Genomic DNA, 72,089 nt, shown 5'->3' with positions numbered 1-72,089 from the left:
GACAGTATGCAGAGGCGCGTGTGCCAGTGCCATTAAGAGGGAGGATTCCTTAACTGACTATCAACTTGACGTTTCACGATTATGATGTGCTACGTGCATATCTACGTGCATGTTGAAAATGATATTGATTCATTCGTAACTGCATGCGAACAGTTCGTGTTTTTTGATAAACCACCGGCATCCTCCAGACACCTACATGTATAAAGTCTTAGGGTTGAGACTTATTAATACAATCATCCCAAACAAAATCCAAATGTCGCGACGTATCCTATCTGATGCTCCTGCACAGTTCCAATCCGTTAACAATAAAACATGCCAGTTCGATGATACAGTTTTCTCCACGTTTCTCTCGCACAACACAATTAATCACACACCTGTTGATAGTTTTAATTTTTTAACGGGAACTTTTATTACCGAATCTATAAAACTACCAATCTCACGACAGGAACGAAGTTGGATTCTCCCAATAATGGACCTGAACATCACTACTGGGTATGATTAAAAATAACTCGTTTCCTAGTACGTGTTGTTAATGGTTCCTCAGTGGGCTCTGGGTATTCACAAACACCTGCCAATGTTGTTATCTCACAGCGACAATGTGGCTGCATCTAATCGCTTCCTTTACTACTTGACTATATTGCACGAGACAACGATAAGAAACTGGAATATCACTTGACACTCGCAGTTAGGAGTTCTTTCTGCTCTATATGAACTGGATATTGGTAACAAAGGACGAGTTGATTAAACCTACGTTTGATATGCGCTCACGTAACGTTGCTGACGGAGACGTCAAATGACATTACACCCTTTCGTGACATTGTCATGGAAACATGGCTTCATTAGCAGATGTTGAAGGAAATAGGGTATTATAATTTTGTGAAACAATATTTTGACGTGATATGCGAAGGGCTGAAACGGAATGATTATTGATCAAACGTATGACATTTACAGAGAAACCGAGACCTGTTTTATCTCAGTTTCAGTTTCAGGCTTAAAAGCGCTGTTATACTTGCAGTCTTTTTATAGCCTTTTTTTATCACAGGCATATCGGTTAAAAAACATAAGCTGCCCATATACAGTTATCGCTATGACGCAAGTCGATCCCGTTGCTAGGAATCACTGAAGAATTGCACGTGCACGGATGTTGAAACTGAATGCGATAACTCAAGTAGTGGTGTTTTCATTACTGGCTTACAAACTATGGATTGAATTCCTGCATTTTTATAGCACTTTTATATCAGGTAATATGAAAACTTAAAACTACTACTGCTGCTGCTGCTGTTGCTGCTACTACTACTACTACTGCAGGTAATATGAAAACTACTATACTGAAACTACTACTGCTGCTGCTGCTGCTTGCTGCTGCTGCTACTGCTACTACTACTACTACTGCTGCTGCTACTACTACTACTACTACTGCTGCTACTACTACTACTGCTACTGCTGCTGCTGCTACTACTACTACTACTACTGCTACTGCTGCTGCTGCTACTACTACTACTACTACTGCTGCTGCTACTACTGCTGCTGCTACTACTACTACTACTACTGCTGCTGCTGCTGCTACTTTTTTTGACGCCGCATCCAGCAATATTCCATATGGCACCGTCTTTGGATAATCGGGTATGGGCCAGACAATCCAGTGATCAACACCATGAACGATCTACGCAATTAAGATACATGTGTCAACTAAGTCTGCATGGATGGCTATTAATAGATCATAAAAACTTATTAATTATAGGTTATTAGATATTAAAGATATGTATTATTATACAGTAGCCCATATCAATAAAACTGTAAATTGATCGATGATGATAAGGCATCAGTCCAAACTGAAATAATGTACGTTGATGAGTGAAGCTCTGGAACAGAGTTCCCAACTAATGCAAACTCGAAACATTGAAATATTCTTTGACATCATCTTGTCAATCTGGTCGTGAAATACTGTCACATTGTTTAACATACTTGATAACAGATCTTCCACTACACTCTCTCCAACCAAGATCACTGTTTATGCGATATTTGATTTAATGGAGCAGACTGAGCAGTTGAAGGGAGGCCACTCTGTCACGCGAATCGCCGTTATCAACGTTCTACCACAAGAGCCAAAGCATGATTTCAACGTTCAAATCCTGAAAAGAGCAATACAAACCCTCACCAGACTAAAATTTTATTTTGTTCTATCTGGGGATTGAGACAAGGTTTAGCTGCGAGGAGTATTTTTGGGGGGTTTAGTAAAAAGATCATAACCAGCACCTTCTACTGATGTGGAATGGTTTACTTTGATCTCAAAGGAGAACATTAAGATACACCAGATATCAAGTTGAAGTGTAGCTCCATATTTTTTTGTCATTTGTACAGAGATGATTGTAATGTCTAAATTCTTTAAATTTGATTATATTGCCTAGATCATTGTCAATATACATTAATGCGAAAGTATGTCACTTTACGGTTTTTTTACCCAAAACCTGAGATTATATTCACGCCCTCCTCCTTGACAGTTCAGACTGTTGGTGGGACGGCATACAATATTCGTTATTGACCCTGACAAGAGGATAAATTGGGCGTCGGCTAAGGTAAAACTTAATAGTTTAAATGGTCATTTCTAAAAAATAATAAATAACAGACTGGGGTCCTGTCCGCTTATCTGGACTTGCCTCTTGGAAGGATAGAATTACTATACATCCATGGGCTCAGAATTCAGTACAGCCTTAGAGCAAGGCTACCCGATTCTATATGGTTACCGTTGTTGAGATCATGTCCCGAAGTTCGGAACTAGTTGCAAATTCCCGCTGTCTGAGAGCGTTAGTTCTTTACCATGAATGACATGGACAAAGTGACTGACTGGCTTCAAACATTGTGCCCAATGGGGAATCGAACCCGAGACCTCGGCGTCGGCGTGACAAGCGAGCGCTTTAACCACTAATCCACCCCACCACCCCACGTAAACGAACGAAACTATGGTAATGGAGGAATTGAATTGGGACAATTGCTCCAGTACATTAATGAAACAGGACACATTTAAGCTGAAATATACACAAGTATCATTCGATAACATATCAAATAATATAAGGTGGGTAAACCCTTGCCTGGCGTGTTCTATGCGGATGGAATCCCGCATACTGGATCAATAAGTAGGTCAGACGCGATGACATAGTTCCAGAGCATGACGAATGAATGCAGTTTCAGTGTCGTTGTCAGTTGGTTTCCTGGATCCGAAAGTCACCGACATGTACGACAGATTTAGGTGAATGCGGCATATTTTTCATATGTTCATATGCGAGTTTAGAAATTAACGCGTGACAACCCAAACATGCGTTAGTTATAATTCATGAACAATGAATCAGCCACCGAATTGTAACGGTTGCACATGGAGCATGAGCTATGACTCAAGGAACCGGAAGTAAGAAATGCTGCGTCAGTCATTCCAGACAATGTGAATAATACGTCTAGGTTCCAGATCAATGATTGCCACAGATCAATGATTGCCACAGATCAATAATTGCCACAGATCAATAATTACCAAAGATAAATGATTGCCACAGATCAATATTTGCCACAGATCAATGATGCCACCGATCAATAATTACCACAGACAAATGGTTGCCACAGATCAATGATTGCCACCGATCAATAATTTCACAGATCAGTCATTGCCACAGATCAATGATTGCCACTGATGAAGCAGGAGTACATTATTGCTGTAGCTACAGACCTAACTGGCCATGGTCTGCCTGTCATTTACTGTGTCAGAGAACCTTTTGGGGAGGAAGGCGAGTTTTGCTTACAGTTTCATCGAGAACGTGAAACAGAAATCTACAGTTGTCAATGATATTGTTGTTGATGGTGTTGTCAATAAGTACCCGTAAAGATCCGGGTTATAATTGATCTTCAGTGACCCATGCTTGTCGTAAGAGGCAACTAACGGGATCGGGTGGTCAGGCTCGCTGATTTGGTTGACGCATGTCAACGTATCCCAATTACGTAGAACGATGCTCATGATGTTGATCACTGGAATGTCTGCTCCAGACTCGATTATTTACAGACCGCCTCCATATAGCTGGAATATTGTTGAGTGCTGCGTAAACTTAAACTCATTCACTGATATTCGGAAGCACAAGCACACAGCAGTACTCTGTGGCAAAAATAACCAAAGTTGTGGGTACTAAGTAGATATTCACTTTCCAAGCTTTCAAAACGTTCAAAAACAACCCATAACAATGCAGTTTAAAGCTGTATGGAATCATCATTATACTATAAAGCTGAATTTGAATATAACATACTTAAAGAGATGGGAAAGTGCCCGCAAACAATTTATTGAGTGTGTAATAATGGATAAGTAAGCAACGTGATAAACTCAGGTGAACGCGAGTGCTAACATCAACCAAAAGAAAATGCTTTGCTTGAACGTCTCAGCTGAATTGGAGGATGTTGGTACGCCTCGTTAGACAGTCCAGTGTCGGTGGTTCGGTTCTGCTGCCCAATGGAACTGGAATGGTTCTGAGAACCCTTGTACAGCCGCGTTCTTCCTCCGCCATGTGGGCATTTCTTCTTCTTGCAGCACATCTCTCTCCAGCTGTCTCTCACCTCCTTGTTACGGGCTGTGAAGAGGACGAAGATGAGGAAGCCCTGTAAGGTGTTGGTGATGGTGAAGACGTACTGGAACACCACCCTGGCATCTGCGATGGCCAGGTAGCCGAACACCCAGCTTAAACCTGAAATTGATTGAAAGATAACATTGATCTCAGATTGCTGAAGCATCGGTTAGAATTGATCTTCAGTAACCCGTGACTAACGGGACCGGGTGGTCAGGATCGCTGACTTGGTTGACACATGTCGTTGTATCCCAGTTGCGCAAATTGATGCTCATGCTGTTGATCATCGGGTTGCCTTGTCCAGACTCGGTGAATTACAGACCGCCGCCATATAGCTGAAATATTGCTGAGTGCGGCTTAAAATTAATACGTTAGATGATACATCCCCCAAATAGATATCTTAAGTAACCATAACACAAATTCTGCTAAAACGTTTGGTTTTCTGGACAAAAGTCATGGTGATCAGTCTTGTTATCTGTATCATCTGCATTACATATAAACTGTCAGAAAAATAATACTTCCACCCATGTAATATGGTGGCCAAAATCGAAATGGATGTTCGAAGGTGATATAGTTCATACAGTTGTCATAATGGTGTTTTAAACTTTTGCTGTGGTTCAGAAAGGAAACACGGTGTAACAACTTTCACCATACTATACCTTTAACATGAAATACAAACAGTATCATTTTCTTGTACATGGACAGTTTTAGTTAGCAATAAATCTACATTAAATCGACATAAAGTGAATGAGTATGGTTTTACGCCGCTTTTAGCAATATTCCAGCAATATTACGGCGGGGGAAACCAGAAATGGGCTTCACACATTTTACCCATGTGGGGAATCGAACCCGGGCCTTCGGCGTGACGATCGAACGATGTAATCACTAGGCTACCCCACCGCCCCTAGCGACATAGATCACATCCTTACCTTTTCAGCTAGCTGAAGGAGTTAACCTATTGGTCATGTGAACAAGGCGTCCGATTTCGAATCAGAAGGTCCTTGGTTCGAATCCCAGCACGGGACTAGGAAACGTGTTTGGCCGCTACATATATAATAACGGTTACCTATTTACTGAAACAAGTACTGAATGAAAGCATTCTTGGAGTCCATGTATGGGTTCAAGCATTATATGGAGCTACACATTATTTTAAGCCCCTTGTTTCAAGTACCAACCCAGAAGTATAAAGCAGAATATAGACGCCCTGATGCTGACTGCATTTCTGTCCTGTTTTGACTGACTTGTGTGGACAGCAGTCGTCGACGTTCTGCAGATGTTGACCACAACCATGATGTAGAGGACGATGTTGCTGACGATGATGAGGCCAACAGGGAGGGAGAAGCCGTAGTAGAAGGTTGTCAAAGACATCCAGCAACTGTAGGTCAATGTTACGATATCGATATTGGTCAATTTAGTTTTCACTCTGGTACGATGCAAACCAAGGGGGGAAAGAATGTATTATTTCCGAGTTTGGTTTTTATTCTATTGCAAAGTGAAAGAACTCGTGTAAAATTTGACTATGTCTTCTAAATCATCACCCATTCCAACATTAGTTTGTTAAAAGTAATTTGTCGCTGTATAATTCGGTGTTAAAATAAATGGGTTAATGTAGTCTGGTAAGAAATGAAAATATCCCCAAGAAAATTATAAATTTGTGCCGAACAAGATGAGATAGCTAAGGTGCCCAACAGCAGTTGTGGATTATGCGAATTCACTCAATTAATTTCTTTTAAAAACATTATCAAATATTTTGAAAAATATACTTTTAGAAGTATTATTTGAATAATAACTTAGCGCTAGAAATGTATTATGTTGTTGCAAACTTATATTCTTTTCAATTAATTATCGGACGTATTGTAAAGTATACTGAGAGATGTAGTTTTTCCCGAGTGTCTTATTGTCTTTATTGTTCACTATTGGACCGAGCAATTCACCTATTGCAAGCTGACGGGGTCTCAGCGTATGAGCGTATCTATCAACCGAACCTCTGACATGGACTATTGTGGCATGTACTGTGACAATTTTCGGCAGATGAACACACAATAGGGCAATATAAGCTTTACCTGCATACATCTAACTTTGGTTTCCTTGTACACTCATAAGATTTGCGTTGATGCGTACCCAAACTGATCAGAGTACCCTTATCCCAACTTACCGTAGTAACATAATAATGGTCTATGACGTTACTTACTAAGTATCTCCCCCTCTGTAAAGGCCGGGGTCTATGGACAGAATGACAACTGGAGGAAGCAGGGGTATACCTAGAAACAAATGTCAAAATACATTTACTGAAATATTCATTGTTGAGAAAAAGAGGGAACGAAAGGCACCAGCCTGTAAGTCATAACGAAGTTGGCTGGTTTGTTGTTTAACGGCGCAATATTCCAGCAATATTCCAGCTATATGACGGCGGTCTGTAAATAATCGAGTCTGGACCAGACAATCCAGTGATCGACATCATGAGCATCGATCTACGCAACTGGGATACGATGACGTGTGTCAACCAAGTCAGAGAGCCTGATCACCCGATCCCGTTAGTTGCCTCTTACGACAAGCATGGGTTACTGAAGACCAATTCTAACCCGGATCTTCACGGGTACATAAAGAGGTCATAATGTGAGTCATTAAACTTGAATACACAATCTGGAAACGTTAAACGTGGCAACAAACGTTAGTTCACTTAGCCAAAATGAGCACCGGGCTACAGGCAAGATTATACCACGTATGGCAGCAATATCCCCAAGACAACCAAAGAAGCGGAAGTCTCCTTGTAACGACATTAAGTCAAGACAGAGTTGTCTGTCGTTTACAGTTGTTCCAGCGCCACCTACCCGTATCATCAACAGCGATGCAGACAATTGTAATCAACGTTGTCACACAATTGTGCCAGTTAACAGATATGCTGATGTTCACACACTTGAGTGTGCTTTGTGAAGAGTTTCCATTCAAGGCATAGTTGAAATACACTATAAAACTTGAAATGTTTTGTTATTACAACAACTGCAAATTTGAGTTGAGTTCATTACATTCCAGACTGTCACATCAAGTGGATGATTTTCTTATCGGTGAAATAATATCCCTATAACATATATCTGGTGAGAGTTCATTATTTCTGAACTGTAGGCCAGAGGCCCATAGTACAAGTAAAAAACAGTTACAATGGGTGTGTGGTACAAGCGCGTTTGCGTTTTAACAGTGCATGGGGTATAAACGTAGCAATAATATAATATATGAATGTGAATCTTGAATTTTGAAAAAACGTTTCACAAAATGGAAGTAATGATCTCACACTCACCCCAAGCTGGTATGGCTGTCTTCAGTATGAAGCTGGGGATGTAGGTGCCAAGAACTTTGACAAACAGGATGTAATGAAGCACTGCTTCTATCAGCATCCACATGAACGACGCCAGGATGAAGTAGTGCAGTAACACGGCCACCACGATACACCCAGTGTGATTCCCGGTCTGGTTGATGCCAGCCAGAAATACAATCCACGAACACAGCTCCGCCAGAGCCAGGTTAAACATCGTCTGCTGGGGACGGGTTTGACGTAACTTCCTGTTTGCGGGTAGGCAGAGAGACATCCTGTCATAACTCACACAAACATGCAGACACTGACGAGCGTACGCACACAAACACATCCGCGCACAGACAGTTATCAGGTATACTACATCTAACATTGACACATTTGCTGATGTAATCTTAACTAAACTAACGTTTAGCCTCTGAATATATATAATTTTGATAGAAACAAACTATTCTTTATGAATTTAAAGCGGAGATTCAGAACCTTAGGAAATCTAGGCTTGCTTTTTCAGGGCTTTAGTATTGCAGAAAGGGCTGGGCGGAAGTTAAAATAAGTTAAAGTCCGGGTCAGGGACTGTGAGACAACTTTCGTAAGATAATTACAGATTACTGATCACCAACTGTTCAAATCACAAAACGCGCCACTGTTTTCGAATAAGCTGCAATCCTTGCTTGCGTGTCTGAATTGAACATACTTGAATAGTTTGTGAAGTAGTGATACTTACAAATCACACATGTTTGACGTGCGAGAGTGATTAAGTGTGTGTATGTACAGACATGTAGGTCTGTAAATTTACATCATTACATTATTATAACGTTGCTATGGCGTCTACCATGGTAAAAAAAGCTTGACTGTCAAATTCGATTTTTAATGAACGATGTGTGTTTAATATATAGAAGGATTCTTCTATGGCGTGTTAACTCTCAAAATAACTATATGCATGACTCTCAGGCATCTTATAGTCGTGGTTTGCTGAATGTATCCAGACAGACTTGAAAGGCATCAGAATTGTATTCATACCAATACCCCAATAAAGCACTTACCTGAAGGTTACAAATGAGAGCACTGTTAAAGACAGCCCAAATATCGAGAGACTAAGTCCTATGATGGTGATGATGCTGAGAGCAAGGGAGTGTGTCAGACTAGCTTGGCCGTAGAAGTCCTACAGGAACAGAAACGGTGTGAAGTTGGCTGGCTTTGGGTGATGGTGAGTTTGTCAAGCTGTAATGGTGCATATGTCATGTGTATTGCATTACCTTGAAAGTCAAAAAGTCGTTGATTTTCATTTAATGTCATGAGATTGACCGTTACTCTTCAGTCAAGTTGTTGTTTATTGTTTAACGTGACACTCAGCAATGTTCCAGCTATATGCCGGCGGTCTGTAACTAATCCAGTCTGGACCAGACAATCAAGTAATCAACAGAATGAGCATCGATTTACGCAGTTGGGATACGATGACATGTGTCAACCAAGTCAGCGAGCCTGACCACCCATTCCCGTTAGTCGCCTCTGACGACAAGCATGGGTTACTGAAGATCAATTCTAACCCGGATCTTCACGGGTCTACAGTTAAGGTATAGCACGATATGTCATATTGTTATAATGCATACACATCAATTATTCATGTTACGATACGACGGAAGTAACTACCGTGCAATATACAATGCACCTGGGTTTGATGTTGGCTTGAATGAAATATACAAGAAATATTTATCCAATGGTGATACATTTGATACATATATCATACTTTTGTCAACACGTTTGTAGTGGTTCGGTGACTGTTTTCAGCCCACTAACCTTTCATGAACTGTAGTTACTGGTTCTGTCCAGTCTATCAAATGCATACTTTTGCCCGGCCGTTTATCTGATACATTCTCTAATTCAGATCCAAAAACATGTAATTATGCCTCTCACTGTTGACATAAAATGTCATTTCCCTTAGAAATTCCCAAAGACAAAATCACTTTTATTAACTAATAAAATTTATATAATATTTGTCCAACTATAGTTCTTAACTTGCGGTATCCGTTCGCCCCAAGAAAACAATTTTTCATTTTACCAGTGTACGACGTTCGTTTCTATGTGTGAAATAGGTCATGTGATCTTCCAGATGTATACAATGTAAAGCAGCAGTACCAGTAATACAGCGAAGTTTGTCAGGTGATCACAAATACAGACATCACGGCCATTCTCCTCTCTCACATAACGACAACCGTCAGTCGACCAAGATCCGGTGTCGTCATTTCCGGTGAAATTCCAGTACCCACAGGAAGTGACATCTGTGCGGGCGCCCGTATCTATGGACTGTGCAACCAAAAATGGCTCATCAAGTAAAAAAGGAATACGAAATTACAACACAAATGACAAAATATTTTATGGAAATAGATACTGGACTGACTTCCTGACTATTGAAGGAACTATTAGTTGTACCTTCATCGGCATGAAGACAGTTGTTACGTTGTACTGGTGCAAATCTCGGACAGGACGACCATCAACGAGAAGCTGAGCTGCAATGACCTTGCTGTTGAGTGTGTATTTGATGGCTGGCCTCGGTGTGTTCTCCCTTGCAGTAAACAGGCGGGTGTTTTTGAATACGCTCAGTACAATAGTCACGTTTTGACTACGAGAATCTGAAAAACATGTGATTACGTAGTCATAACAGTTCTTGATGAAAGAACACTGTTCGTCATTCCTCCACAATGTTTTGAAACGGTGTATGTGATGAAATATAGCACGTCAGATGACAGTTATACTGCTAACTTACCATTATACATGAGTATATATTTGTCTAGGAAGTTCATTTCATTACCATAAGGATAGTTAAATACGATTAATACAGATTGGTAATCAGAGCATATTTCCTTGCCGTTTGTATCCATAGTGCGTAACCTGTGGTCATGTTATCAACCACTGGTTTGCTTGTCCCCGACTCAGTTATTGTCTATCTGCGACGATATTACATCTGACTGCCGCGAAAAACACCCACTCACTTACCATTTACTATTTGCTGGATGTAATCCTTGGAAAATATAATTGCAGCGTCGGTCTCCCCGTAGTTCAGTTCCGAGAGGGCGAAGAGAGATACTAAGCTTTCATTCTTTACAGTTTTCTGGTATTCCTTTTCAGAAAACTGAAGACCAATCACAGGGTCTTTCTGGATCGGATCTGTCAAGTCCCAAACATCGGTGCCGAAGCTGCTGGTGACTATCCGCTGGTGCCCCGAGGGCTGTGGGTTGATCTTGCCCGTAGCCATGTCAACAGCGCCCAGGATTCTGAAGGTCAACGAGTTAAAATGCTGGATCTTGCAACATTTGCACAAAACACGTTCTTAGAAGATAAAAAATATTGCCAGAATATTTTTACTTTCAATATGAAATATCTGCATCTATCCGTACCTTGCTGAATTCGTTTCCAATCTGTGGACTATAAAATGCTGAAGCTGTTACTGCCCTCTGCTTCTTCCTAACTTCTGTAGCCATGAGATTATAATTCTTCCTAATAATGATCCAGGCACACGTTGGATCTCTTCCCATATCAACATTGTGTACCCAACTGAAGTAATATTCTCTGCTGACTTCATCCACACTCACATGTACAATGTAACAAGTTTCACTGTACTTGTATATATTCATGACAATGAGGACATGCTAACCTGTTGGGAACTTGGCCACGTCTCTCTACTTTTGTCATTACTGCATCTTCCGAGTCCAGCACTCTTTCGTAAATCCTCATCATATTCTGAAAAGTCTGCAATTCACAATATACGTTCAGGATTCCTTTATAGTTGGTATTTAAAGCAATAATGTTTATACCATTGGCGGAATCCGGTTCTGCAATAACAACATTTAGCCATATCTGCTAACGGGGTGTACTGCTTTAATGATGAGTGGATATAGCCCTACTTAAACGTTCAACAACCTACTTTGATTCTGGTACTCTACGAGTTCACACATGTTTAAATAATTCAAATTCATACGAATGCCAATATTTGGTTCGTACCATTTATATTTGGAAAGGCTTTATTCTGTTTCAGTGCACGGGGCGTTGTTCATTATATCAATCACTGGTGTGAATTATTCAGACATCGGATACTGATTATTTATAGAATGTACAATGTCATTAATGTATTTCAAATTCTCATTCAAATGTATATAAAAAGTCACATACTCGACGTTCTTGTCATACGGCAGCCATATAGTGGGAAGATTGTTCAGTACGGCGTTAAACAAACAGCTATATTTATTAATGGATTCGAATGTCAACTGAAAATTGAGCTAACAAAGATAATTAAACTAATAATTAAACTTTCCATTGCCCTTCAAGAGGTGTACAGACATATTCCTCACAACACATATACAGGTGCGTCTTCATACCTCTACGGACATCTCTGAGATGCTGGCAACGTTTTCCAGGATGCTGGCTATATAGATGAGGTCAGTCTCACTCAGCGTCGTCTCGTTGATGATCGCCAGGGACGTGTGCAGAACGTCGTCCACGTTGCTGTCAGTCACATCAATCTGTCACAGTTTGTACAATTGTCAACACCACTAGTCAAGGCATATACCATGTTAAATACGTATCTGTCAACGACATACTATATAGTTAGTTGGGAATTGTACATTCCTCAAACTAATCCGAAGTCAGATCAGGGACATTTCCAGTCACTGTTGTTTAATATAAATAGTTTATTTTTCTGAAGAAACCTAGGGTAGTTGACAAGGTCATTACAATGTACCTAAAATGAACGTCATTGCTAATGTGAGCACATTGCAGAGATTGCGAGATTACGGATGAATGATGTAGAATGTCAGTGTAAAATGATACCAGTTTTGACTATCATTAAAAAAATTCCTTTTGGAATAAACGACACAAACACTGTCCCTATGAATGGCCCATTGAAAATCAGCGATGCCACCAGGTTTTCGGGAAAAGGGTAAGCATGTAATGACGTCCCCGTAGCACCCGCCTTTTACAAAAAAATGCCCCAAAATGTAATTACAAAGACAAGGACTTTTGAAGATATGCTTTTTACTCTCTGAAAGATGAATCCTAACAGTTTTGTGGTGCACCAGACTCTTCATCAGTTTATCCTGTGAACAAATAATCTTTGTCGGGTTGTAGACAAAATACAATATCCACTCGTGGCAGAGTTACCTGTGACTGTTTCTTCAGTGTTGATGATACCACAGAGTTGGTTAAATCAGTCACATCACAGCCGGCCTGAAATTCGACCTTTCCCCAGTATGCGCCGTACAGCTTGTTTCCTTCGCACTTCCTTTTGCCCAATGCCTTGTTATCTGTGTATTACAAACATGAAAGCGGTTATACCTCGTTGAAATAGTAAATTATTTATCATACATCAAGAAAATGAAAAATCACTTGATAGCAATTTAATATTTTCTTAAAATCACTGGGATATTTCTCGATAATGGGATCATCCAATCCATTTAAAAGAACCGATCATTGAATCATGTGATGTCCTTTTTGAACTATTTCGTAATGTATGTAGTGTCCATTGTTGTTGAATAAGTATTGATTTAGTATATCGCACTGAAAATGTCAGAAAACAACACATCTGTACCCATGTTGGGAATCTTAATTCCGCGGATCACCGGGAGCATTGTCAACTTGGCTACTCGTCTTATCCGTGTTTTCCTGTTTTGTTTAGCTTGTGCGTGTGTGTGCTTCAAGCATGACTAGTTTACTATCTGAGTAGAGTAGGACCAGTATACTATCTGAGTAGAGTAGGACCAGTATACTATCTGAGTAGAGTAGGACCAGATATACTATCTGAGTAGAGTAGGACCAGTATACTATCTGAGTAGAGTAGGACCAGTATACTATCTGAGTAGAGTAGGACCAGTATATTCTATCTGAGGTAGAGTAGGACCAGTATACTATCTGAGTAGAGTAGGACCAGTATACTATCTGAGTAGAGTAGGACCAGTATACTATCTGAGTAGAGTAGGACCAGGATTCTATCTGAGTCTAGGACCAGTATACTATCTGAGTGAAATTAGGACTATATCTGAGTAGAGTAGGATCAGGGAGTGGGACTATCTGGTAGAGTAGGACCAGTATACTATCTGAGTAGAGTAGGACCAGGGATTCTATCTGAGTAGAGTAGGATATACTATCTGAGTAGATTACTATCTGAGTAGAGTAGGACCAGTATACTATCTGAGTAGAGTAGGACCAGTATACTATCTGAGTAGAGTAGGACCAGTATACTATCTGAGTAGAGTAGGACCAGTATACTATCTGAGTAGAGTAGGACCAGTATACTATCTGAGTAGAGTAGGACCAGTATACTATCTGAGTAGAGTAGGACCAGTATACTATCTGAGTAGAGTAGGACCAGTATACTATCTGAGTAGAGTAGGACCAGGATATACTATCTGAGTAGAGTAGGACCAGTATACTATCTGAGTAGAGTAGGACCAGTATACTATCTGAGTAGAGTAGGACCAGTATACTATCTGAGTAGAGTAGGACCAGTATACTATCTGAGTAGAGTAGGACCAGTATATACTATCTGAGTAGAGTAGGACCAGCATTATCTGAGTAGAGTAGGACCAGTATACTATCTGAGTAGAGTAGGACCAGTATACTATCTGAGTAGAGAGTAGGACCAGTATACTATCTGAGTAGAGTAGGACCAGGATACTATCTGAGAAGAGTAGGACCAGTATTCTATCTGAGTAGAGTAGGACCAGTATACTATCTGAGTAGAGTAGGACTAGTATACTATCTGAGTAGATTAGGGCCAGTATACTATCTGAGTAGAGTAGGGGATAGTATACTATCTGAGTAGAGTAGGACCAGTATACTATCTGAGTAGAGTAGGACCAGTATCTATCTGAGTAGAGTAGGACCAGTATATCTATCTGGTAGGACCAGAGTAGTAGGACCAGTTTACTATCTGAGCAGTAGAGTAGGATACATCTGAGTAGAGTACTATCTGGTAGAGTAGGACCAGTATAGAGTAGGACAAGTATACTCTCTGAGTAGAGTAGGACCAGTATACTATCTATCTGAGTATCAGTAGGACCAGTATACTATCTGAGTAGAGTAGGACCAGTATACTATCTGAGTAGAGTAGGACCAGTATACTATCTGAGTAGAGTAGGACCAGTATACTATCTGAGTAGAGTAGGACCAGTATACTATCTGAGTAGAGTAGGACCAGTATACTATCTGAGTAGAGTAGGACCAGTATAGGAGCGTGAGTAGGACCAGTATACTATCTGAGTAGAGTAGGACCAGTATACTATCTGAGTAGAGTAGGACCAGTATACTATCTGAGTAGAGTAGGACCAGTATACTGGAGTAGAGTAGGACCAGTTACTATCTGACCAGTATACTATCTGAGTAGAGTAGGACCAGTATACTATCTGAGTAGAGTAGGACCAGTATACTATCTGAGTAGAGTAGGACCAGTATACTATCTGAGTAGAGTAGGACCAGTATACTATCTGAGTAGAGTAGGACCAGTATACTATCTGAGTAGAGTAGGACCAGTATACTATCTGAGTAGAGTAGGACCAGTATACTATCTGAGTAGAGTAGGACCAGAATACTATCTGAGTAGAGTAGGACCAGTATACTATCTGAGTAGAGTAGGACCAGTATGCTATCTGAGTAGAGTAGGACCAGTATAATATCTGAGTAGAGTAGGACCAGTATACTATCTGAGTAGAGTAGGACCAGTATACTATCTGAGTTGAGTAGAGTAGGACCAGTATACTATCTGAGTAGAGTAGGACCAGTATACTATCTGAGTAGAGTAGGACCAGTTTACTCTGTGCATAAAATGGTTTGCCTGCCGTCAATTGCTTTATTACCTTGTATAGTTTGATCTGTTTCAGTAATGCACGTCCTCATTTACCTCTGGAACAGTTATAATACAAATCCTGAAAGTACCTTCTTCAACATGAATAGACAAATACCGAAATAGGATATATCCTAATAGCATTCATGCCATTACCGTATACGTCCTAGCATGTATTCGATATCTTGCAAGAGCGACTGAATTGAATAGATAGTCTGGCATTCTGCACTTCAGACTCGTCTTTTACTGTGTTATTTATGTAAATATGTCATTAAACAACATTCACAGAAGACTGGGAGACTGTTGCTGGTCGACAAATACACATAGGCAACGTACTGGCAGCACATTTCTCTTTGGTGTAGAAGGTCCTCCCGATCACGCTCGTTGGAAAGTGGAATGTTTGGTTGGTTTTCCTGTCAACATGGGTAGATCCAAAACAATAATCTGTAAAGAAAAGAAATACTTCCATATGCTTTCAAAACCTGTCAGACTTATCTTGTCTCTTGAGTGTCAAGAATGATGCGACATTACTTCTTTTTGAATAAACAGTGCAAATGTAAGGGCAACTGGATATAAATTTATATGATAATAATGACAAGGAGTTTGTGTATGGTATATCTGTGCACACAAGAAGTCACTAGTCAGGCCGGAGTAGCATGATATCGTTTTTCTACTTCTTGTGGTTCAACCAGAACGTCACCTTATATCATACTTCTATATGTGTTACCATTAGCTGAATTGATACAAAGACCTTACAAAGGTTCTTCAGTTTTGTTTATGCTACAGACCTTCAAACAAAAGGAGAGTTGAATTACGCAATATATTGTGATGAATAAGAATATATAGAAAACACTTAACTGTTTCAATGTCATCATTTTTGGGAATAATATAACAATCTGTTGGTACTAGCTGTTTGTAAGTCCCTTTCTTTGAGATAGGACTGCTTGCACAGAGAATGTCTTGATGCCTGTCTTATAGGTGGTTATTGCAGTTGGATGTTATTTTACCCCGTTCTCTGAAATATTTCAGCTGGACGAAAATATTAATAATTTATTTTGGACCAGATAGCAGGCAGATTGTGGTTATGACCAAGAAACAGTGTACTTAGCCGCGGGTTCATTTGGACTCCTCTTATGGCCAACGCGGTGAATTCTAACAATTAAATAGACAAGTGCTTCTAACATGAGTAAACGTTTAGTGAAGCAAGAATCCAATCCAAATTCAATCCATTATTGGGATTATAAAATATACATACTCATATTGCTGCTTACCAATACTCCTTAGAATCAATGTGCCTTGTTCGAAATACTTCTTGGCAGTGTCCGAGTCAAACCCGCTCCTCAGGTCAAGCTTTGCAGTAGAATATGCAGCATCGGGGGTAATCATCCACCTTGTTTGTTTGGGTGTGAACTGATAGGACAGGAAATCCAGGATCGAACCGTTTTGTCTACAAACGAAGACAGGGAACACTAACATGTTTGTTTGTAATGATATCCCTCAATATTTAAAAATTATATATGCCTGATTTCGGTGTTGTAATTTTAAACTAGCAGTTGAAACTGGTAGATACATTATTGTTTTACAAAATGAAAGGAATTGCCTGTTTTGTAAATTAAATGGTATCTTCGTTGTTGAAGATGAATGGCATGTGATTTATATCTGTGATGCATATTCTCATATCAGAAATAAGTACATATCAAAATATTTTAGTAAATGTCCATCAATTATTAATTTTATATCTATATTACAGAGTAAAAATGTCAATATCATCAAGGATGTATGTCTATTTTTATACTTTGTTGACAAGAAACACAAATCTAAATGAAATACATATGTGCTCTAATTAACCATAAATTTATGTATATGTATTTTGGGCCGGAGGCCTGTTACTGAAATAAAATTCTGTTCTGTTCTGTTTGTTTTGTTGTTTATCGTCGCGCTCAGCAATGTTCCAGCTATATGAGCGCAGTCTGTAATATATCGAGTTAAGACCAGACAATCCTGTGATTGACATCGTGAGCATCGATCATCCCAATCGGGATACGATGACGTGTGTCAACCAAGTCAGCGAGTCTGACCACCCGATCTCTTTAGCCGCCTCTTACGACAAGCATGGGCTGCTGAAAACCAGTTCTCATCATGACCTCCATGGGTTGAGGACAAAAATAAAGCAACATCCATATTGACGCCTCAGCGCGACTGTACGTATGTATTGGTACACACAACGGGTATGGCAAGGTGCAGTGAGTTAAGAAGTTCCATTCGACGTGTGTTCGTCATAAAAAACAACAACATTATCCCCTACTCCCTGTTTCGAATTCAAAATGGATTTGATCATGAAATATGATATATTCACATCATGCCTGAACTCACATCTGAGACATTCAATAGCATAGTGCCATGTCGTGATGACTAGAATACAGTTGAAAGTATTGAGGTACCGTTCAAGTGGCACATTCACTTATCTACCATAAGCGGTAGTTCTTTGAAAAAAATGAAAAAGCATATGAGCAGAGCTATTGTGAAATTGCCATTACAGGACATGCACCTAATGAGGCCATATATAGTATGACCAGAAATTATTGAGAATTTTAGGAATATGTTTAATTGGATTTCTAGTATAAACAACCTTGACCAGCTATCAAGTGCTTGGTTTCATTCAAGAGAGACAACTCCGTTAATCCTTTTCATTAGTTTGTGAAGAGTTATCCCCCTTTGTTTACTTGCTAGCAGACGACACTTTCAGTGATCCTCAGTATGGATGATTTAGAGAAGAGGGAGTTGATTTTAGAGTATTATAACAAGGACATCAGATCAGCTAAAGTGATTTCAAGTAGAACAGGCATCCCTTTGTCCACTGTTTATCATGTTTTGAAAAATATTGCAAATGGATATGGCATTGAGCACCAGTGAGGCGCAGGGAGGCCCAGAAAATTGACTGTCGGTGACAGGAGGCGGCTTGGTATTCTTGTTTCTAAAAACAAACGAAGGAGTTTAGAAAACTTAAGGCTGGATATGATTGATATAGGGGCTGTGGCTGTCTGTAAGGAGACAATTAAAACTGAGCTGCATGCAATGGGTTGGCAGAAAAGTCGAGGAATTCCATCACCGATCATGAAACCTGAACAAAAGGAGCGAAGGTTGAACTGGTGCTTACAGTATAGAAATATTAACTGGGACAATGTGATTTTCTCAGATGAAAGTTCTGTGTGACTGTTTCCTAATACACTGAAATTCTGGACCAAACAAACTGAAAAACCTTTGTATCAGCGCCCAAAGTACAGTCCGAAATTTAACGTGTGCGGTTGCATATCTGTGTTAGGGGCAACGCCCCTCTGTGTATTTGAAGGGGATATGAACAGTGAGCGGTACACAGATATTCTCAAGGGATATTTACTTCCATCTGCTCACGTGTTCTATGGAAATTTTGGATTTTCCAGCAGGACAACGACCCAAAACATCGTTCAAAGCATTCACAGGCCTGGTTTCGGACCCAAAATATGACGTTATTGGATTGGCCAAGCTATAACCCTGACCTAAATTCAATAGAAATTGTTCGGGGACTTATGAAGGAACGTGTCAATAAGAAAAAGCTGACAAATATTGCTGAAATGAAAGAAGACATGGTCCAATATTGGGACAGCATGGACCACGACTTTCTAACTTCTTTGCTCAGTAGTATGCCCCGCCGCATTGAAGCCTGCATTGCTGCCCATGGTGACTTGACAAAATACTAACTGTTCACCTGTCTTTGAATCTGGAGTTATGTTCCGCTAATATTCACATTTAATACGTGAGTAATGAGTGAAAAATTTAAAAAATAAAAATCTTTAAATTCTCAATAATTTCTGGTTGTACTTGTACACTATCATAATCATATTTCACATAAAACTAACGACAGGATGTGAAGTCACTGTCTACATAATATTTGCAATAATACGTTGTGTCGAACCTACCTGAACCTCAAGGGATATATGTTCGTGGGGGCCTGGTTCCTGGGAGTGTTGTCATATGCTGTGACGAGTGTGTCTATGTCTGGGGTTAAGGCACCGAGGAGGTTGAACTTGTTGTATAGCCTGGCCGGCCTTCTACGTTGTTCCAGGGTGCCAATACTCCCCGCATGCAGCGTCAAGTCTATACAGAATACAGCTGTACCTTAAACGATATGCTGGATCGGTGACACATTGGGATTGGGAATCCCACTTCTACTACTACTACTACTACTACTACTACTACTACTACTACTACTTTGAGCTTTCAATAGAGGGGATGGTTACCATCCCGGACCTCCTCAGCGCAGATCCCTAACACCTCTTACCCATCTCCTTTACATGGATGACATCGAGCTCCTTGTCAACGGAGACACCAATTTGAAAGAACAGGTTCTCCTTGTCGAGTCCTTTTCTAACGATATTGGCATGCCATTTGGACTCGACAAATGTAATACCCTTCATCTGAAACGTGGCAAGGTAATTAATGATGGATCGGTCAAGTTACAATGGAGAGGAGCTATTGAGCATCTTGTGGAAGATCAGGCCTACACCTATCTTGGAATGCAAGTTCGAGACAAGCTCCAGAATGCCGAGACTGGGCTGAGTACAAATCTCGCTTAAAGAAAATCTGGAGCTCAGAGCTAAATGCTCGAAACAAGGTCAACGCTACCAATACTTTTGCTGTGCCAGTCCCTTCCTATTCCTTTGGAGTAGTTGATTGGACTAAACAAGACATCCATAGTCTTGACCGCCTGACCAGAAGGACCATGTCTGATAACAGAGCTCACCACCCTCGTTCCTCTCTTAATCGTTTATATATGCCAATCAATTCTGGTGGTCGGGGTTTGATTAATGTGGAAGCTCTTCATGATAGAATTTTATTGTGTACTTTTGCACATATTTATTTATCGGATGATCCTCTGGTGATGCATGTCAAGACTCATGATGAAAGCAAGGAATTCCACGGCTATTTTAAGCGTGCCAAGGTTGTTGGACACAATCTGAATTTGAGGTTGATTTTGTTGATGGCAATGTACTGCTGGACGGTACAGCTATGGGAGTAAACCAGGTGAAGTCCTTCACCAAGTCTGCCCAGAGTCGGTCATTTGTGGAGAAGCTTTCTTAGAAACCATTGCATCGTGTGTACATGCAGTGTGTGGAACAGAATAGCAACCCAACCGACTCCTTCGCCTGGATGAAGTCGGCTGGTCTTAAATGTGAAACTGAGGGCTTTCTTTTTGCTGTTCAGGACCAGTCACTTCCCACTCGTAATAGCCTAAATGTGATTCTTAAAGAAAATATTAAGATGAAATGTCGACTTTGCAATGAATTCACAGAGACTGTCCAACACCTTGTTTGTGGATGCCCTTCTTTGGCACAAACAGCATATCATAAACGACATGATGACATGGCTCGTTGCTTTTACTACCGTCTCCGCCATGCATGTAGCTTTGACTCTGAGGTCCATCCATGGTACGAACCTGAACATGTCCAGGGCGTCATGGAAAATGATGCTTTCAAGCTTCTGTGGAATAGGCCTATGTACAGCCTCAGAGGAATTCCTGCCAACAAACCTGATCTTGTCCTTTTTGATAAAGCCAATGAATTTATTTATATCATTTAATTTTCTGTCCCTTTGACAGCAACGTGATTGGCAAGATTCAGGAAAAGCATGATAAATATGCGGACCTCTCCTTTGAAATCTCTCGCTTGCATCCCATGTACACTGTCGTCAGGCTCCCCATTGTTCTCGGTGCCCTTGGTTTGGTACCTCCTGATCTCTTGGCGCAGATCAGGAGAGTGCCCGGGTTCTCCACCGGAAGTACGACCCTTAGGACACTCTGGGTAATGCAGAAGACTGCAGTGTTGGGGAGTCTACATATTCTTGGTGGGTTCGACTAGGCAGCGTTTCCTGGGAGAAGCCCCATTCGCTGTCTGGGCTGCGTGTAGAGGGGGCAAGGGCCCTGAGCTGATGATGAGCTTTACCAGCCTGACTGTGCCATGATCACCCGAACCCTCTCTGCTCCATTTTCATCTTAATCTGTAAAACATAATAATAATAATTCTTGTTCTGCTGCTTTTTTACTAGTCTAACTACTTCTGCCACAACGCCTCTCGCGGCTACTACTACTGCTGCTGCTGGTGTTGCTACTAATTCTACTTCTACAACTTCTACTGCTACTGCTACCTTTACTACTCTAATTGAGAAATTGAGTACAATTGAAAGTCTCCTACCTTCAAAACGAAGAAATACGAGGTTTGAGCGGTGAAACCGGGTCCTGTTCATATTCAATGCCTCGCACCAGTAGTATCCGACAATATCCATCATCCGCCCCTGTTCTGAGTACATTGATGCTGGGAAGGTTACAGCCACTTCATCTCCAGCTGCTTTGTACAGCCGCCGGTCGACTAGACGACCGTTCCGGTACCACGTCACCCGATCTATTGGTGTACTCAGACCCTTCACCTTGCATTGAAGAGTCAAACCCGAAGTCTGTCCCGTTGTGATATACGCTTCCACATCTCCCGACTTTCCCAGTGGCCTAACGGAATCAGCTCCTAGTGCACTGGCGGTTAGTTCCAGTTTATCTGAAGTACGCATTTTAATAGATGTTAAAATAATTCTAATAAATGTTTCTGTTGTGAATTTAATTCACATTTTCGCATGTTCATTTCATACTATTTTGTGAGCAAAAGTAATTTACACACAATACGACAATATATGCGTATTCTAGTCCCTCATCCTTTTGTATATATTCTACAGATATGTTCCATGCGTCAACCTCTAACTCCATCGCGTCACCAAGCCTAACCGCTGGCTAGTGTTGTAACGATGCATCGAACTATCGATGGATTGCAATTGTTTAGTCTCCGATAGCAATTAATCGATAGTAGAAACGAAAAACTATCGATGCATCGATAGAATGTGTGATTATTGATAGTTTAGTAATTGACTTCCGTTGATAAATGTTTAGCGCAAAATACAGCAAGTACCAAGTACTTTGATTTACAGTTATCCCCTGTTATCTCTAAAACAAACATGGCGGCAAACACGCGTTTGAATTTATTAATAACAATAAGTTTATGTTTGAACTGTTTATTTGATCTGGGTTTCAAGTTTTGTGCCTGTTATTAAAAGAGACTGAAACTACTTCAACTTGTCTTTGTTAAATATCAACTACACATTCATTTGGGAAATGACCTCAAATGAGACAATTCAAGGAGAGAAAAAACAAACTATATAGTAATGCAATAGTTGGTCGCATTAGACTGTCGCTCTCGCAATAGCATGTCACTATCGCAATAGTGGCTTCCCCCTTAACAGTCACCTTACTGGCTACATATAGTCGCCTCTTAGGACAAGGACTGGTGACTCGGGATCTATTCTCACACCTCCACTGTGTAGGTGCGTCACTCAGCATCTGCGAGAGATACTGGTGGGGACCCCAGGATATATGCCCTTACTTTGGAACTGTGATTTACGTTTAATTTAACTTAATATGAAGTAACCTACTTCTAGAACGAACTCAAAGGAACCGCTGATTTTAGTTTGTTATGAACGTAGTTCGTTTTGTGCATTTCGACTGAACATCAAGCGACCTTGATAAAAACATAGTTCGTTATATCCGTGGGTTTGTTATATGTATGTTTTTCCTCCATGCAAGCTGAATCTGGCAGTTGCCACTTGGAACATATTAACATTTGTATAGCATATATCACACCTGGCAGTCAATATCAGGGTTGAACGTGGAACTTATCAAATATGAAATATGAACATATCCGGCATTGTACTTGAACCACATGGAATGTTTCTGGTTGTAAAATATTGGTTTAGTTGCATTTCTTGCTTACTTTCATAGATAACTGGTGTTTCACAAAGGTAGGCCAGCCTTGCGTTGCAGTCCCATTGACGTGGCGTGTTGGAGTTGTTGTCGTCAATGACGCTGCAGCCTTTACCATTAGCTACCCATGCTTTGACAACCTTCGGCATGCCGTTACTGTCGCTGTACTGTACTGTAACACAAACTTTTAAATAAGGTTTGTTTTTACGTTATGATTACCGTATTACATAACTTAAACAAAGAAACAAAGCGCAGACATTAAAAAGTCAATGTATATGAGTCAACTTGCACAAGTACGATACATTTTATACATTATTATCACACACATGATAATTTTAAAGTAGGTGCATATTATAATTTTGTTTTAAAGTCTAAGAAAACATTAGCCCCCAGACAGTTTCTGTAAATACATTCTATTGTTCAATGCTATATTCCATATATAGCCATAAATGTTGGTACAGTTTTATTTTCTTATAAATTTAGGATATACAAGAGCATACTTTGCATATTTCCCGAGTATAACATTACTAAACTGAAAAAAAATTCAGTTTTTTATCATTTTAACATTGCTCCAATTGTGCCTTCGATCGTTACTATTTATTTCCAACAAACTGTTTACAAAGACCTAGCCACCGAGAGTTGGCAATGCTTATAAACAAATATTGCTTTCAGCAACCTATATCTCCTATAATTGTAACAGACTGTATTGCTTACATCTGAAGTAATCCCAGGCTTCAGTGACAATCCGCCTGTAGTATAGTGTCTTTGATCTGGCCAGTTGCCCACCTTTTACCGTGCACCGATTCTTTGCCTCTGTGAATGTGGCAATGTCTTCACTCACCTCGTAGCAAGTCTTTATGAGGAACGACCCGACGGTTCCATTTAAACAAATAGGAACTGGAAAAAGTTGGGAACACCTCTTTCAATGGCCATTCTAAGCAATCAAAAGTGAATGAATTTCTATGACTAAATGACAGGGGATCATTAACAAAACAGTCATTAAATGACATGGACTTATTTCATACCTGTTTGGCGAAGAATAATTTCTGTAAACAAATTAAGTGTTCATTGCATATTACTCATCGTTCAAATTCAGGAAACCTTTGTTTCAACTAAAATTAAAAAAACCATTCGATCTTTATGATGCAACATTGCTTCGAACCATGGCTGTGAAATGACACCTACCTGGTTTTATGTCTAGTTCCATCAGAGGTTTGACGGCACAGACATAAGGTAGGATGGTATCACATCTGGTGAGGGTTAGTGTCGACACTCCGCCAGAGTCAGGAAGTCCTTCAGACTCAAATTCCTGTAGGTTCAATCTACCGTCAGATCCATTCCCGAAGATAGGTTCTTCATTGAAAATAATATAACACGTTACTGAAAATGTTATACGCTGTGCATACTGAATGCCGTATTTCCGACAAGTAAACCATGAAACACCTAGTATCATGTATTCAAGTATATAATTTTCTGTTAACGTCGCCCCAAAAGTTAGTGTTGATCGTTATTTGGCGTTGTTGGGTCCAAAAGTTAAAATAAATGTTTGAAACATGTGAAAACAATTAAATGTAATTTCTTTTGCAGTGTAATTGGTACCTGTGAATCCAGAAAGGAAACCGGTAGAAGACGGATATGCCAGGATTGGATCTGACGTAGTAGAAGAGAGTGATTCCAGGCCAGAGCCAGAGCCAGAGCCAGAACCAGAACCGGAACCAGAACCAGAACCAGAACCAGAACCAGAACCAGAACCAGAACCAGAACCAGAACCAGAACCAGATCCAGATCCAGATCCAGAACCAGAACCAGAACCGGAACCAGAACCAGAACCAGAACCAGAACCAGAACCAGAACCAGAACCAGATCCAGATCCAGAGCCAGATCCAGATCCAGATCCAGAACCAGAACCAGAACCAGAACCAGAGACAGAGCCAGAACCAGAACCAGAACCAGATCCAGATCCAGAAACAACATCGGATTCAGTGGTTCCTGTCACGACTCCGGGGAGAGTAGTTCTTTGACCGAATGTGACCGGTATTCTATTCAACTTTAGAGAACCACATTGTTGTCCGTCTGTCGGTTGTCCTGCATCCCAAAACCAGGGCCTTGAACACATTTATGTTTTCCTATTATAGATATACGCCTCAGATGATTTTCAACATTCATGCATGCATGTATTCATTTAAAGGTGAAAAGCGTCAATGAAAACCGCCACACTGAAATTAAGGTTTGAATTTAAACTCAATATTGACACCATTATTGTGAATGATAAAGATTAGGTGAATACATCTATCAGTAGTCACCATGGTCGCAATCACTCTATAATTATGTGATTGTAAAAAGTGTGAGAAAATATAAAGTAATAAAACGTTCCTGAATATAAGTTGATACATAATATAAGATACAGGAACAATGGATATAAAAAAGTCATAAAAATCATTTTTGGCAAATTAGATTTACATTAATGCGCCATTGAATTACCCAGATGATTACACGTTATCCGAAGTTCCAAAATGCCTTATAGGAGCAATGTAATAAACATGACATTGTATTCCACAAGAGACATGTATCTAAAACGGATCTGTACAAAGCAAATGTTCACCAACCCGTCTGTTGTCATGCCTGGACGGTCGAAAGAGTCCTTCCGAAGCTTCCCATCTCGGACATAAACTCCACCCCATGTCTGGTGAATACCTTTACCGATGTAGTTACAAATAAACTATTACCACACTGTTAACAGCATCAAGTATTTAAACTAGCGTGTACAAAACAACTATTTGAAAAATCAAGACGTAACGAATCATCAATGCAAATACACATCCGAAGTATTTCAGCATCTCAGAATGCCTACACATCTCGACTTAATCATATCACAGATGATCTCAGCAATCATGTCATGATCTTATCATTAAAGGTCATTTTGGTAAATATGTCATACACATGTACAGGTATAAATCTATCTATTTATCTATCCATCTCTCCATCCATTCATCCATCCATCCATATATCTATCTATCTATACATCTATCTCCATCTATCTCTATCTATCTATCTATCTATCTATCTATCTATCTATCTATCTATCTATCTATCTCTCTCTCTCTCTCTCTCTCTCTATATATATATATATATATATATATATATATATCATAATGGTTGTTACAATTCCACATGCCTGGATACCTGTCGAATCGAGTAGTATCAAGCACCTTGGGAATGGTCATGGATGAATCATTGTCTCAATGTGTATCACTAATGGGAAGTATCTGTATACACATGTTGACCGACTCTACCCCAGACATGTTTCGATGCACCATGTTTGATTTGGAATTTCGGGAAGCAATATGAGTAGAGTCGTGACTTGGTCGATGCAAGTCATTGTATGCCGATTGCGTAGATGATGTTAATTATTGGCTTGTCTGGTCCAGACTAGATTATTTAGTGACCGGCGCCATATTGCTGCATAATTGCTGATTGCGAATTTACACAACATACAAACGGACATAGAGAACAACCCTTCACGTCATACTGAACATACCGGCCCTCATAAGTTGGTCGGACAACGTAGTGCCGTTTGTAAACTCAAACAGATCCTCATGACTGAACAGTATCCCCAAGTCCCTGTGACACTGTCTCCATGCCGCTGCCCACGATGTCGCTGTGCCGATGGAGAAACAGACGTAGGTACCATCTGATGTGGATGACAGGAGCAGGTACCCCGGTGGACATACAGCTCCTGGAGGCAGAAAACACCAACAGGTAAGGAGGATATGAATGATGATGAGTGATGCTATAATTGTGTGCACCATGCCTCTGTGCGTGCGTGCGTACTTGTGTGTGTGTGTGCGTGCGTGCGTGCGTGCACGTGTGCGCGCGCAAATATTACAGGATCACAAGATGAAAAACTCCCTTGTATGTGGATCTCATCTGTTGGCGAAGCTCGACGCCGGATCTTATATGTTGTTTTAAAAGAGCTTATGTTATAACTAGTTAAGTGAAATGGTTGTGAACATCACCTTTCTGATATCTAGCTTGGTATCCAGACAGGAATATGAGCAGGTACCATACTTTAGAGAGTACCATCGCTACCTGAAATCAACAAGAATATTTATGAGATAATATTACATGATGGTTTTTAGAACTGTTAAAGTTGTTTCTCTCTAACACTGTTGACATATTTTCCCAAGTGTTTGCAAAATCAACACGGAGTTCGAGACGCGTTCCTACTGTATCCTCACGAATAAGATCAAGAACCTTGGTGTCCTATTTGAACATGAACTCCCCTTGGAAGCTAACATCAGTCAGACAATTAGGTCCTGTCACTACCAGCTTTGAATCATTGGGGCTATCAGACACCTTCTTCCCACAAATGCGGCCCATGCTTATGTGCGCTATTTTAGTGTCATCGCGACTGGATTACTGCAACAGTCTCTTGACCAACATATCAAACGAGCAAGTCCAGAGGTCGCAACGTGTTGAAAACACAGCAGCCAGGATTGTGATGAGGTGCAAGAAATCATCCCACAAAACTCCAACTCAAATCCAGCTTCTCTGGCTTCCTGTTCAAGTGAGAATCGAGTACAAGATACTCCCCGTAGCTTATCAATGCTATCACCATTCTGCTCCTGCCTATCTGTCAGAACTCACAAAACACTATGAACCACCAGGGCAACTTCGGTCTGGAGATCTGTGTCTCCTCTGTGTTTCAAAACCAAAGCTCGGATGGTTTTGGGTAAATATACTTTTCCTTCAATGCAGCATCATTGTGGAATGAACTGCCTGTTGACTCTGCACTTTCAAAAGGACTTTAATAAAGACCTATCTGTTTAACCACCTTTACAACACAGCCGAATCTTGCCCCCACTTACAAACTTTGTAAATACCAGAGGACTTGTTGGCGATATGAGCATTCACCAAGTGAATGGAGTTTAGCACATTATAAATGCACTTATTACCCTGGCTGGGTCGATAGGAAAAGATTCGTTCTTTGCACCTTAGCTGTGATACTGGAAAATGATTCGTTCTTTGTACCCTGACTGTGTCAATAAGAAATGAATCGTGCTTTGTATCATAGCCGTGTCACTAGGAAATGGTTACTTCTGTGTACCCCAGTTGTGGTACTGGGAAAAGGTTCATTCAGTGTACCAAGCTGTCAAGAAACTGATTTGTCACTTGTACTCAAGGTGTGTCAAAATCACTTGTACCCAAGGTGTGTCACTTGAAAACGGTTCGTTCTTTGTTGTTGCCAGTTGTGCTACGAGGAAACGAATCTTTTATTCGACCCCAGCTGGGTCACTTTGAAATACTTTTTTCAATAATATTCCACCTGAGTACCAAGTTGTGTCCCTTAAAATGATTCGTTCTCTGTACCTAGTTGTGTGACTTGGAAATGATTCGTTCTGTGTACCTAGTTGTGTCCCTAAAAATGATTCGTTCTGTGTACCTAGTTATGTAACGTGGAAATTATTCGTTCTTTGTACCTAGTTGTGTCACTTGGAAATGATTCGTTCTGTGTACCTAGTTGCGTCACTAAAATGATTCGTTCTGTTTACCTAGTTGTGTCACTAAATGATTCGTTCTTTCTACCTAGTTGTGTCCCTAAAAATGATGATTCGTTCTGTCTACCTAGTTGTACCTAGTTGTGTCCTAAAAATGATCACTAAATACCATTCGTTCTGTCTACCTAGTTGTGTCACTAAAATGATTCGTTCTGTCTACCTAGTTGTGTCACTAAATGATTCGTTCTGTCTACCTAGTTGTGTCCCTAAAAATGATTCGTTCTGTCTACCTAGTCGTGTCACTAAAATGATTCGTTCTGTCTACCTAGTTGTGTCACTAAAATGATTCGTTCTGTCTATCTAGTTGTGTCACTAAATGATTCGTTCTGTGTACCTAGTTGTGTCCCTAAAAATGATTCGTTCTGTGTACCTAGTTGTGTCCCTAAAATGATTCGTTCTGTGTACCTAGTTGTGTCCCTAAAATGATTCGTTCTGTCTACCTAGTTGTGTCCCTAAAAATGATTCGTTCTGTGTACCTAGTTGTGTCCCTAAAATGATTCGTTCTGTGTACCTAGTTGTGTCCCTAAAATGATTCGTTCTTTGTACCTAGTTGTGTCCCTAAAATGATTCGTTCTGTGTACCTAGTTGTGTCACTAAAATGATTCGTTCTGTGTACCTAGTTGTGTCACTAAAATGATTCGTTCTGTCTACCTAGTTGTGTCACTAAATGATTGGTTCTGTTTACCTAGTTGTGTCACTAAATGATTCGTTCTTTCTACCTAGTTGTGTCCCTAAAAATGATTCGTTCTGTCTACCTAGTCGTGTCACTAAAAATGATTCGTTTTGTCTACCTAGTCGTGTCCCAAAAAATGATTCGTTCTGTGTACCTAGTTATGTCACTTGGACATGATTCGTTCTGTGTACCTAGTTGTGTGCGTAAAACTGATTCGTTCTTTGTACCTAGTTGTGTCCTTAAAATGATTCGTTCTCTGTACCTAGTTGTTTCACTTGGAAATGATTCGTTCTGTCTACCTAGTTGTGTCCCTAAAATGATTCGTTCTGTCTACCTAGTTGTGTCACTAAAATGATTCGTTCTGTGTACCTAGTTGTGTCCCTAAAAATGATTCGTTCTGTCTACCAAGTCGTGTCACTAAAAATGATTCGTTCTGTCTACCTAGTCGTGTCCCTAAAAATGATTCGTTCTGTCTACCTAGTTATGTCACTAGGAAATAATTCGTTAAATGTACCTAGCCGTGGTACTAGGTAGTGATATGTTTTTTAACCCGAACTATGGTACTAGGAAATGATTATTATTTGTTCGCCGACTCAATTACTACAAATCTGATTACCAGTTATGGAATCCATCCCAAGACTCGAAACGCCACAAAAGCGTTAAAATCCGTATCAACATTTTGTATGCATATATACGTATATGATGCACCTACTCCATCGGTTTACCATGATTCATGAATATGGCGATTACTGAACAACACAATTATAGAAACAGGACTGAATTGTATAGTTCCGTTGAATGAGTAGCATAATTCAGTATATGCAGCACTTCATATTAAGGCTCTAAACTTAAATAAAGTAGGCTCATTTTATTGGTGTGCTCCTGTCGTACCTGATGAAGTAGTGTGTTTCCATGCATATATCAGTGATATATCCCTCATTTCACATATCATGGTATGCCAGGCTAATGCATAAGGCAACAGAACCCGTATACATTGAATCTACGTTTGTTCTTATTGTTACGGAAAAACATTTTGAATATGTACACATCAAACAGAGGGAAACATTACGACCAACCAGCAAATTGTTTGATCTGGGCGATTTCTCTGAAATTGGTTTCAATGGCAGCATGTGGAGGGCACAAGTGAATACATTTTGTTATATACTAATTCCCACTTTGAGCTTGTACCACATATCTCCATGTTTGTTTAACTACATCACTTGTCTTTGAATGAGTTTGTCGGGAGTAAGGCCCAATGTTCTTGTGCACGTGAGAAAAGTCGGCATCGTACCATGGATTCTTGTCTTATGAGATAAATCTCATCGTTGTGGAAAATCGTGTTTTCACTCATTCCACTGTATACGGAGGGACTATTGCTGTGAGTATACACAGAATTTGTGTTATCTGTTCATTTCTATGTGGACAACTGATTACACAGTCAGCATCGTGAACATAAACATTATATGTGTACCTCTGTATTCGTCAACATTAGATCAAGATAGTCGCCATGCGCATCTTCAATCCGTTTCGTCATTTATCCCTGAAACACTCCCGAGCTGTACAATACCGAGTTTATATGTCACATGTCTACATTCTTGTGAACGACACAGATACCGCTACCACGGCCCCCTCCATCAGTGTCGTGATGGTCAGGTTAATGTCTATACACGGGATGTGTTGGCCTCCATTTGACTGAAACTGACATGCAATGAACATGAAATTTACACGATATGGACACCTATGTAACTCACTCACCCGCTACTTGTACACAGCCTTCCTCATAAAAACGACCTCTAACGAATCTCGTTTTTACTTATTATCAGATTGTTTATAACCCGTCAAGGATATCCGGGTCATTGGCCGTCGTCACTCAAGCGAGACGTGTGGTCCTCTACAGCATCAGTATGATTTAAAAGTTACTTGTTAAGACAGGACATGTACAAATACCATGACCCATACACCTGAAAATACTAGCAGATAGATTACATCGTAAGTTCAACTCGCTTTCCCTCTGGCAAGTATTCCAGGTGAAATACCAGAAATATTTCACTGATTAAACAAATTCATTATGAAACATATATTATATGAATCAGAAAGAATGTGGAAGAAATTTTTAAACTCTCTCTTAACGTATGTAATGCTTACACAAACATAGGAAAATATAAGATAGCAATAACGGATTTCAAGTTTCTAATTGGTCATCTGAACAGCATGGATAAAGGCATAAGTTAATTACTGATTGTAAATAATCTGATGATGTTATTTTTTATTCATCTCGTTTTTGCACTCATGCAATTATCATAATTAGTAAACCTATTTAAGAACACATATAGAGCACACATTATATACTCTCCCAAAAAAGAATCGCATACAGGAATTTCAACTGTATTTTTATGTATATTTTAAAACATCTTGTAGGCTTTATGAGTCAATGAAATATAGCGAAATTGCACACTGGGAATGCAGACTTATCCCTCATTGGCACCAACTCGAGGAAAGTCAGTTTGAGTGTCACATGGAGACGTGTGGTGGCGCTGAAGTCAATACCTCGTGTGACCACCGTGGGCATCCAGAACTGCACGGCATCGCCTCGGCATCGAACGAATAAGTCTCAGAATCTCGTGTTGCCCAATCGCAACCCACTCTGCCTGTAGTGCCTGTGCGAGTTGCTGAAGTGTCTGGGGCTGAGGGTTACGGCGTCGCACCCGTCTGTCCAGGGCAGCCCACAGATGTTCGATCGGGTTTAAGTCCGGTGATCTTGAGGGCCAGGGGAGCACATTGATGTTGTGGTTCTGGAGGAAGTCTCTAGTGTGACGTGCTGTGTGGGGCCTGGCATTGTCCTGTTGAAACACTCTCTCTGGCGATCAATGATTGGAAGGAGGTGTGGGCGTAGGATTTCGTCACAGTACCGTTGAGCTGTCAGGTTGCCCTGGATCATCACCAAATCACTTCTCCTACGGCAGGTGATCGCTCCCCACATCATAATACTACCCCGGCCGAATCTGTCCACCTGGGGAACGCAAGCGTCGGCGAAACGTTCACGTCGACGTCTGTACACCCGTATTCTTCTATCGCGTCGTTCCAAAAGAAATCGTGATTCATCACTGAACCAGATTCTACGCCAATTCGGTAGGTTCCAGGCCTGAACGTTGGTGCACCATTGAACTCGATGTCGACGATGTTGTTGTCGAAGCACAGGGCAAAAGTAAGGTCTTCTGGCACGTAAACCAGCCTCTCTCAACCTGTTCCTGACGGTCTGTGCAGAAAGCCTCCTCAATCCGAGTATTTGTCGAGAGGTACTGGTCGCCGTAGCTGTTCGATGACGCAGGTGATGTACCCGGATGTAGCGATCCTGCGCCGCAGTGGTCGCTCGAGGTCGCCCACTACGAGGGGCATCTGCTACCGCATTTCTGCCGGCGATATCTCTCCCAGAGCCGTGAAATGGTGCTTTGGTGATCATTCATGCGTCGGGCAACTGCACGTTGAGACTGGCCAGCTTCAAGAAACCAATGGCGATATGACGGTTGGCTTCACTTAGACGTGGCATTTTGCGTTCGTCAACAATATTCCAAATACAGTGAATAATCGACAGACAGCGATCAACCTTTTATACCCATCATTGAGACTATCTGATCCCCAACTTTCACGTGCATGGCTATGAATTGTGTATTCTGTGACACTACACGCCGAAATTGAAAATCATGCTGTTAAATACGAGTATTTTACGGATGGTGCGTTTTGTTGTGATGTTTCAAAACATAAACACCATAGGACTCATAAACAGCAAAACCTTTTGTAAAATGAATCACGTTTTAATTCATTGCTACATGAAATTGCTATTTTCAAGATGCGTTTCTTTCTTGGGAGAGTATACATACGAGCAATTAGCAAATAGCGTACCGTGCAAACTCGTTAGTCCAGACCAGACATCTTGAATTCTGGAAACACACCAAAAACGGATTTGTCAGTCCGAGTGAGTGAGTTTAGTTTTACGCCGCACTCAGCCATATTCCAGCTATATGGCGGTGGTGTGTAAATAATCGAGTCTGGACCAGACAATCCAGTGATCAACAGCATGAGCATCGATCTGCGCAACTGGGAACCGATGACATGTGTCAACCAAGTCAGCGAGCCTGACCACCCGATCCCGTTAGTCGCCTCTTACGACAAGCATAGTCGCCTTTTGTGGCAAGCATGGGTTGCTGAAGACCTATTCTACCCCGGATCTTCACGGGTCTTGTCAGTCCGAACATTTGTTACTAAGGACGAGAAATTAACTCGTAATAAGGGGTTATACGTTATCTGTTAAACTGGAAATTATGTGAAATGTGTGTATGAAAAAGATATTTGCAATAACATATCGAATGGGACTTTAAGTGTATTTCGTTTTATTTATTTTGTTGTACTTGGTCGTATATCACATGAAAACAAAAGTTCAACCATAATAATGTTTAACAGATTCCATGTGTGCGTATCAGCATGACTGAGAAAGCTGAGAGCATCTGACTTCCTTGAATACAACGCCTAAGGGTACAATGATATCCGGTGATAAGTAAACACAAAGACACTGTCACTTACACGTTGTTTCTTGGGTCACGCACCTCGAGGCAAGAAATTCTATGTTAAATACAACGCGAGTGTGCTGAAGATAACAGCAAACATCACACTTTAGGAGAAACGGGTAAATGTTAAGGATGACTAGGTAGCATATGACAGACACGATTGGTATTTCGGGATCCGGACCCGTGAACATCCGGGTTAGTGAGACTACAGCAATCCATCGGGTGGTCAGATTCACTGACTTGGTTGACACATGTCATCGTATCCCAACTGCGTAGATCAATGCTCATACTGTTGATCACTGGATGGTCTGGTCCAGACTCGATTACTTGACCACCGCCATATTGCTGGAATATTGCTGACTGCGGCGTTAAACATAACAAAACCCCAAATATTTCAGGTTCCCTGTTGGCGGAGGAGTGCATCGTAAGCGGATGGAATGAAATATCCTTGATCTCGGTTGATGGTGGGCTTTTGGGCTTTTTTCATGTGAATGGCTAAAGTGAGTGAGGCCTTAAAATACAATAAACTCTTTTGACTTTGCGCTTGCGTTTCGTGAAGTCCATTGGGGTGTTGGCAAGAATGGTGATATCATCCCAGTTTATATGGTGATTAGGGTTAGATTGGATGTGATCAGAGATGGCTGATTTACTGTCGGAATTGGTAACGGAAGTCTGATGTTCTTTCACTCGGGTGTTGATAGGTCGGGATGTTTCGCCTATGTAGCTCTGTCCACAAACCAGGTTTATTTTGTAAATGACCCATTTCGGGTTGTTGTTCAGGATGGTTGGTGGCTTCTACCGTTAGCATGGAGAAGGTTGTTGAGGCTGGTCGAGTGAGTGAGTGAATTTAGTGTTACGCCACTTTTAACCAGCAATATCACGACGGGGACACCAGAAATGGGCTTCACACATTGTACCCATGTGGGAATTCGAACCCGGGTCTTTGGCGTGACGAGCCAACGCTTTAACCACTAGGCTACCCCACCGCCCCGAGGCTGGATGATGATGAAAAGGTGGTATCGATTGCCTGGTGTTTTAGCAGCTTGCTGATTTGGTGAGATGGTTTACCAATGTAGGGAATGGAGATCTTGATGGGGGCTGAATCTGGTGACTGTATAGTTCACAGTTCGATCAGTCTATATTCTCTGTAGAAAGGTGCTTGGTAGCTTCAATATTAGGGCTGCGCAATATAACCGGTTTACCGGTATTTACCAGTTCAGACATGAAAACGATACGTATTGCGATACGCTGATCGAAAACCGGTATTTTGACTTGCATTCGGAAAACTTCGTAACACTCCGAAATCTTCGGATATTTCCTTGTTTCATTTGTGCTAAATATTATTTACATTATTATTTTGTCATGATTAAAAGTTTTTATTAAAGCTTAATCAAGCATAGTGATTTTGTTGTGTTCATGCATTATAAATCAAGCATTAACACGACTATACGTAGTTTTTTTGTTTAAAAATACTTCTTACAATATATTGCAATACATATCGCAATATATGCTTTCGCATCGCAATATATCGCAATATGAAAATTCTTTGCAATACCCACCCCTATTGAATATATTACCACCAGGTTTAATGCTTGCTAATAGCTCTACTTTTGGATTCACTAATGCTTCTTGTACTGATGCTGATGTTGCTACTACTACTTAAGTTACCTTGCTTCGTACTATAGTAAGGTGAGATAAAATAATGTGACTGCGACGCGAGGCGAGGCGAGGCGAGGCGATGCAAGTTTTCCAACTAACAGTATGTAACGTCTTTACGTGTCGCAGCCATTGGAATCAAGCCATCGACTTTCTGCTCGCCTGGAAAACGGTCTATCCGCGACATCGAAAAGGTAACGAAAATAAAAGTGAGTGAGTGAGTTTGGTTTTACGCCGCTTGTAGCAATATTCCAGCAATATCACGGCGGGGACACCAGAAATGGGCTTCACACATTGTACATGTGGGGAATCGAACCCGGGACTTCAGCGTGACGAGCGAACGCTTTAACCACTAGGCTACCCCACCGCCCCTCGAAAATAAAAGACTCCAAACAGGTAGTTATTATACACAGCATTTGTTCGTGTAATTAAGTTTATTCAATTTAAGTGTAATACATTTACAGAACTTTTACGTCAATTTGAACAGTATCGCAGTTATACCAAGGCGTGCCAGCTGCGTATGGCAGAGAGGTTTACATCACTGACGACATTAATCAAGCGGTAAGTGGCATAATATTACCCCGATCGGTGGATCAGCGTGCACTCGAATGCTAGAAGGTTAACATTCATGTTAAGATTCACGTTACCATTTCACCATGCCGGATATCCATTGTTTGTTGGGTGAACAATGGGCATTGCTGTTGCGAACAAAGACCACCACATATAACAGGTGTTTCACTACAGGACAGGATCTAACAACTTAAAACCCTCTAGAGCTTGACAAACACAGTCAGCCATGCACCTTCTCTCCGTGGCCAATATGGTTTAGCTTTTCCTGACATCTGGCAGTCAGTACACAGCACCACGCCACCTCACAAAGCATGTGCATGTTTTATAAGGTGACAATAGATAATATGTCTTCTGTCTATGTGGGCGGTGGGGTAGCCTAGTGGTTAAAGCGTTCGCTCGTCACGCCGTAGGCCCGGGTTCGATTCCGCACATGGGTACGATGTGTGAAGCCCATTTCTCCCGCCGTGATATTGCTGGAATATTGCTAAAACGACGTAAAACTCAACTCACCCACTTCTATCTATGTAATAAATTTTGAAAATAAACAAACAACTACGAGGCATCTGTCCCTTGCTAATGAATTCCCTTACAGCACCAACCAATCTTTTCATAGAATTAGTAATCCTTAGTACCTAGTATGTTATAGCTAATGATATAGATCCATGCGGTTCCAGGTAAATTGTAGGTGACAGGCCAAGGCTACAAGGTAATTATGTTGTGATGAGAGATCGAGACTCACGTTATACTTTCTGAGACAGTCCTGACACTATACAAAGCTAAATGGTTTTACAGAGAAGGCCTTTGAAGATGACATAACTTCAATATAACGACTCCATCTAAAGGGATCACATCTAGAGACCACTAGAGCAATACACAGAGACAATTATATACTGTAAAGGCACTTTACTAGAGTTAAGTCAGTAGTTCTAAAGACGGAATTGTATTGACTGGTGGCACCATGAAAAAGACATGAAGGTATGTCCTATGGTTCTTAACAAGGTTTCAACATGATGCTTTCTCGTCTCAAATTGTGTCAAGTCTTTGCATAGATCAGTGGTGTTAATATTTCGGTTCCTGTTGCTGATGAGTATCAGAGCTTTTCGCAGGGGACGTGCTCAGATGGGTTATTATTTCAAGGTTCCTTCTCAGAGCCATTAGACTGACTGACTGAGTTTAGTTTTACGCCGCTTTTAGCAATATTCCAGCAATATCACGGCGGGGGACACCAGAAATGGGCTTAACACATTGTGCCCACAGAGCCATTAGACTCTCCAGTGACAGCTGTGTTACTCTGACTATCGGTGCCAGTGCTGTAGGTGGATTCCTTTGTATTGGCTGTTCCAGTGACACTGTACAAGTTCGATTTCGCTCGTTGAGTCTTCTTCTTGCAGCACAGCTCTCTCCAGCTGTCTCTCACCTCCTTGTTACGGGCTGTGAAGAGGATGAAGATGAGGAAGCCCTGTAAGGTGTTGGTGATGGTGAAGACGTACTGGAACACCACCCTAGCATCTGCGATGGCCAGGTAGCCGAACACCCAGCTTAAACCTGAAATTGTGGGATGACCATTAGTTAACTGTTCACCGTTAAAAAATGACACACTAGACTTAACAAATAGCTTATTTAATCTGAAGTTCGAAACATGTTCGAAACATGAGACGTGTGGTTTCACCTTAGGCAACTGAGTTTGTTCAAAATTGCCTCTGTTCACCCAGCAGGAAATGGGTACCCGGTGGGATAAGTCATGTAACCTCCATGCTTCTAGCGCCTCAGAGGCAGCTTGGGTTATCACGGGTAATAATAATCAGATTGTTTGGGCGCTTCGAGCATGCATTGTGCATGGAGAAATGAGCATGATAAATTGACTGCTTTTAGTATATTATTATCATTATTTAGATATCAGTGATAATATTGCCTTCTTTACGTCATCTTATTGATCAATATCTTACATTGTGAGCCTTTAAAACTGGAGTTGGTAAGCACAGCGTGTCAACTTGCCTTAAATACATAGCAATATTCGTCCCATAAACACCCCCCATGTGTCTGTAAGGCTGACAATACAACAACCCCTCAAGATGGAACATTTAACCTCAAGGACACCACATACATATGTGAGATCGGCATGCCTCTTGAAAAGAAAGCAACTGCGACAATTACTGGTAATAATGCAGCCTACACGTTGTAAGCGACTCCGTTGATCCCGCGGTTAAACGTGGTGACGTTGTTTATAGCTCTGAATCGACGCTCATAATGTCACTCACTGGATTATTCGGTCAAGATTTGGTACAACCTGCAGTCATATTGCAATGTCCGGCTCAAACTAACAAACCAAACTAGGGATTATGCTTATACCGCTCGCAGTTTGGTATACCTCAAGACGTCCAGGTGTATTTTACTTACCAAGAAGTATAAAACAGAGACACGAAGCTCGGACGTTCAGTACTATTCTGTCACGATCTGTTTGTGAGCTCCGGACAGCGGCTGATGACGTTCTGCAGATATTGACCACCACCATGATGTAGAGGACGATGTTGCTGACGATGATGAGGCCAACGGGGAGGGAGAAGCCGTAGTAGAAAGGTGTCAAGGACATCCAGCAACTAAAAATATAATAATACTGACACTTTCGAAAATGTATCGTTTTGTAAAGATTTTTATTCCAAGAATGGTCGTGCAGAATGTTACATTCTATGCACACACTGAACATCTATTGAGAATACACTTATGCTCAGGGTGCAATGAAGTTCTTGAATAGTGTTTCAACTCCCGTGATCCTGGGGTAAAATGTAAATCACCCTGTGAAACCTGATAAAATACTGCAATCGATCGTGATCAGAACGAATCTAACTTTCGTTTCGTACTAAATGATCCTTACACGCTAAAGGGACGTAACTTAAAGGTTGACCCATAAGTCGGGAATCAACTTGTCTGTTTAGTGACATCACGTGTGAACGTAGTACATCTTTTGTCCATTGATAGAATACTCTTTTCAAACAAAAGACGAATTTACTTACTAGTTCTCGCCTCCTCTGTAGAGGCCAGGGTCAATGGCCAGGATGATGATGGGAGGGAGAAGTGGTATACCTGGAAATCACGACATATATATATGTCAGTAAACGATCATCTTCAAGCATGATGAGTCGCTGGTGATAATGGTGTTGGCTGTAATGATGTGGAGAAAATGTCAAACTTGGCGGATGATGAGATGACTCCTAATATTCTCTCATAATTATAAGCACGTGTTCATTCCGCGAAGTAAGAGCCAGTCCATATTTCAAAGCCTTACTCCTTGACGTGTTGTTTCCCTTTAAGCTCATACTGAGATGTCAAAAACTGAGCCATGGCGTTTCTCATAATCAGTACTTCTCACAATTAATACTTAGGGACATTTACAGGAACCGGCTAATACGGCACCCTAAAGTGCCCCGCCTTCATTATTAACGGATATTTTACTATGATGCAATCTTCCTCTGGGTCACGATCTAATAAATTCGCCATATTAGTCAGGTGACCTTTTTAAGCAGCCAATGAATTGCAGCAAGTGAACGAAATGTTATGACAAATGTTATGACTTCTGTGTCTTGAAAATAACATAAAGGGCCTGTTCTGAACCAGCAAAGTCCGCGTTATTACATGATGTGTTGTTAAGACGTAAATTGTAGTAACGCTGTAAAATGTAATAAACTGCGGCAAATTGTAATAACACCGCGGTAAATTGTAATAAAAAACACGGTAAATTGTAATAACTGCACCACGGTGTTATTACAATTTGCCGCAGTTTATTACATTTTACCGCGTTATTACAATTTACGTCGTAACATGTGTCTATATTACACACTGTCATTTCTGAACGGTATGACCTCTACACCCATGATATTGTGCTACAGAGGATAATAATATACTCGTGTTGTTGGGAATAGTTTGCACATCTAGGATATAATAAAGACACACTTTACAAATGAAATGATTTCGCCCACACTCACCCCATGCGGGTATGGCCGTCTTCAGCATGTATTTGGGGATGTAGGTACCAAGGACTTTGACAAATTGAAAGTAGTGAAGCACTGCCTCCATCAGCATCCACATGAACGACACCAGTATGAGATAGTGCAGCAGCACCGCGACCGTGATGCATCCGACATAGTCCTGGGTCTGGTTGATTCCGGCCAGGAACACAATCCACGAGAACAGCTCGGCCAGGGCCAAGTTAAACAGCGTCTGTTGTACACGGTTGCGACGTAACTTTCTGTGGAGCCAAAATCGTAATTAATACTTTTTCTTCTTTTTGAATTACGAAATTTGAATTTTTGAAAACATGATAATATTTAGCTTACCTGAATACTATAAATGTGAGGACTGTCAATGACAAGCCGAGAATGGAGAGGCTGAGTCCAACGATTGTAATGATGCTGAGAGCTAAGGTGTGTGTGAGGGTGCCTTGCCCGTAGAAGTCCTGGAATTGTATAACAAGGAATTACTAACAACATCATACAGTTGCTTTGCTGCAACAGTACCAGTGAGTGAGTGAGTATGTTTTACGCCGCTTTTAGCAATATTCCTTCAATATCACGGCGGGGGCCATTGGAAATGAGCTTCGCACATTGTACCCATGTGGGGAATCGGACCCGGGTCTTCGGCGTGACGCTTTAACTTCTAGGCAACCCCACCGCCCCGCAACAGTACAAGAAGCTATTTACTACGCTACTGTGGCGTAAAAACATTAAGTGTTGCATATATATATATAACACAATCAAATAACCAGAAAAAGGTCTTCGACTGAAATGTGTTTACAGCAAACGCCTGGTCACATATTACTGAGTTGTGACTGTGTAGTTCTAGACCTCATGTGATTAACATTACAGTGTAATGTGTCGGAAAACATACGTTGAGTGAGTATGATTTTAAGCCGTTTTAGCAATATTCCAGCAATATCACGACAGGGGACGCCAGAAATGGGCTTCACACGTTGTACCCACATACTTTGAGACGCCTTCTTTAGGCATGGTGCTGACAGAGGATCCTAATCGGGATTCAAACCCACAACCAGAGAATCCTGGATGAAATGAGGGACGCAACTCCGGCCAGTGTTCAATGGCCACTGGGCTAATTACACGCTTACTATATGCCAGCACCCTTTAATTTTACACTTTATTGAAAATACAAAATTACAATAGTTACATATTTCTATTTGATGTAAAATTATTACCCTGATAATTTCTGCTTAGTCTGATACCACTTCTCGGCTCGGAGTCAGTATACTGTGTCTGAGTGGAATATCACTTTGAGACTGCGTCAGAGTATCTTAGCGGAAGAAACCCGTGAAGATGCGGGTTAGAATTGATCTTCAGTAACCCATGCTTGTCGTAAGAGGTCAGGCTCGCTGACTTTGTTGACACACGTCATCGTATCCCAATTGCGTAGATCTATGTCCATGCTGTTGATCACTGGATTGTCTTGTCTGGACTCGATTAATTACAGACCGCCGCCATATAGCTGGAGTATTGCTGAGTGCGGCGTAAAACTTAACTCACACAGCGGAAGAGCATTATAAAACAGACGAGAGCAATCAATCACACAGTTGCGTACATGCACGTCGCTGGAACGTCAAATAACCTGGCTTATTCTCAGTTTAACTGTAGACCACCTAAAGGTCTAGTGAATAGAGCGTCCTACCCAGGAGCAGAAGGTCGGCGGTTCTATCACCGGGCCAGTCATACAAAAGATGTTAAATAATGGAACTTGTTGTTGCCCTGCCTGGTGCTGGGCGTTAAGGGGATAGAACTAACACCTCAGAGTCAGTAGAGTGTAAGGTATCAGTGAGAATCCACCATAATATGAGGTGCTCGTTAGGAGAGTCCTTTTCACAACCTCGTCTCATGGTATTGGTTATACTTATTTTAACTGGTTTTATATCGATGATCAAGTATATTATCGATCTGAACAAAAACTACAATTACCAGCAACACTGCGAAGTTCGTAAGATGATCACAAACACAGACATCACGGCCATTCTCCTCGCTCACATAACGACAACCGTCTGTCGACCAGGATCCGCCGTTGTCATTTCCGGTGAAATTCCAGTATCCACAGGTGGTTAAATTGCTGCGTTCGTCTGTTGGAAGGGCCTGTACAATAGTGAAGAAATATATTAGATCCCAAGATAGCCATCAAATATCACAGCAATAATCAAAGCAATTATTATATCAAACACTAGAAAACTTTAAGTACTTATCAATATACTTGTCTATATCAATATATGTTTGCTAGTGTGACCATGAGGTACCTTACTGATCTTTAGTCAAGATCAACTGATCGAGGATTCGAATCTCATTGTCGCCGAAGGGGCGGTGGGGTAGCCAAGTGGTTAAAGCGTTCGCTCATCACACCAAAGAGCAGGCCTCGATTCCTTACATGGGTACAATGTGTGAAGCCCATTTCCAGTGTCCCCGCCGTGATATTGCTAAAAGCGGCGTAAAGCCATACTCACTCATTTTCGCCCAGATCATAAGCTTGTACTTAATTTGAGTAATGATCATGCGTTTCATCAAAATCGATAAAGATGTACATTGTCACTTCGGGATGCCCTCCCACGTGGAGCAGACACGCGTGGTATAATTGAACTGATATTCGCAGATGCAAAACAGTCTCACTCCGTCATACCTTATTTGGCAGGAACACAACGGTGACCTGTGTACCGTCCAGGTCAGAGATTGGGCGTCCATCAACGAGTATTTTCGCCGCGATGATGTTGCTATTGAGTTGATACTGACGACTGTCACCGGCTGATTCTTCACTGACTTCAAACAATCTGGTGTTTTGATATACATTTACTGAAATGCGAACACGCTTGACAGGACCTGAAAATACATTTAACATTGGATGTGTATACTTGATTACATTTAACAATTATAAATAGACTCGAAGAGATTAAGGTGACACTTTGTCTATTCTATGTTCATAATTGTTATCACATTGTTAATAACTGTCTATATGGTTATCTCCCAATTGACAGACAGTCGATTGACAGACACTGAACTAAAAAATTAATTAGGGTAACACCTACGGGTATAATGGAACAGTGCACTGTCTTGTGAGTAGACTCGGGTGAGCCTGAAACAGGTTCATTACTGACAAATTTGATTGTGTGTAAATAGAACTTTGTTGTGATTAAATGATAATGTCTTCTCTTCTCAAAATTGTTTTTACTATCAATTACAATCGAATATAAAAACAGGTTTGTCGCTGAGAGGTGTGATTGAGTTGATTGATTGAAACATACTTTATTCATTCAAGAAAAGGATTGTTCAAAATAAATCATAATTAAGTGCACTCATCATATATCTTAATATTGTGTGGCAAAAATTTAACTTCCTTATTCCATATGAATAATATTTAGGTGCACATTTTTCTTTCACGTGGATATAAGATTTAAATAATGCAACAGAGTCGCAACTTCTAATAGCTAAGAGAATATATTCCACATTTTAACTGCTGATGGAATAAAAGATGATGTTGAATACCTCAGTTTTGAAGGAAAACTAAGTTCTATGGATAGTACCTCAGTCTTGTACATGGTTGGCTCAAGTTATTGGAGTTTCTTAACTCATAACTTGTCCGGCTGCCTACTAAGGTGGGAGTAAATCCGGCTGCCTACTAAGGTGGGAGTAAATCCGGCTGCCTACTAAGGTGGGAGTAAATCCGGCTGCCTACTAAGGTGGGAGTAAATCCGGCTGCCTACTAAGGTGGGAGTAAATCCTGAAGAAAAACACCTGTTGTTTCTATTTAGTAGGAACTTTAGCAGGCTCCAATTATTTTAAATGTATTTTTGACAATGTTTTCAATATGATGCCGCCAACTCGCGTTAGACGAGAAGGTTAAACCCAAAGGTTTATGAAAATCAACTGTTTATATATTGCAGCAATCAAATTTCAAATTAATGTCTTTTCGGCCATCTTTCTAAGTAGATAATATACCTCCAGTTCTTTTCTTGTGTTTTTATTTGGACTATTCCATTATAATGTGTAGGTAACAGGTAGTAGCTAATCTGTTCATTGAACCGTAAATGTTGTTGTTTTAAGGCGTCTGTGAACTGCCTGTCTGCGTAATGGGAAGACACCGTCTATATTTGTTCAATTACACACTTTGACATGAAGATCCGTGAAGATCCGGGTTAGAATTGATCTTCAGTAACCCATGCTTGTCGTCAGAGGTGACTAACGGGATCGGGTGGTCAGGCTCGCTGACTTGGTTAACACATGTCATTGCATCCCAGTTACGTAGATCAATGCTCATGTTGTTGATCACTGTATTGTCTGGTCCAGACTCGATTATTTGCAGACCGCCGCCATTTAGCTGGAATATTGCTGATGGCAGCGTTAAACAACAAACCACCCAACCTTACGTGTTTGATACAAACAGCGTCAACTTAATGATGGTAACACGTTATATTTGGAATTACACATTCTCAAGAACGTACAGATTCTAGTACTTTTTCGTGATTCGAACCCCCACTCACAGAGTCGGGCACCTAATCGCCAGCACACAAAGTCAGCCGCCTAACCCGCTCAGCCACCGCGGCTTCAACATAAATGGAAGTCGGACAACTGGTAGTCTAGACTGCGGACTTTGTGAACCTCTCTGATAAGTGTAAATTGGCAAGGCTACCACGGCCGAAAGCTATAAATAAACCATGTCATTTAGAAAGTGGTCAAATGTAACACGTTATATTTGTGATTTGGGCGGTGGGGTAGCCCAGTGGTTAAAGCGTTGGCTCGTCACGCCGAAGACCCGGGTTCGATTCCCCACATGGGTACAATGTGTGAAGCCCATTTCTGGTGTCTCCCGCCGTTTTGTTGCTGGAATATTGCTAAAAGCGGCTTAAACCAAACTCAGTCAGTCAGTATATTTGTGATTTTAGTTTATGAGTAAAGTACAGATTCTAGTACTTTTGTAGTGTTGAGTCCCATGCGAGATTCGAACCCCCACTCTCAGAGTCAGGCACCTGATGGTGAGCACACAAAGTCAGAAAACTAGAATATGTACTCAAAATATTATATCCTATCTCCTAGCAAAGCAAAGCAAAGCAAAGCAAAGCAAAGCAAATAACATCTGAATGAAAATGGTATGCTCGCCATTGCTCGGTACTTAAGCGGGACTGCCAACCTACGTACATTTTCAAGTAATGAACAATCATTAGAAATCGAATATCAGCAAATCCATATTCATTCAAGTTAATATTGTAGTTACAATATCCGTTTATAAAATTGTTTATTGTATACACTAAACGCCAATAGAAACGTTACCCTCCTACATTTATGAATTACTTAAACACTATCAAAGATATGTTAGAAGGTATTAGTTTACAAGAAAGCTTAACAACACAGCTTTATGCAAATTCCGAAAATAATATCTCAAACGCATTCATATTTAGGTGAAATGCATCTTTTTCAGAAGAGTTAAATTGTCCTATTTTCGTCCATGCCGAAATAAACAAATAACAGTGATTTAGATGTCCAAATGAAAGGTTGAAATATAATTTTGGTTTTGGACAAAGATAAACCATTTAAAGACACCATTTTTCAACTATTAAAACAAGAAACAACTGTTGTAGAGTGTGTAAAATTGTAAAATAATCATTCCTATGATTTCAGTCTTTTAAAACATTTTCTGCTGATTTGCATTAGTCAAAACAAGTAAAACGTGTCTTTGATATTGTGAAAAAATGTTTAGGAACATCTAAAGTTATCTTTGTTAGCATTTTTGCTTGCAAAGGAACATTTTCCATTTTCTGTTTACACATAGCAATATCAATCGCCAAAACGAAGCAATATGCAAGCAGTATTTGCATCCATTTCACATGTAGAATGATATGATACACAAGTACGAGAACTATGCCACGATTAGCAGCTGAAGGGAGAGAAAGAGCCATAAGGATGGTGCAGATGGGGTCGACATACAATGCTGTTGCCAACGCCCTCGGATGCCACCGTATCACGGTTATAAGACTTATTCAGGGCTTCAGACAGACTGGGGTCCCCGTAGACAGACGAAGAAGTGGACGTCCACGCATCACAACTCCAGCTGAAGATAGGTACCTCCGACATTAAGGAAGGAGGGTAACGTTTCTTTTGGCGTTTAGTGTATATCGACTTAGGTTTGTCATCTATTGTATTTACAAAACAATTCACTAATGTTTAAATTAATTTCGACGAAAATGTTTACACTGTTCCATTGGCTCAGCTTATCACGGCGGAGAACACCGGAAGTGGTCTTCCCACATTGTGCAGATATGGAGACCGGGTTCGATTCCCCACAAGGGTACAATGTGTGAAGCCCATTTGTTGTGTCACTTGCCGTGATATTGCTGGAGTATAGCGAAATGCAGCGTAAACATATACTCTACGTTGCTATGACATTGAGTGATGTCGATACATCCTTACCTTCATCAAGCTCAGACAGGAAATCGTTCTTGAAGAAAATACTGCCGAATGTGTCAGGATTCAAATCGGAAGTTCGGAACATGGGCACCAGGCTCTCATCTTGCAGCATTGTGCCATTGTCTATGAGCTGCAGACCAATTCTTAGGTTACCTGAACCCATCCCTGTTGTTTCCCATACCTCCGTACCAATAGTGTCTGAAACAAGCTTTTGTTGGCCAGATGGCTGTGTCTTCAGTTTTCCCATCGCCATGTCCGTTGCCTTTAGAACCCTGTTTAAACATTACAACACATTTCAAGTTGATTATGACTTCAACAACATTACTAATTTCAGAATAATTCCATGGACGGATTGATTGCCATTGGGGATACTGAATGTAGTAGAGGTATATTAAAATTAGATAAATTTGAAATACTTACGATAGTTTTATATGAAAAAGATCTCTATAAATCCCCATTTAAGTTGAACAAATATTTCAACGTACATTGTTTAGTGTTGAGTAATCATACCTGTTGGCAACTTTGCCTAATGTTTGGGATTCCACCAGGACTTTGTCACTTGTTTCCAAAACAGTCTCGTATATGTCGAGAAAGCGTTTAGCAGCCTGAAATATACAGAATGTTTCCGTACGTGAGTAATGATATTTAAAGCCAGCACATTACTTCCATTTTGTGGAAACTAAAGAAAAATTGGGGATAACTATCTTGTATTTTCATATTTTGTTATGGTTTAGTGTATTTAACCCCTGAAGTTACATGTTTACCAAAATGCGGAAATATTCTATTCCAGGTTGTTTTTTACACATTAATCGAACTTATAAATATATAATAAATATGTCATAAATGTCGGAAGCCACTCATGAAAAATTGAAGCAGTGAAAAGTTCAAAAATATCCAGTGTTACGACGCAAATTGTAATAAAACGTAAATTGTATTAATTGCAGCAAATTGTAATAACCCTTGACGTAAATTGTAATAAAAACGTAAATTGTAATAACCCTTGACATAAACTGTAATAAAAATTGACGTAAATTGTAATAATTTTAATTGCGGTAAAGTGTAATAAATATTTACGTAAATTTCAATCATTCGTAAATGCGCGTGTGTTCATTTTTCGCTGCATTTCGTACATCATATAAGCTTGTTAGGGCGATAACTCAAGAAAGAAATGATTGAGTTACCAGTTGATTGGGGAACTTGTGCTCATCCCCCAAACTAATGGATGGAATTTGTTCGCATTTTGTATCAAGGCATCCAATGACAGTTTCGGTAATGTTTAGATAATTTGCAGGGTCACGCAGAGGATTATTGCGATATTCAGGTATCAACCTGTAGCGGGTGTAATATCTGAGTTTGTGACAAAAACGTTTTCATTACGGATCTTCAAAATTTTGTTAGCAATTGGTTTCTATAATTTCATGTTAATTCTACCAGCTGTGAACTTATTCGTGACACGTCTTAAAACTACCAGAGATTATTTGTGTTTGTTTTGAATATTAAAGTTTATTGTTTTTCATTATGGAGTTATTTTCACTGTTGACGCAAGGACATATTTTACGAGCAATAGCTTTCAATACTTTAATGTTTATTCTATTACCTTTTGAATTTCTTCGTGGCATATCCAAAAATAACAGGATATTGTTAGTTTACGCTTTGAAAAGTACGTTTATTCTTCTTCATCTTGGAATTATTTTCAATGTTGCTGCAAGGGCATATTTGAAGTTAATTTGATGTTTTTATTATGATTTATGTTTCGATCATACATTCATATATTGCGTTGTCATAGTTTAACCTGGTTCGTATTATTTTCTTCATCATATTACTACATATTACTGTATATTTTATGAAAGGGAATTTGATGTTAAATTTGCTAAGGATATCATGAATCGCTGGCGCCTGGTTATTCCTTGCCACATACATGTAGCAGTCAATCTGTCTACTCATTTGTTGTATTTGATTGATGCATTTAAAATAAAATGTAGAAATGCTATTAAATTGTATTGATTTGTTTCAAGAAATTGATCATATGTGCTCGTTATCAAAGTAAAGTCAAACTTTCTGTAAGGTATACAATGTTTGTTGACCCTTGATTGTTATGTGTATACTAAGGAAAACATTAGTTTCACAGCCCAAAATACAACAAAGAAATCAACGGGTGACATTAACCTCAGAGAATGATAATAACAATGCTTATAACATACGAGGGGTCCTTTGTTTCCATACGATATGCACCGGGTAAAATAGCACTTTGTCATGGTGAAATGACGCCATGAAACAATGTTATGACGTCACGTTGCTTCTAAGAAGCCGCCTTCTAAATACCATGATGACGGGGAGCCTGCCTTTGTTGGAAAGTAGATTATCGCGTAATTTTCTCAATAAAAGACTTCGGTAATAAATAGAAAATTATATGCGTGACCATATCCTACTATGTTAACGACCTAAATATCGGCATAACCCTTGCTCTGGTTCAGAAAATACCAAGATATAGGAAGTTTGTTTGAGTGGCATTTTAGAAGTTGAGACATATAATATGGAACAAGTTTTTATGGATAACAACTTCTTTATTTCGTGAGTGCGACGTTTCGATACAGATTCTTGTACCGTTGTCAAGCAAGAGATTCTTGTACCGTTGTCAAGCAAGAATCTCTTGCTTGACAACGGTACAAGAATCTGTATCGAAACGTCGCACTCACGAAATAAAAAGTTGTTATCCATAAAAACTTGTTCCATAATAAAGGAAGTTGTGTCGTAAACATGATAAGACAAGGGCACTCATATTTATTATCTATTAAGTCGGCTATATTCCAACCATGAGAATGTCGTCAAATAATTTCTTATAAAAGTTACCATAGATTTTAGAATCTATAATAAAAATGCACAACGTCATTACTTGTTTGTTAAATGACAAAGGTTCATTAAACCATATTAAAAGGTTTTCAGGCTCGAAGGACGCAGCTCATTAAAAAATCCATCGTAAGTATTTTTTAGGGGCTGAAAAAAGGTTCGAAAATGTGGGTCATTAATACATGATGGTTTTTATTGTTGTATGTTATATATACCCCTTAGGACTAGAACTACCCCCTCTGTGTATTTAAGTATGTTAGATATAACCATTAGAACACCCCACCCACCCCATCACCACCACCCCATCCCACCCCTCCACAGGTATTAAAGTTTGTTTGTTTGAACATACATGTATTTTATTCAGTATTTAAAGGAATTGGGCTCAAGTTATTGAACTTATTAAAGCCCGCTTCCGACAGTTGCATGGAAAAATTCATGTGATGGACAATGAACAGAGGAAAGACATATTACACATTAATTGGAACGCTTACTATGTACGAAGAATTTATGGACTTGATTAAAGATATTTTCATTTATAGTTTGTGGCAGACTAAAGCTGCCGTACAGAATGGTGTTAATATCTAAGCTAACTTTTAGGATTTCAAAGCCTTGTATTAAATCAAACCGGCAGCTGACATACTTTGGACATATTAGAAAGAAATGATTGGCATCTTCCACAAGAGCACCACAATGGCAAGCTTTACTTTCAGATAAATTGACACGAAAAAGATCACCATTTAAGGAACTACATGAATGTCTTAACTTAGTGTGTAGGATATTCATCTTCCTTTCACCAAATAGGAAATCTTTAGGAATAGTATCATTTTTTTCAGATAATTTCAATTTAAATGATGGAAATGAATTGGTATATTTTATTGTGGAGGAGACATTATTCCATAAACAAGCACAATCATTTATAAATGACTTTTGAAGAACTGTCGTTCGGAACTTTGGAATAGCCAAATTAGACTTGTTCCGCAAATTGTATTGAGAAATCGTTTCAGTAGATTGTGGATGTAAGTCTATAAGATAGCTTGCATGTCAACAATTTTGGTAAAAGGTTCAAAGTTTGTTATGTGTACGTCTAACTTATAAAGGTAACCAACTAGTTTTACTGTACAAACTAGCTCTTGAAGTGAATTTTGGCAGGTTACAATTTTTGCTGATTCAAGCTGAACCATTTGAAGTTTGTCACAAATATCTGCGGGACAATAATTTGTTATCCAAGACCTCAGAGGCATATTCTAAGATAGGTGTTGCGTACATTTCATACATGCTTGATAAAATATTTCTTGGTAGGACGTACTTTAACGACCGTAATGAGGAAACTATTTTAGAGGCCTTTTCTATTAAAGCAGTTGCATGATAAGACCGACTTGTATTGCTTGATAAGATGACATCAAGATGTTCATGTTGATGTACACTCTCCAAATGTTCATTATTGAAGATCAAATCAGGGACATGAGGCCAATGTCCATGGCTGAAACGCATAGATTAAGTCTTATAAGGGTTAACCCCAACTAACCACTTTTCTGCCCTTTTATTCAACTGGGCTAAAATTCTATGGATTTTATGGATTTTACATCTATTCCCGCAACACCGATTGATGCCTCATCGGCAAAAATTCTTGTGATATTTTATAAATTTCCAGGTAAATCATTGATATATACAAGGATCACAAATGGACCAAGGACAGATCCTTGAGGAACCCCTGCAGTAACATTTAGTTCTTTTGACAATGTTCCATTAACAGAGACAGACTGTCGTCTATCAGATAGATAGTTAACCCACTAAGTTCGTTTCCACGAACACCATAATTTTCTAATTTTTGAAATAAACCTAGAAGCTTTTGAAATGTCACAAAATACCAAACAGTAAAGGTGGCTATTATCTAGGACTGAGCATATGTTATGATGCATTTCTATGAGTTGAGATGTAGTAGTATTACTAGCAGTAAAACTTGCCTTGAATTTACTTAAAATGCTATGTTCATGGAAATGGTTGTGCACATGCTTTACCATTATTCTTTCAAGAATTCTCCCCAGGATAGATAGTAAACTAATAGGTCTGTAATTAGTGATATATCCCAGAATCCTCAGTTACAAGAGGGGGAATGGGTCCCTATGAAGTAGTACCTTTCAACAAAAAAGGTTGATTAAAGATCATCCAATAACCACCTGATTGAGTAGACTCAGGTGATAAACAGTTATCAAAATTAGAATAAAAGTTTTCCTTGGCTATTTTTTTCATATTGTTTACTTTCTTCCTTTTCTTTTTTGTATCTAAATAGGTCAGAAGTATTCGAAATCTTTTAAGTATGTTACGAGGGGCCTTGAAAAATTAGTCAGCCTAAATATATTCTCGATGTCCATTGTTTGAAAAGCTTCCATTTTATTTTCAAGGAATCATTAGCAAAGTCATATCCAAAATTGCGCATGTGTTGGTAATGTGGTTAACGAGATATTAGTCATCACAACACTTTGAGGTATAATATTCTTTAAAATTTGCCTAACATGAAAAACGATCTGTCACTGGGTACCTCTTGGATAATGGTATGCCTTTAGATAATATCATATAAAATATGTTCAGTATAGTAATGGATGACTTCCCGTCATAATCAACATTGAAAGATTAGGATTGTTTGACTTATATTTATACGGTGACCGTTTTTTAAGGACACCCCCATTTTAATCTTTCAAAAACATCTTGTCTAGACATACAACATATTGAGAGCTGACATTCATTATTTAGTTTGAATCCTTGGCATCATGTATGAATAAGTGAAAACATTAGAATACGTTATGTCCTTAGGATTACGTCATCTGAAAGGGGTGTGGGTAGTGTCTCCAAAACAAGTTCTTTCAGTCAACATGAAGGGGGAGTTACTTACACAAGCGATTGTAGTTTCAAATTGCCTTTTTGTGCACTTTGATATCTAAGTATGATTCTAGCGGACTTCTACCAATCTTAAAAAACATACAAAATGTTTTTTGCACAATGTTTGTTGCACATTTTATGATGGTTATCTGTGGATGATTTCAACATTTCTTGTAGTGGAAAAAATACACATCTATGGAAAGACAACTGCAGCTTTGTTTAAACAAGATTAATAAATGGTGTTTGGAAAATGGATTCAAATTTTCAAAATCAAAAACCTAAAATATAAATCAAATATAAACCTCACAAAGACCCAGACTTATATTTAGATAACACACCCAAAGTGGTAAAAGAAGCGAATTCTTGGGTTTAATTTTTGATGAGCACTTGACCTTTCGACCTCATATTAAATATTTACAAAATAAATGCCTGAAGGCCCTTGATTTGCTAAAAGTTATCTCTAATACAAAGTGGAGAGGTGAATCAGAAACCCTCCTCAAATTCTACCGAGCACTTGTACGCACCAAACTGGATTATGGCTCCATTATCTGTGGTGGAGCCTGCAAAAGCAACCTTAAAGTTTTAGATTCTATCCACCATCAAAGTCTGAGACTTCGTCTTGGATCTTTTCGTACTTCTCCAATCGACAGTCTATATGTCGAGGCTGATAAGCCATCATTAAAACATCGCCGTATCAAATTATCTTTGCAGTATGTCCTTAAACGTTTTTCGAATCAGTCCAACCCTATTTATAACTGTGTGTTTAATCCTCTTCGTGAGGATCTGTACAATAAAAACACCTTGTCTTATTCCACCTGTTTTTATATTGCATTGTCATTTATAGTTAAAATATTTTGGATTTATTTACTAGTTTTAAATTTATATCTGTGAATCTAGTTGTTTTACTGACCTTTGCAGACAATTTAGTATATTCTCTAAATTTGTATTTTTATTCATTTATAAATTTACAACTTTCTTAGTCACGATATGGCTGAAATACTGCCTAAGTGACTTTAAACATTATCCTAACTTATAAAAATGTATGCAAGTTTATGTAATCGTAAACGTCAGACATAAGAGACATAACATTTGGGTAATGTTTGTGTCGCTTTTCTTGTTGTCCATGAGGCGGAACCGTAATGGATGGCCACAATAGCTCCGGTTAGAAATGAAGTCTATTCATCTCGTCATCGATGACGTCTGAAGACGGCTTCTTGGAAAAGACCACTGTTCATTTGGTTGACCTTAATGATGCAACCACTGGCTAGGTTAACATGAAACGTATGGCAAACATACCTACACAATCACTATCTTACATTAAACGACTACCGCTCAACATTTTGATATTAATCATGTGAGCTAGTTTATGTAATCGAAAACATCAGACATACAATTTGTGTAATGTTTGTGTCGCTTTTCTTGTGGCTCATGAGGCTGAACCGTAATGGATCGCCACAATAGTTTAGCTTAAAAATGCAGTCTATGTATCTCTAATATTCAGCAGTTAACAAAGTCGAGGTCGCCCAGCCCCACCAGTTGGACACGCAACAAACTTCGTCCTTGGCCCAAAGTAATAACAGGGCCTATCGTGTAGAATATCTCAGCAGCAGTAAAAGTGTCAACCACAAAATCAGTATGACACCATCCTCCAGAAAATTTTGTCGCCTTGGAACTAGCCACAGAATGTCCAGGTTACTGACAACAAACAAGGTTTACCCCCACTGCTTGTCTCACACAGTCCACGTCTAAGATATGAGTACCCAGATTGAGATTAACAGTATAAACTGCATGAGAATGGTGCAAACTGTAAATTTACTGTTCATGAACAAACAAGGGGGCAGGGTTCAAAGTACGAGCAAGAACATGAACCTTGGAAAGTTATGAACTTTTGATATACATAGTGTAATTGAAATATTACTATATTACGGTCAAAGGGAGCGGATATTTCCTTTAGATGAAGATTTTTTAAATATGTAGCTGATATAACAATAGGTGTGGTTAAGTCATCAGAGGAAACAGCGAAGAGCGACAATGGCGAGTGACTTCATGTAACAACCATTCTCTCTCAACTCTGATCGATCATACACTGTAATTAATACCTTCTTCTTAAATTTGGTCGAATGAATAGATAACTATGATTGTTAGTGGCTCTACCCGCGGAGATGGTTGAAGTAGCGAAAAATATTGTCCTCCGAAGAGGGTACATAAGACCACACCATACAATGTTTGTTGATCATTGCCAGAAGGTTGATCGTAGAATGTTTGTAGTTTTAATTTAAGGCTAAATTGCTAAAACATTCGCCAAAAGCTTAGGAGATGATATAAATCCAGCTAGAGACCATGCAGGTAGCAAAAGTAACGTAAGTCCCCATGGTCCCTAGCATGGCGATCTACCTTCCGTTGCCTTCTGTAGCCCGATTTTATATTGTGTTGTTTTGAAATGATTTAGCATTTTATGCTGAAGTCAAACTAGTTTTTATTAATGTGTGATAATCTACTCGTTATACTGTCCGTCGCTGAAAGGTTATTAAAGTGTATATAATACTATATATATATTGTTAGTAACATACCTAAGAAATGGCTGAAATATTGCCGATTTGACGTAAACTTTTAACTCACTCACTCACTTGCACATTTTGTTTGAGATGCATTTATTGCAGATTGTGCGTTTTTTGGAGTACCAAGACAAAAACTCAAACAAAATTAGTTATCGTGAGGATAGAACATAGCAAAACAAATTTGCTTTAGATTGACAGATAATATGTAGAAAAATAAAACATAAAACAGCTGTAATTGTATCATATTCTTGGTGAGGCTGACTACTTTTTGAACGCCCCTCGTAGATATACCCGTTAGAACACCCCCTCCCCAATCCCAACTCTACATGCATTTAAGTGTGTTAGATATACCAGTTAGAATCTCCCCTCTGTCTATCAAACCCTCAACAGATATTTGCCCCAAAAACATGACACATAGGACAGTTGGAGATTTTATATCGATGTATAAGGACGAATATCAGTTTTCGTCATTTAGCTAAGAGCACCCTTGATACTAAGGTATCCCAAAAGTATTTATCAATCTGAAGGTCGCCCAAATCAACTAGTGTCCGCACATCCTTAGCACCTGGGTACGACCTTTAAGCGAAATCTGTCAATTCTCTCTTGAGTTATCGCGCTAACAATTTTTATATTGGCAAAACCCTCAGATTTTTGCTGTGACCTTGCAAGTTGTCGCAAGGTCATTAGATTCAACTGGTGTCGGTGACTCCCGCCACGACACCTTGGTACCAAATTTGAACAAAATGAAATGCAACGAAAAACGAACACACGCGTTTTTAAATTAAACTCACTAGCTCACACAACCAATAACACTCTCGTATTGCAATTAAAGCTTGACCTACATTTATGTTGATTTCCGGTACTTGCTCACTGTTTTCCATTATACTTGTCACATAAAGGAGGTCGATCACGGTCAAGGTCGTATTTTTGATGATGGTTGAAGCATTCTGAAGGACCTCCTCCACATTTTTATCTGTCACAGCAACCTGGGACAAGCAATGAGGAAGAAATCTAAGCTAGAAGATTGAAATTAATAACGACGTTAACATAGTAGACCCTGTCGGATCATTAGTGGGGATGGGTAGAGCATTATTTTGATATACGCATTAAGTTTAATGACAAATAGTTTTGAGCAAACTGAAGGAAACCTAACATTGAAAGTTTGGTACAATGGCACCAAATCGACAATCCGATCCCGTTGGACTGAAGTAAATGGATGAGACACATGAAACGTAGAAAATATACCTTCGACAGTATCTCTAGGGATGGAGATATGGGGGAGTCAGGTAGTTCAGGGACGTCGCAGACACGATTAAGCTGGAAGTCTCCCCAGTAGGCGCCGTACAGTTTGTCCCCCTTGCACTCGATTTCACCAAACGCTCGATTGTCTGTTTGAAACATTAATGAGGTCTTATGGTGATAAAGGTGGAACCAATAACTATGAGTGTATCTTTTGTCACAACTTAAAAATATACTGTTACTACTACTACTAGTACTGCTACTACTACCATATAATATACTACTACTATTACTTCCCTGTACTTTTTAGATACCTGACGATGAGACGACAACGTAATATAATAATGATGATAATAATATCTGCACAAGCTGCAGAGTATACATACTGACAAGACAGCGCTGTGGAGAGTAGAATGTCTCCCCGAGTCTGGTCTGGGGAATCAGGAACTCCTGGCCCGTCTCCTCCACCACATGTTTGAAGTCAAAACAGTAATCTGAAGACAGTGATGATAGTTTCCCAATACCGGAATTGTGTGGGAGATCACAATCTAGAATATTGTGTTGCATGTTATAATTGTACCGATATTGGTCCTTTTCAATAGATTTGTTTAAATTCTTGTCTCAGTGGTACAATAGTCCACTTGGTACTCTTGAGAAATATACAGTGAATGAGTGAGTTTGGTACAACGAAAAAACGGAAGCGATGAAATGGTCCTTGAGGGACAAAAATATGGCAAACAAAGAAACATAATCATAGGGAAGGCAATCATCGGTGTCTGGTACACATAAGGGACACAACTCTGCACTGAAAATCCCCTTTCTGAATCATACATTGAAACTTTTGCGGTAGCTATTATATGACAACGACAAACCCGTGATGAATACCATTACATTTTGTTGTATTGATACCACAGATGAATCCATGAATGCATTACCAATACTTCTGAGTTGAAGAGTGCGGGGCTGGAAAAAATTCCGCTGGGCGATTTTAATGCTAAATCCTGTCTGTAAGTCCTCTTTGGTCATTTTCAGATTTTCCTTCTGATCAAGAAAACCATCAGTCATTATTGAAGACTGGTATGATATGAAATCCAATACTGCGCCATCATTTCTGAAAAGTAAGGGAAAGTAAAACATCAGAGCCTACGATCAATCCTTCATTCCTCAATGTTTTGTTTGTACATGAAAATGGCCTGTAGCCCAGTAATAATAGCAAGATGCTTCATGATGACAACTTCTCTTAATCTGTTGCACCAAATATATTGTTATGAGAGGGTTTTTTTGTAATTTGTAATATCACATTGATTAAGTGATAATTATTATGGGTCACAATGTTTAAAGTTTCGAGTGTGGGTTTTAGCTCGCATCTCACATCATAAATGTTCAATGGCAATATTATTTTTAGCGGTACGCCTTTTCATAGCACTTCAGAGTTGCCTCCCATGGCTGGCTATATTTTGTTGTGACTTCCGGTCGTATGTTCGAGAAAATCCTGCATCGTTCTGAGAGAATTATGAGGCCTAGGGAGTCTAGCTTTGCTAGAATGCTCGAGAACCGTGTAAGAGCTATAAAGGCTGGTTGTTGAGTAGTGCGACGGAACTTTCACATGACTGGATTTATACACATCTGTCTGCCATCGTCAAGTTGTTCAACGTGCTTGTCTATTCAACTGCTGTCATTGTAAACTACCTTCAGTCAGTATATTTGATCTCACTGTGAATGTTAAGACTCTGGTGAGTTAGCATTTTATATTTGTGACCAGTATTTTAGATTTGTGACTCAATTACATATTGTACTAGAAATTTGTATTGTCATTCATTGTAGTTTGCTCATGGTTTGTTCAATATATTATTGAATATTTTAGACTTGTCTGTGTTCTATTTTGCTGGTTCAAAGGGGACTCTTAAACCTTTTGTCACGGCAAATTGTTAACCGTAACAATATATATTATTAAATAACTAGGTCATGAAGTGTGGACACCTGGCACATTCAACCGATTTCTAAGCGGACAAATTAATTACTTAAAACCAGCCTAATTAACTCTGGTCCAGTACAAACAGCCCACACACACTCGTGCAAAGACGTCACTATACTGGGCCAAAATGTTGAGGGCGACGATATCCTCCCTTTCACCTCTCCTCACTATACAGTGTCACATAGATTCTGGATTTGTCCTCTGAATCACAGTCCATATTAAAATGTAAGAAACACGGATTCTCTTACCTAAATCTCAGTGGATGTATGAAGACAGGAAATATGTTCCTTGGGGTGCTGTTATAAGCTTTCACAATCTTGTCTATATCGAAAGTGACGACCCCAGCTAAGTTGAACATGTTATAAGTGCTTGGAGGGATCAGTCCAGTTTGTTGGAGCTCAATGCTCCCCGCATGCAGATCTTCATCTGCACAAAAAAGAACAGAAAAGGTTTAAATACATATCTCACTCAAGGCACGTCAGAGTTGATTGTACTAGCAAAAGGTCGAAGAAAACTGTGTGTCCACAGCATCCTCTGGGCTGGCATTCAGGTAATACTAGTCTAATCGCTGGACCCATTCCCGTGATTTTAGCGATCGAAAATTATCCGCTGATCTGATATGGTGTAATATAGTTAGCTACTAAAGTCCCTTGAACAGACGCAGTGAGGCAAGACATACTGAATCTTTTCGGGAACACCTCATGCCCGGGTTAGAATTGGTCTCCAGTAACCCATGCTTGTCCTAAGAGGCGACTAACGGGATCGGGTGGTCAGGCTCGCTGACTTGGTTGATACATGTCATCGTATCCCAGTTCCGTAGTTCGATGCTCATGCTGTTGATCACTGGATTGTGTGGTCCACACTCGATTATTTGCAGACCACCTCCATATAGCTGGACTATTACTGATTGCGGCGTAAAACTAAACTCACTCACTCACTCGTGACATCTCCGATTCTCAGTAAACCACACGAGAAGTAGAGAGAACATCATAGTAAGATCCATACATAAAGATTTAGAGCGACCCATAAAATATCCATCAGTCTGTATGACAAGAGATGTGGCTTCCACAATCCAACAGCCAACGTTTCTTTCTTGTCGAACAATACTGTCTACATTTCTTAACGTCTTAGCTAAATGAAGAATGTACTTCCTACGAAATTGTCCACGGGCATCATACGACTCTTTAAAATCGATATACTAAGCCCCGGCTTAGAACCGGATTTATATTATGTATTGGGTGTGCTGGATAGTAAGCCGGGGCTTAGTTTATCGATTTTCTGACCCGCGGTGGGGGGATATGTTAAAACATTCATGTTATTAAGTTTCATTAAGTTCCCATGTCTGCAGTGGTGAACACTTGACTTAGCTCTGCGTGTGTTTGTGACTTGTGTCACCGATTGAGCAGGATACGCTCAACGTTTTGCGAATAGAGTCTAGTCTTGGGACCATCAATAACTGAACATGATTCATAGATACATGATGTAGAAGGAATCGTACGACATGATTGCAAAACTATCTGGAACGAATTCTACCTGGATAGGTAATTGACTAATGACAATAAAACAGTCATCCAATTGTTTTAGCAAATGATAGAACCATTTTAAAAACAGAAATAGAATAAACAACAAGTAAAATGTTCGAGCTTGTGATAGGTTATTTGCCTGTAGAGGTTAATTACATTATCCAGTTTCTGTTAAGCGCAAAACAATGTATACGTTGTGATGGATACACTTGTTCAGGGTTTTGTCACTACACTGTGTGTTGTTAAACGCCGCACTCACCAACATTCCAGCTATAATGGCGGCAGTCTGTAAATAATCGAGTCTGAACCAGACAATCCTGTGACCGATTCCGTAAGTCGCCTCTTACGATAAGCATGGGTTGCTGAAGACCAAACCTAACCCGGATTTTAACCGGTCAACGTAGTACTACGTCATGTAAACGCTTCCACGAATGAACATTAAACGTTGACTAAAAGATGACAAGTGTGTAGATTCTTACCTATATAGCGTAGGAAGATGTTATTTGAACGTTCAAGCCTCGTCGCGTTCCTGTTGAAGGTTTCGCACCAGTAGTATCCCACCAATGTTATTGGTGCGTCTCGCAAACCGAGAGAGACGTTCAGATGGACTCCGTCCCTCGACGTTGAATACATCACCACGGGTAGTGCGGTACCATTACGGTACCATGTCACGCCATGTTTCTCAGGGTTATAACCCTTGAAGTTACAGTTCAGTCGAGCAACTTCGCGAAATCTGGACTCTTTGGGTAGAAAAACCTCCAAATCGCCGGACTTTCCAATTGGACGTGTAGTGAGCTCTGTTAGTACCGAAGCAGTAATGCCAATCTTCTCTGAAAAACAACAATATTTGATTCGTGTGTTCAGTGAACAGATTAGTGAGACGACCAAATGGCGGTCCCTCGAAAAAAAACCACCCCGGGTTTTGTTCTCCGAGTGAAAGTCTTATAATTGGACATATTAAATTAGATCCGCATTGAAAGGTATTTGTTTCGTTCCCAATTTACACGTTTTATCGTTACCCGCCCCGACAACCAGGCTTGCTAAACGTGATTTACAAATACAAATTTAAACATCTCCATACCATTATTTTTCATGCTTAGAGAGAGTTTTTAATTCATATTTGTTTGGCTAAAATAAATGAAAAAAATCGACAGTCTGATCCATTTAACGGTAATGAGAAACAACAGACAACAGTTTGATTGTGGCCCTGTCACGAAAGTTAGTGTTTTAATGGGGACCATAATTCACATTGTGGACGGTAGGTTTAGGGATTAGTAAGCGGAAGAAAGTAGACAAACTGACAACAAAATATCAGCCTTGTCTGTGTATGTGTAGTAGGGTTACCTTCATAAACAGCGGGTGTTTCACATAAACCCGGCAGTCTTGAGTCGCAGTTCCAGTGGTAAGACATACTGGACCACTGTCTGTCGATGACGTTGCACGAACTACCAGCACCGACCCACGTAGGCCCACTTACCGGACTTTCCACCTCTTCTGCAAACAGTTCAAACTCCACAAAAGTGTCCATAAATGAAGAATAGTGTGGACATTTTCGTGAACATGCACTTTACCAAACACATTATTTTCCAAACTTCTGTCCTGCATAAAAACACGTTATGATTTTCCAGCATTTTCGGGAGCAGAATATTTCCTTCAGAACATCGTGTCATCAGGTACCAATTAAAAAGGAAGATGGAATATTTTCTATTTATAGACTCGTCGCTACAGTTTCTATAATGAATAATCTATAGGCTATGCGTACCATTATATTTTTTAATTTACTGTTATGACATCAACAATTATTATTATTGCAGATGTGTAAAATGATTCATGTGTCGAACATATGTTGACTGGTTCATGTCCGTTAATGTCAGTAGGCAACTTGTCACAGATACTCTGAACATCACACAGTGTTTACACAATGCCATTTAGTAAGTGGTCAAATGTAACACAAGTTATACTTGGGATTACACTTCCTCAGTAAAGTACAGATTCTAGTCCTTTTGTTGGGTTGAGTCCCATCCGGGATTCGAACCCACACCCTCAGAGTCCGGCACCTAATCACCAGCACACAAAGTCAGCCGGCTAACCCGCTCATACAAGTAAGTCTATTACTTAACAATAAAGAAGTCATTTCTAAGTGTGATCTTAAGACACCTCTGATATTTCACGTCTTTGCGCGAGTGTTTAAACAGAAAATTGCAGCACTAACACAAGGAACGTCTTGGCCTGCACTCTGACCTCCAGAGATTGCAGGCGCATGGAGAAATACTATGGCTGTCAATATCACGTGAACGTTACCCACGGCGTTGGAAATACGTCAAATACGGTGGAAATTCGTCAAATACGTTGGGTCATCAACGTCAGACAGATCGATAACATTAAGATATTACAGTTATATATTATGGATACAGTTCTTTACACCCATTGCTCGTTCTGGTCGTTTCGAATCAGCAAGTGGCCGGGAACACCACTCCAACCCCCAAAACATTTCGTTATGTCCGGCGTTCGTTATAACCATGTTAGTTAAAACGTAGTTTACTGAGTGAGTATATACCTGTTATACCCATCATCAGTTGAGTGGTTGCCCGGGAAACCACGTTATGGTGGAATATGGAGTCTACTCGGGCTAGCCGTCCACCGTCTTGTGTACAGACATTGTCTGCGTCCTCAAAAGTAGCAAGACCTTGCTCCTTGTAGCACTGTTGGAGCCATGGGGAGCCGTAATATCCGCGCGGACACGACGACACTGGAATAACGAAAGAATATAATAATATTATGGTCATTGTACAACAACGGTACTGGTCAGATGCAACCCCAGATGGACATCATAGACACGGACAAGTTCAGAACTGGTCACTTGAGGCAGCTGAGTGTTTATGTGATGAAGAATCTGATGGAGATGCAATAGTGTATGGGCGTGTTTGGGAGGACGGATCCTGTGCAACACAGATATGAGGTGAGGTGAGGTGAAATTGGATTTAACGTCGTGCTTGAGAATATTTCGTTCATATGACGACGTGCATGCGGGTGTATGTGCGGCTGCTTGTACTAGCCCTGACTTAAGCTGGTTTTATAGTGCTAGCTCACTGAGATACCATGCCGCAGTTAAGCATGAATACCCCACTCAGACACATTATACTGACTCCGAGCCGACCAGTCCTTGTTGTACCCATTAATGCCGAGCGCCAGACAGGGACCAACAAGTACCATATTTTAACGTCTTTTGGTATGACGCGGTCGGGGACGCTCTCCGGGCGGACGCTCTAACCACTACACCACGGAGGCGGTACACAGATATGATATTGATGGTGATGATATTATTATTGTTCTCATTATTGTTAGTCTTCGCTTTTATCGATCGCTTACAATCGGAATGCATGTTTAACGGATTTCATATTGTGTTCATAAGTCTGTTGAGAGTACGCTTTTCTCCACTCAAGATCTCATATTCCACAGGCAGTGTTACATGCATACAATTTGTTTATTAACACCAAGAGGCTACACCGTAGTAGTATGTTTTATGTGAAGCTGGCATTTGGGATCCAGCTTGTATTGCACTAACTTGAAACAAAGGATCCAGGATTCACATTGTATTGTGGCAGTTATTTGAAACAAAGGATCCAGGATTCACATTGTGGCAATTACACGAAACACAATGGAAAAACCACAAACATTTCTAGTGTCCCCCGCCGTGATATTGCTGGAATATTGCTAAAAGCGGCGGAAAACTAAACTCACTCACTCACTCTATGGAAACAAATGGATCATACTTATCTGGAGATTAAGTCTCAAAAGTTGTTCGGTTACACAAACGTATGGTAGGCGCACTGCATCACAGTCGGTGAGTGACACTGGTGTATAATCCCATCTTTGAGGTTCAGGAGTCTCTTGCTCTCTTGTCTCAGCAGGTCCTGAAATGACGACAAAGCATATATTTGATCATCCCAGGGATACTATATCTTTTCATGATCCAGGATTCACACTGTATGACACGATTACGCTATGATGACAGGGATCATAATCAGGTCGAATCTACATTTTCAAGCACCAATAAACGGGTCCTGGCAGGGTGAAGGGACGCCTATTTCTGCGGAAGGAGAAGCGACCCCTCAGACAAAACAACATTTCGCCTTCGAGAAACAGTAACTGTGATATAATAAAGAGGAAAGGGACCCGTCAGATAGAAGTATGTCAAGAATATAACTATTTTCCGCCAATTAGATGTAAGGCGTTATACAGTAAGGTCAAGGATCAGTACAGTTCAATTCAGTTGAAACATGTTAATTCCAACTCTGCCCAAGATACGACAATGCAGCTGCACATTGTATGTACTCTTCAAAATAAATGTAGGGAAACTTTTTTTATTAATTTTTAATTTACGATTGAAAACATTGGGAGATATATCGGAGTCAATCAATGTTGATATGATAATAATGAATGTTTTGAGAGTGCATCACCATTTGCACTTCCTTATGACAATAGTTGTTTGTACAGTAATCGCTCTTGAAAGATGATTGGTGTATGACGTGAAATGTGCATGTGAACAATTTTCATTTTCAAACAACTGTGTGGTGCAAGATGATTGTCAAATTTATGGTCTACAGTGATTTATCGACCTTCTCGAAAACCGTCAAAATCATGAAACACGTTCATCACAATTCTTGATTTTGACGGTTTTCGATCGCACGAACGTGTTTCACATGTCAGGTTTCCCTGCGGGTTTTTAAAGGGTGTATTTTCAAAACAATCATTGGTTACTGACTGCACCATGTCTCTGGTTCCTCCTAAATCAGAGCTTCAGTCAGTCAGGTTCTTGTTGCTTTGTTTAGTAATGACTCTGATAGTGAAATATTCGTACCAGTGAAGGTTGCTGATGTACACAACTGTCTGTCTCCTGGCTCTCCTTCGTCAGGTTGTCCAGGACCCCAATATATCCTGGTGCAAAACAATAGGGAACAATGTTGAATATTTCATTTGAAACTCATGTATATACAAATAGTACAGTATTTAGTATATACAATTATTAAAATTGATTTTTGAGAATGTTCACGGCAATTGTTGAATTCAAACTAAAAGCAAACTTCGAAAATGTTATTACATTAGTATATATGTTCAATTGTTAATAATTGACGATTTTATTTCTAAATGTTAAAATTACAGACAGTAAAATCAGACTTAGTTTCTCTTCAAATACGAACCCACAAAGAAACAGAGGTCTCAGGAGATCCTCTATCGGGTCACGTCAGAACGACTTTTCATCCGACTCGGAGTGTCTCTTACCAGATATGAAACATTCGTCACCCCTCGACAATTTCCGTAACATACAAAAAGGCTATTGATGAGGGGTATGTCCGATTATAATGCGCGTATGACTCCAAGACTTGGTCAAACAATCATTCAGAATTAGTGTGATGTGTTTTAATAGCATCTACAATAGTGAAGTTTCGGATATATGCTTAAATCCTAAGGGTTGACAAACCTTTACCTACGCCCGTTTGCGCTTAGACGGAACCCAGGCCACAAAAATTGCCACTGCAGGGACTCGAGTACCATTCGGCTTACCATGGAATAACGCGAGTCAATCACGATTGTTGCAGGCTTTGCCACGGCATCCGTCAAAATCATTGTCTCTCGCTATTATTAGGAATCAATGTTGGTTTTTCAGAGCGCCGTCGTGAATGAAAGTCGTGACACAAGTGTCGTTAGGCTCGATAGTGCTGGTTTTCTAATGGGTCTATGTCTACTTCTTGTCGGTCACAGCCTGTGAAAGTTCGTTCGGACATGCCTTGTAATGTGATGTGCTCAGATCATATGTATAATACTTGGTGGGGGTGTGTGGTCCTGTGCATTGGGCTCAGGTCACAAATCAGGTGAAGTTAAGCAACGTCGGGCGCGGAGACTATTTGGATGGGCGACCGTGTTTGGCAGCTTCACTTCTGAGAGGAGTGTATGAAATAATTATATAAGGCCCGTCCGACCGCCCGAGACGGGCTAGATTTCTGAAGGACGGTCTAATTTTACATCTTGCCAGCCCGACATCTGAGTGAATCCACCATATCTTGGTGTCTGGTCTGGTTAAATCCATTTTCGGCTGGTAACATTTTAAAGTTACCAGCCCTGATGTCTGGCTGGGCTTTTGGCTTATTTCATACACTGCACTGAGAGTTTCTTGGAATTCAGTCCTGCCTCACAACGAAGCACATGTGATACATGTGGTCTCACCTTAGGCAAATGAGTTTGTTCAAGATAGCCTCTGTTCACCCAGCAGGTGGGTGGGATAAGTCATGTGACTATAACCTTCTAGCGCCTAACAGGCAGCTTGGGTTATCCGGGGTAATAATGTGCTGTGCCTTGATTGTTATCGCTATGAGCATACCTAGTGTGGAGTTTGGTGCTATATAAATGGACACATTATTATTACTTGCAGGAACTACGATCCGACTGTAACGAGACAGTGTTTCTGAAAAATCAGAAAAAGAGTGAATTTCATCTACAAACCTCTCTGAAATATCGCCAGGGTTCTCGAGAGTATCCATTCTAAGTTTCCCATCAAGTATGTGTATACCGGTCCATGTTCGATTAATACCTGCGTACAGCAACAGAATGTACTGTACATAAATTTAAGAAAAACAAACAACGTTGAATAGATAAAAAGACAACATTTTAAAATCAGACTCTTTACCTATCATGATAAAACGTTCTCTACCCCTTAACACCATCACACGGTGCTCTAAACTATAACGTCTACAAACCCATAATATTCAAGAAAAGAAACCTTATTGAACATAAAATCACGATCAGTATTCATATTTTATGATTAAAGTACATTTAGAAACACAAATGTATTTCTCCCTTTGTCTTTTACTAACGTAAGGTTAGTTAATCGTTTACTAGCGTAATGTCACTTTGTCCTGTCCTAAACCCGACTCGATGAAAGGCACTTATATTTTTATGTTTAAAATCAACAATGTCTGCATGGTGTTTTAAACAAGGGTGTTTTATTCCAGTAATGGACAACATCGTATGATTTCATTTCGTGCGTGCGAATCTGTATCGAAACGCCCCACTCACATTTTGTCATAAATAACATTTGTCATCTTTGTACTTCTTCTAAAATGCAACTCAAAGAAGTATTTTATTTTATATTGCTTAACCAACTTATGAGCACTCCACAAATTGGTCAACTTTCTATTTCCTCGTGCTATTCGACATGCTGCGGCAAGACAGTGTCCAGTTAGCCTGATAGTGCTCATCTAAACCCAGATCTGACCAAAAGTTAAGTCACCGTTAAGAGAAGTCAAACTCAAATGAAACGCCAATTAAAATTCAGTTTGAGATGAGAGAGAGAGAGAGAGAGAGGGGAGGAGGTACTCTAAACGTTTTGACATCCATCCCAGACAAGTTCGACATATCATGAGTGGCATCGTCATTGTTATTTAAGCGTAACGTCGAACTGTTAAACTGCTTCACGTCATGACACTTGAGAAATCCAAACAGGGTTTCGTGTGACTTTTTTTGCTTGGAAATGAACGTCAGGATCTACTTCATCTGCATACCCACCATTTATGTTGAGGTAGAAAGAAAACGGAGTGCCTGGCTTCGTCGTGGACAGGTCATTGAAGCTGTACACAATACCAAGGTCACTGTGACATTTTTTCCAGGCGTCCGTCCACGTGGTCGATGAGCCGATGTAGAAGCAGTTGGTATTGTAGTGTGGCAGCCGAAAATATTCCGGGGGACACCTTTCATCTAAGGAAGGAAGACATGCTAGTCACATGTGATAATTCGTACAAGGGAAGTAGTATTTTCGAGAAATGGGTGATAGCAATATGTAAAACCACGCTTTGTAGTTTGCGTCCCTTGGGCGTACCCGGATCCGCGGGTCAGTTCGAATCCAATATTTCATTGTCATTTGTCTTACCTCACACATAAATGTCGTTTTCTGATGTACCCCGCTTACGAGCTTACATATTTTCTATGTTACCCACTGGAAATGCCGAACTGTGGGAATTCGTTTGATACTTCCTGTTAGTAGTGTTTGGGCTGTTGCCTAACTCCGGTACTCCTTTTATGATCCAATACCCGTGCTTCAAACAGTTCAAACTTAACATTGAGGTGTTCGGTAAGATAACTACGTTGTTCACTGGACCCTCGGGACCCATGGGTTGATGTACCCTCTATGTTTGTTTGTTTGTTTATATGCCTTCTGGGGCGGTGGGGTAGCCTAGTGGTTAAAGCGTTGGCTCGTCACGCCGAAGACCCGGGTTCGATTCCCCACATGGGTACAATGTGTGAAGCCCATTTCTGGTGTCCCCCGCCGTTACATTGCTGGAATATTGCTAAAAGCAGCGTAAAACTAAACTCACTCACTATATACCTTCTCGTAGGTATCACCAATCCGTTTACTTACTGCTTCACTCTGGGCTTTCATTTCACATTAACATGACACGCTATGATAAAACTCAACTTATGATACACACCGATTATACATAGGATCCTCAAAGGTATTACAGGGCGGCGTGTCTCATTATAATAGTCATCTAGTCTTATTCTCCTGTTGTCCCACAAGATAGGTCAATGGTGTTCAGATGAAGACTGAAGCAATATTGAACTCACGAAACAATTCAAGTGAACGTCGTTTTGGAACTATATCCTTTTGGGCTGGGACGGGTAGAAAAAATGGAATCGAGTACCCGCATGTGCTTACCCGAATCGGAATCGAGTACCCGGAAATGTAAGGAATACAACGCTTCTGTCATCTGTCTGAATATTCAATCACGAGTTGACAGAGATTATTATAGAAACTTGAAAGGATGACAAAAAGACATTAAAACAGATCTTAGTCTATTTAATTTACGTCTATTTAACCAACATAAAGAGTAACAGCATTACTTACATTCCTCGTTAAAACACAGAACCTTTCGTTCCCCCCGCTCATGCGTAGATAAATTACAGTCGTTAATAATAACCTTCATTAATCGGACAATACCAATGATGTAAATGTGTGTTACGTCAATTATGAAAAAGACAAGTTATTATCTGCCCTTGTTATTACAGAGTTCTCTCCCTTTCCGGGTACTCGATTCCTAGAAATAGGACTCGATTCCAGGTGTACCCGACGCGGATTTCGAGTACCCGAGTACCCGTCGCAGCCCTAATATCCTTCAGAATGTTTGTGTGAGTTTTGTATAACGCCACTGTTAACAGTACTGAATTTTAAGCAAGGCGTGTCAGACAGACTAGTTCTCAGGGGATGCTGGGCTGGCGCTTCACTGAAGCATACTTCTCTCTCATTGACTAATTATTCTTTGGGACTTTTCCATAAGTAGGTAAAATCCCTTTGTTTTTTTAACTATGGGTAGGGGTACTGGGCTGTGGGTGTTTTGGGAAAAAACATTCTGTGTGCCAGCTTGATGTGGCACACCAAATGAAGGCTACTCGGCAAAGCTAAATTGCCCCTTATTATAAAAGGCTAGGCCCCGAGCCAACCATCTGAAGGCGTAACATGATTTACGTGGCTTCAAGAAACAAGTGTTTCACGCCTGGGAGAATAGTGTTGTTGTTGTTGTTGGTGGTGGTGGTGTTTAACGTCACAATCTTCAATAATCCAACAACGTGACTGAATGGGTGCACTGCAATTCTGTAAACAGAATGACCTCCCGAGGTAGTTTGCACCGTTCCCACTGGGATCTCAAATGGGGTATAGTTCCAGTGACGCTATCTAAATGACATAGATAGGTGTACATTACCTTCCACAACGAGCGCCAGGGATACAGACGTCGCCAACAACAGATGAAGCGATGGCAGGCTTGGAAACAAAACCATGGTCAGCTGAAATTAACGAACCGTAGAAAATTGAAAATCGAAAATGCCTTAGACTTCGACGCTTGTATAAATTCATACTGATCACTGGATTTGGTTCAGGTGCCAGACAAACAAAGTAATAGTAGGTTCGAACTTTTGCCTGGTGTCCGCAAAGTTTGATTAACAATAAAGTTGTCTATCATTAGTTGTCCGTTAGTGACAACAGTTGATGACGTTAATGGAGACAATTCATGATCTAGTCATGAGCAAGGAAGATAATTATCGAGTACACAGGTGAGTGTACCACCATCTTTGTTTGTTTTGTTTATTGTTTAACGCGGCACTAAGCAATAATCCAGCTCTATGGCGGCGGTCTGTAAATAATCAAATCTTTGCTAGACAATCCAGTAATCAACAGCATGAACATCGATCTAAGCAATCGGGATACGATGATATGTATCAACCAAGTCATCGAGCCTTACCGCCCGATCCTGTTAGTCGCCTCTTACGACAAGCATGGGTTGCCTAAGGCCAATTCTAACCCGGATCTTCACGGGTCATGCACCATCTAAAATTCATTAAATACATAAAGGAAAGATATCAAACACATATTGCTGAATTGGCCACAGCTAAATCAATAAAACGGCAATTAATGGCAGAAACCACAAGCCGTAACACGAAACCCAAAAAAAGCACAATACTACCACATTTACAAAAATAAGTCACGATCCATTTACAAATGCATGAAATGATATTTACTGCGTTTTTCACAAGAGTAACAATACGCCGCGGTGTCCAGTCAAATGTTGCTTGCTCGGTGTTTATACCATTCGCCCGTCTGTGGATCTTCCAGGTCGAAGCTCTGGGACACTACGCCGAGGGCGGCAGTGTGCGTCAGAGTGTGAAGCAGTCTTTCTCTACCGAATAGGTTCATGAGACATACGGAAGCTCTTTAAGACAGCAAAACGCACGCTCTCTGTCTATCTGCCACTATGACTGCGTTCTACACCAGGACGTTAAACTTGCTCGGTATAGAAAAGAATGTTTCAGATTACGCCTCATCGAATATTGAATTCTGAGGACTTCTATGCGTGTTGCCTTTTCCCATGTGAATACTTGAATACTACTGCGGTACAGAATGTATCCAACGACATGCAACGTACTTCCCGTTAATCGTGACACGCAATATTACATATAGTATGAATTCGTTGGTATTGTTTGGATAAACTATGAAAGTTTGAAAACTGAAATTTTGGAAACTGTTTTATTCACAAAGGATCGTCGCAAGGAACGAATCTGTAGACTCCAAATCAACACGAACAGTGACTGTGTGAGTATGGTTTTACGCCGTCGTTAGCAGTGTTCCAACGATATGGGCTTCGCACATTGTACCCATGTGGGAAATCGAACCCTGATCTTAGGCGTGACGAACGAACGCTTTAACCATTAGGCTACCCCACCGTCCCATCAACGTTAAGAAGTCACTGGAAACGCTGTCAGCTTTCAAGGTGTTAAGCACTGATGTTAAATAACAGGCCTAGGTCGTTCTTAACCACGCCAAAAGGAGATCAAGTACAAGATAACATGCCTGCCTGACTCGTCGCCAGATTGAACGAACTTGGGAATGAGTATGAGACGGACCGAGGTGAAAATGTTCTAGACGCGGGAAGGACCTGTGAACACACCTCGTTCGGTACGGTCAACCGTCCCGTTCACAGTTACTTCACAGGTGAGAAACATGTCTATCTTCGTCATCCTCCAGTGACTTTACACAGTAAACCAAACACTGTCACGTGATCTATACAGTTTATCGAGTCACTTCAATACATCTTACGTTAAAATATATTAAACATAACACATTTCAGTTGAAATATACACAGGTATTAAATAGACAACGTTACCTGACAGTTGGATGTACCCTGGACTGGGGTGCTTCTCGCTGTGTTTGTCTATGGGGAGGGTAGGGCTCTGTATGGGTTCAATGAATGCTCGATCAATGAACAGCTCAGGCGTGACCAATGAACGCATATCCAATGTCGTCGTAAAAGGATAACTGAGTCAGAGATTCACGGCCGCATTCCGAACTTGTACTACTGGTTTGGGTGAATTTACGTGTACACGTGACGAGTTGTGATTACACATAAAATGAATAATATTTGTGAAGAAGGGGTACACTGTTAGGTGAAACAGGACAAAATTTAGAGTCAAAGTAAGTAATTATACTCTCTCTCTCTCTCTCTCTCT

General features: G+C 40.1%; 2 protein-coding genes across 2 annotated transcripts; both read right to left on the bottom strand.

Annotated features, from left to right (window-relative positions):
* Positions 1–4,235: 4,235 nt before the first annotated feature.
* On the bottom strand, positions 4,236–10,676 carry LOC124253989 (adhesion G-protein coupled receptor G2-like). The gene is made up of 8 exons (XM_046687843.1): positions 10,667–10,676; positions 10,333–10,532; positions 10,039–10,206; positions 8,946–9,064; positions 7,891–8,153; positions 6,787–6,856; positions 5,771–5,970; positions 4,236–4,715 (listed from the first exon to the last, which is right to left on the bottom strand). Exons 1-8 carry the CDS (start codon positions 10,674–10,676, stop codon positions 4,381–4,383), a joined length of 1,365 nt encoding a protein of 454 aa, XP_046543799.1. The 3' UTR covers positions 4,236–4,380.
* Positions 10,677–36,416: 25,740 nt separating this feature from the next.
* LOC124253968 lies at positions 36,417–71,810 on the bottom strand. The gene is made up of 23 exons (XM_046687820.1): positions 71,747–71,810; positions 69,791–69,872; positions 67,602–67,790; positions 66,540–66,627; positions 64,900–64,976; positions 63,812–63,952; positions 62,596–62,787; positions 61,383–61,532; positions 60,518–60,868; positions 58,764–58,941; positions 57,476–57,651; positions 56,927–57,034; positions 56,547–56,689; positions 56,144–56,287; positions 47,530–47,624; positions 47,023–47,291; positions 43,244–43,440; positions 42,541–42,708; positions 40,918–41,036; positions 40,567–40,829; positions 39,598–39,667; positions 38,984–39,183; positions 36,417–38,131 (listed from the first exon to the last, which is right to left on the bottom strand). Exons 2-23 carry the CDS (start codon positions 69,864–69,866, stop codon positions 37,824–37,826), a joined length of 3,702 nt encoding a protein of 1,233 aa, XP_046543776.1. The 5' UTR covers positions 69,867–69,872; positions 71,747–71,810; the 3' UTR covers positions 36,417–37,823.
* Between the last annotated feature and the right edge of the window lie 279 nt (positions 71,811–72,089).

This window comes from Haliotis rubra, unplaced genomic scaffold (genome assembly GCF_003918875.1).
Source record: "Haliotis rubra isolate DU_JTF1 unplaced genomic scaffold, ASM391887v1 Scf56, whole genome shotgun sequence".
NCBI lineage: Eukaryota > Metazoa > Mollusca > Gastropoda > Lepetellida > Haliotidae > Haliotis > Haliotis rubra.
Note: the sequence above shows the minus strand (reverse complement) of the source record. Positions and strands in the feature narration are given on the sequence as shown.

Coding starts and splice junctions, on each gene's coding strand:
- LOC124253989 (XM_046687843.1), bottom strand. Junction 9,065..10,038: donor CAAACTTCGCTGTATTACTG/GTACTGCTGCTT, acceptor CTGTTCCTGTAG/GACTTCTACGGCCAAGCTAG. Junction 8,154..8,945: donor CTCTCATTTGTAACCTTCAG/GTAAGTGCTTTA, acceptor ACCCGCAAACAG/GAAGTTACGTCAAACCCGTC.
- LOC124253968 (XM_046687820.1), bottom strand. CDS start 69,866: ATGGTTTTGTTTCCAAGCCTGCCATCGCTTCATCTGTTGTTGGCGACG. Junction 67,791..69,790: donor CCTGGCGCTCGTTGTGGAAG/GTAATGTACACC, acceptor TTCCTTCCTTAG/ATGAAAGGTGTCCCCCGGAA. Junction 60,869..61,382: donor AACACCCGCTGTTTATGAAG/GTAACCCTACTA, acceptor GTTGTTTTTCAG/AGAAGATTGGCATTACTGCT.